The 72,089-nt window shown below is 49.8% G+C and overlaps 1 protein-coding gene across 2 annotated transcripts; it reads right to left on the reverse strand.

Moving 5' to 3' along the window:
• Nucleotides 1-1,582: 1,582 nt before the first annotated feature.
• On the reverse strand, nt 1,583-57,754 carry PLPP7 (phospholipid phosphatase 7 (inactive)). 2 transcript variants are annotated; one of them, XM_063936795.1, is made up of 2 exons: nt 57,141-57,753; nt 1,583-2,244 (listed from the first exon to the last, which is right to left on the reverse strand). In XM_063936795.1, the coding sequence occupies exons 1-2, from the start codon at nt 57,583-57,585 to the stop codon at nt 1,880-1,882; spliced, it is 810 nt and encodes a 269-aa protein (XP_063792865.1). In that variant the 5' UTR covers nt 57,586-57,753; the 3' UTR covers nt 1,583-1,879. The 2 variants fall into 2 exon arrangements, with proteins under 2 accessions (XP_063792865.1, XP_063792866.1); XM_063936796.1 differs by having other exon boundaries at nt 2,080-2,287; nt 57,141-57,754.
• Nucleotides 57,755-72,089: the final 14,335 nt, after the last annotated feature.

Genomic DNA, 72,089 nt, shown 5'->3' on the forward strand with positions numbered 1-72,089 from the left:
TGCAAAGGCCCCAATAAAGGCAAAATCCTCTCCTCTGTTAATATAATTTTGATACGTCTTTCCATAAAACAAAATATTTTTGTATATGAGGTGCCAGGGCCCTCTGCCATCTTGGTTCTTACCCTGCATAATCCTTGTCTCCAGTGCGCCCATATTCCCAGTCAGTGTCACTGATCCTTCCTTTTTTCGCCCCTCCCAGGGCACTAGTGCTACTGTTATTATCTGTCAATCACCATGTACATAGAAAACTCAGGGGTATATTTACTAAAGCTTCTAAAATTGAAAAGTGGTGATGTTGCCCATACCAACCAATCAGATTCTATCATGGTCTAGGATGCAATAGAGAAATGATAGACAGAATCTGATTGGTTGCTATAGGCAACATCGCCACTTTTCATTTTTAGAAGCTTTAGTAAATTTACCCCTCACTCATACCTCTCCAGGAGGGACAGATTTCTCTGCTTCTGGACTTCCCTCCTACTATGATTGCCATCACCTGTGCGGAAACACCTTTCTTATCCATTCACCTGTTCAAAACAGGTGCTGGCAATCATAAATTAAGAGAAAAGTCCAGAAGAAGAGCATTTTGTCCGTCCTGGAGAGGGTCATGTTGGGTGGGTTGATAGATTATGCATTATTGGTGTGTTTTATTCAAAACTTCCATTTATAGCACTATAGTCACTTTGTGGTGCCAAATCAATAAAAGATAATAATAATAATAATAATAATAATAATAATAATAATGCTGCAAGGGTGGGAAGCGGCATGGCTGGCACCGAGACCAAACATGTATCTCCCCAGCTCCTGCAGCCGAGTCACTTTAACATTGTTTTACAGGGGCTTTCCCATGCCCAGTTCTTATTGTTTCCCTCTCCTCATCCACGGACCCTGCGGCTGGCCAGGACTGTAAACAGCCCCCTCGGAGCAGAGATATATATATATATATATATATATATATATATATACATACCAAAAGTTCAGTGCGGGCATGTTGATGCAAACTACAGGCTATGCAGAGTTTGATGGAAAAGTAAATAAACCTTTTTCCTGATGTATAATTTGCATAGAGTATAGGCTGGCACTTGTGCACCCTTATAATGATAACCAAGCATACAGACCAGGGCGATTCCCCTTGCAAAGATGGAACAGGGAAAATCACCAGTTTACATGGTTACACTATTAGAGGGCCAGTTACCTAGTGAAGCAAGACCACTGATAAACATGGTTTCTTGGTTTACTTCTACTAAAACGACACCAAGATTTGCCTAATTGTTAGCCAAGCATCTGTGATGGTTGACCACACCGACTCTGGTGGATGATCACAATACTTAAGCATGGGTCCATACTATTCCATTTCCCCGGTGGGCCCTTCATGCCCCAGCCTGAAACTGGACGGAGCTTCCCAGAAACCTGACAGTTTCCATGGAGCAGAAAATTTCCAGAGCAGATAGACTTACCTCCCAATGACGCCATCTCTTGTCACCATGGTCACCATTTTTTAATGATCAAAAAGGGTACGTAGGGTATTTTGAAACATTGGGTTTCATGGCTGGACCTTCTCTGACAACGAGGGAGTCGTATAAAAGTTGAACTGATCCTTTATTATAAAACATGGTTCATATAGAATTAGAACTGGGTTCCCCAAGCAAATATTATTTTACTTTAAATGACAATTCCCACAGACTAATTAAGACAGTACATGTAAAAGTCAATTGAAATAGTCTCCATTTATAGCACAGAAAAAAAAGAAGTAAAATAATGTCCAGCTTTATATTTACCATTGACCATAGACCAATGAATTGGGTATTAAGGTTCATCCCATATCTACTCTTAAGTCGTATTTGTGAATAAGTTCTATGTTTCTCCTCAATGGAGGCGCTCACCACAAAGAAGATAACATCTGACATGTGTTAGATGAGAGCCAAACAATCTCTACAAAGTTAAACTCCAGGTAGCCAATCACAAATCCTCCAATGACATCAGTGATGTGGTGCCGGCCAATCATAATACGAGATATTCCAACACAGAAGGCCCACAAGACCAATAAAATGCGCAAGGGGATGGCAAGCACCAAGTGGTTGAGGAAGAACTTGGAAACCATGGTGGCCCGACTGGCATGTGCTGCTGGGAAGGCGTAGATGTCAAGGAGAAGGTAGTCCAAGATACCAGGCGTGACCTCATATGGACCACGCCGTCTGACCAGCTTCTGTAGTCCAGCCACTGTCAGGATGTCCAACAGCAGAGCTTTCGGGGGGACAAAAACCAATAATTAGGAGAAGCAGAAGACCTAAGGATACATTGATTTAATTAATGCAATTTCCACTAACATCACTTTAAATAATCACAGAATATTATATTCTATGATACACAGAACATACATGTTATGAAAACAAATGCTGAAACGCCTATGAATAATATCTGTATTTATTATACCCCTTTCACACCGCACAAATAACCCGGTATCGACCCAGCATATTGCTGGGTCAACACGGGTCGGTGTGTGGTGTGAAAGGGCAATGGTCGAAATCCCGGGTCGCCTGACCCTGTAATTCAACCCGGTAATAAAGCAGTGTTATTCCCAGGTTGAATACCGGGTCAGCGGCAGTGTAAATGGGCTCCTGGGTCGATGCCACCCGGGACCCGATCACTACAATAGGTAGAGGTGGCACAGAGATGAGTCCTCCGCCCCCGCTGCCACCTCCGCCCCCCGCCGCTATGGCAACCCGCCCGGCATATTTCCAGTCAGGGATGCCTGCTGTAGGGTCCAATGCCGGATTCCACCTGGGAAGGACCCGTTTCCAATTCCCGGGTGAGATCCGGAATTGGCGGCGTGAAAGGGGTGTAAATCAGTTTAGATCTCATTGCTTATAATTAATGAGTTCTGATGTCATCACCTCAGTGTTCATTAGGAATAGTTGAATATTACACAGGAATAAAGTTAATCCTAGATCTTTTGACCCGGGTTATTGCTGGGTATACCCAGGTCACAACTTGGTGTAAAATGGTCCTTAAAAAATAACCCAGGTCGAGTGACCAGGGAATCAGACCTTGTTATACCGCTTTCAGATCGCAATGCTGGGTCCCACCTGGGATTGGAAATGGGTCCTTCCTGGATTGGACCTTGCATTGGTTCCTTTCACATTGGCTTCCCAACCCGGGTCGGTTGCCATCGGGGGGCATGGACACAGCCAGCATCGGGGGCGGCGCTAAGAGATGAGATCATCTCTGCGCCTCCTCTGCCTATGCTGTGAGGTGTTCACACTGCACCTGACCTGGTATTCAACCCGGGAATAACCCTTCTTTATTCCCGGGTTGAATTACCGGGTCAGGCAAACCAGGAATTCGTCACTGACCCCTTTCACATTGCACAGCGACCCGTGTTGACTCGGCAATATACCAGGTTATTTGGGTGGTGTGAAATTGGTATAAACTACCAGGATTGGACCCAGGTAATGATGCAGTGTAAACAGCTCGACCCGGGTTATGATTAAAAGCTATTGATTGGCTGTGTATGCAGAGGTCCGCCTCAAGGGAGGGTCTGTGAATAACCCAGGCCCAATGTGCAGTGTAAGCAGGGTCTGACCCTGGTCTGACCCAGTTTGGAACTGTGTCTGGAAACCTGGGTTGAACCTGGGTTTTTGATGTAAAAGTGGTATAAGAAACACGTATCTCTGTGCTGTGTATCGGTGTTACTGGCATTTGTTGCCTCCAATATACAGTTCTTTACAATAAAAGAAAAACATACAACTCATTTACATAAGTACATATATTATAAGTCACTTAACAATTTTGTTACTTTTTTAAAAGCAATTTGGGGCTGATTCACAATCTTATCCATGTCTATTTTCTGGATTGTTCTGGCGGGTTTTAGCACTGTGCAGGCTCCGTAACACTGCTTATGCAACTATGGGCAACTCAGAGTGGTTATGCATTCTTAGAGTGTGCAGACGAAACTGTGGGCTATATACACAACAGTTGCGCATACTCCTTGACTTCAGATGGATCGTTTGCATGGGTTCCAGACACTGGATAGACAGTATTATCAAAAAAATTGGAGTAGTACACAAGCGCTTCTAGTTCTATAGAATTTCTTTACACGATACACTCTTAGTATCCGGTATTCTCAGTTTTCTGTGTAGTTCGCACCTCCAAACTGACCTCCTTGCAGGTGCTTGTACACATATAAAGGTATCTTTTTCCCAAATCTTCCTTTCTTATGATCCCTCTTAGTAAGACGCTCACCTCATATAGGAACCCTATATGCTCTAAAAGGTTTCTTTACGGTCTTCATACATCACATCACAATCTGAAGGCACCCTCTCCCTTGTTATAGCGCTCACCTTAAGGTAGATCCCTATGTTCCTTGAAAGGTTTCTTTTGCCGTCAGCGTCCACTGGATGTGTAATGGAAAGGAGCCACTTTTTTCAATCCTAAGCACTCAAGTATGATACCGTACGTCCACAGTAGTAAAAAAATGTAGTTTTAATTAAAAGAAAAAATGTCATGCAATTAAAAAACATACATATACCCACATAAGGCCGTCTGGGTTTGTCCCTCTCTACTCCCTTCGGAACCGATGGTGATAATTTCACCAAAAAAGGTTTTTTGATGGCACTTACTGCCTGGGTTCCTAATTGGAGAATTTAACTGATGGAGGAGAAAACAACCCTTAGACCGGGGTAAAAATGAATTAAAAGCCAACGCGTTTCGGAAAAATCCTTCCTCAGGGCATATTTGAGGACCTACCCAGTCGGCCTTTTAAACCTAACTGAGATTACCTCCCAATATCATAACCAATCAGATGCATCCATTTTGGGCATCCGTTATAAACATGTTTCTGATGTTCAGAAATGATATTACTGTCCTGTACATATCTATGCATGATATTTTACATGTTTAAACATGAATTAGTACATGTAAATAAAGAAAAAAACAAACTTTTGCATTAATTGGTATTAATGCAAAAGTTTGTTTTTTTCTTTATTTACATGTACTAATTCATGTTTAAACATGTAAAATATCATGCATAGATATGTACAGGACAGTAATATCATAATTAAAACTACATTTTTTTACTACTGTGGACGTACGGTATCATACTTGAGTGCTTAGGATTGAAAAAAGTGGCTCCTTTCCATTACACATCCAGTGGACGCTGACGGCAAAAGAAACCTTTCAAGGAACATAGGGATCTACCTTAAGGTGAGCGCTATAACAAGGGAGAGGGTGCCTTCAGATTGTGATGTGATGTATGAAGACCGTAAAGAAACCTTTTAGAGCATATAGGGTTCCTATATGAGGTGAGCGTCTTACTAAGAGGGATCATAAGAAAGGAAGATTTGGGAAAAAGATACCTTTATATGTGTACAAGCACCTGCAAGGAGGTCAGTTTGGAGGTGCGAACTACACAGAAAACTGAGAATACCGGATACTAAGAGTGTATCGTGTAAAGAAATTCTATAGAACTAGAAGCGCTTGTGTACTACTCCAATTTTTTTGATAATATATATGCATTTTTGGAAGTGGTGTCTCCAAGGGGTTTCAGTACAAAGCTGCTAAAGAGGCGCAAGTTATTACTTTCTTGTCTGTTTTTTGGTATACTGGATAGACAGTGTCTAGTTTGACAGTCAATAGATGGACCCAATATGGCCGACCTAAGCAAAAGGTTGCCATTTTCAAAATGTCGACAGGTAAAAATTAGACTGTGTCTATGATAGACAAGTACAAAAGGTTGACACAACAATGGTTGACACACATATGGTCGACACAAGTTTTGTTTTTGTTTTTTCAACTTTTGCTTCATTTACCATCCATGTGGACTACGATTGGGAACAGTAACCTGTGGTGAGTGCAGCGGTAGCAGAGCGAGCCACCTTGCCCAAAGCGTGTTGTGTGTACACAATACACTAACTGGGGTACAAATGATGAAACAAAATGACACCCCAAAAACTAAAACAACTTGTGGTAGCAAGAACAAAAATAACACCTACATACTAAATGGGGTAAAATTAGGGGATTCTGTACTGGAAAAAGACTTAGGTGTTCACATAGATTGCAAGCTAAGCAGCAGTACCCAAAGTAAGATTGCAGCAAAGAAGGCTAACAAGGTATTAGCATGTATAAAGCGGGGAATTGACGCAAGGGATGAGAGTGTTATACTCCCATTATATAAATCACTAGTGAGGCCACATCTTGAATACTGTTCACAATTTTGGGCACCATACTACAAAAAGGATATCCTGGAACTAGAAAAGGCTCAGAGGCGGGCGACCAGACTAATTAAGGGGATGGAGACACTGGATTACGAGGAAAGGCTTCCAAGGCTTGGCATGTTTACACTGGAAAAGAGGAGACTAAGAGGGGACATGATCAACATTTACAAATATATAAGGGGACAGTACACAGAGCTTGCGGGGGATCTGTTTTTTGTAAGATCATCCCAGAGGATACATGGACACCCGCTTAGGTTAGAGGAGAGGAGATTTCGCACACAGAGATGTAAAGGTTTTGTCACAGTAAGGACAATACGTGTTTGGAATTCCCTGCCTGAGAGAGTAGTAATGGTGGACTCGGTCAAGTTCCTATTGGATAAGGATATACAGGGTTATGGTGCGTAGTCGCGCACTATAGTTAATAAAAATAAATAAATAAGAGGAATAAACACAACGGCCGACATTAGCAACAGACTAAATTAGTCCTAAAAATAATACAGCATAGGAGACCACAAATAGGTTGAACTCGATGGACAAATTGTCTTTTTTTTCAACCTCAAAAACTACTGTATGTTACTATGTTGTGTCGACTATTTGCATGTCGACTTTTAATCCTATCGACCTATTGTACCTGTTGACCTTAGACACAGTCAACATTTTTACCCTGTTGACCTTTTGCATGTCAACTATATGGGGTCAAGCTATTGACTATTTACTGTAGAACCACTGAACCACGGGAACCAGGGACTGGGCTGGGCAAATGTGCACTGACAGTGATGACAGCTACTGTCACATAGTGGCGGTACGGCCGCATAAGTGCCGCTAACCCGGAACACAGGCGATAATCTGCATTTATGTTCGAGTTCGCAATGCAGACAAATCTGCGGACAGCTTGTGTGAACACTGAGGAGGAGATGTATCAAACATTCTACAAAGATGAGAAGTTACCCTAGCAACCAATTAGGTGTAACTGTCATATCATAGACTGTGCTAGATAAATTATATGTAGAAACTGATTGGTTCATATGGGAAACTTCACCACTTTATCTCTCTCAAAGGTTTGATACAGCTCCCCTTGAATGAGTAACTTTGTATAAAGCCTTATATGGCATCTAACATCCCTAAAATATCATCATATTATTCCTGCTAAAAGGGTTTTACCCAGTCACAGAACCGGCACTCTCTAAACTTGAAACTGTGACATTTACCCATTTTTTTTCTGAGGAGACTGAAACGTCGGATTAAGACTGGATACAGGGCTTAATTTAGCACGGTCAGCAATTGTGTCTGAACACACACTGCTTGCGACCCCAAATCTGCAAAGACCTCTAGCCAAACCCACAATCTCATCTGAGAGTATACAATCCCATCGCAAATCTAGCTCGCTCCCATTGCACGCATAGCATAAACACAATATTGTGCTCATTCACTCAAAATTACGAGAAAACCCCACCTCTAATACATCGATGTCAGCACAAAGCTGTGATGGTTTGTGTCTTGTTCTATTCTGACAGAATAATGGGGGTCATTCCGAGTTGTTCGCTCGCAAGCTGCATTTAGCAGCTTTGCACACGCTAAGCCGCCGCCTACTGGGAGTGAATCTTAGCTTATCAAAATTGCGAACGAAAGATTAGCAAAATAGCGAATAGACACTTCTTAGCAGTTTCTGAGTAGCTCCAGACTTACTCTGCCACTGCGATCAGTTCAGTGCTTGTCGTTCCTGGTTTGACGTCACAAACACACCCAGCGTTCGCCCAGACACTCCTCCGTTTCTCCAGCCACTCCTGCGTTTTTCCCAGAAACGGTAGCGTTTTTTCACACACTCCCATAAAACGGCCAGTTTCCGCCCAGAAACACCCACTTCCTGTCAATCACATTACGATCACCAGAACGAAGAAAAAAACGTGAGTAAAATTCCTAACTGCATAGCAAATTTACTTGGCGCAGTCGCACTGCGGACATTGCGCATGCGCATTAGCGACTATTCGCTCCGTTGCGAGAAAAAAATAACGAGCGAACAACTCGGAATGACCCCCTATGTTAGGCAGGCATTAAGGGTCATGGTGTAAACACAATACATACATGTAAAATGTTAAAGTAACATGTTTACAATAGTAATAAGCTATGCACAACACTGTGCTAAAAGGAGCATACACGTGACAACATACATACCTAAAGAAAAGCATCATTTTGTTGATTTAAAAACCTAATTTATTTACTTAGCCATGCAGCATACTAAGGGCTTAATTCAGACATGATCTCTCCTCTGCAAATTTGCAGGGGGCTACGATCAGATAGACACCACCCACAGAGAGTGAAAACCCGCCCTGTGCAAGTGTGCAAATACATGCGTACGTCGTGCGAAAACTTCACCAGTCAGCAGACAGCTGCAAATCTGGTCGCAACTCACTCACCATCGAATGATTTTCCAGTCTGTGCAGTCTGTGTGTAGCCCAGGACTTACTCCTACAGTGCGATACAAACAGGCTGATCGGGCCGGAGCTGACGTCACACACCCTCCCTGAAAACGCTTGGGAACTCCTGCGTTTTTCCTGACACTCCCAGAAAACAGCCAGTAACCACCCACAAATGTCCACTTCCTGTTAATCACCTCGCGTATGTCTAGCAATCAAAATTTTTGCACTATTCTGTCGCTGTTTGGGCTCACGCCTGTGCATTGTGGTGCATACGTATGTGCAGTCATTCGATAATCGCCCGCTCTGCGATTTCGCAGAACAGCAGGTCTGAATTAGGCCCTGAGGAGCATTCTCTGCATCACTATGAGCACCACCAGCTGCCTGTGATTTTGCATTTCTTAGCTTGACCATCGGAACTTTTGCTGCTGCCATCAGTACTTCCACAGTCTGCGTAGCTCTCTAGCTAATCAGCCTGTACTGTTAAAGCATTTGCAATTTGTGACGCCCACGACACACCCGCTACACGCCCTGCAGAAATTGCGTACGATTGATACGCCTCCACCACTCCTTTTTATCATTGCCAAATGCAATCGCTACAGTGTTCGCAGATACCTATGTATGATCATGAAAACCTGATGCTGAATGAGGGTCTCATTTCACAGTTTCAAGTTTGGAGAGTGCTGGTTCTGTTCTATTATTCCTCTATTATTATTCCTTTTCAATAATTAACTCTCCCAGCACAGAGAATACCAATAGATATTGAGAATTGCATCCAATGTGCAGTAAAAGAGGAATTGTACTTTGCAGTTGGACAGTTCTAAAAATAGGATTCCAGGGACAAACATTTCTAAGTGCAGATCTTTAAAACCTGGGACTGTCCGTGGAAATACTGTGAGAGGGCAGCGGGACGCGGGGACGGGGGAATTCGCTGGCCCCCGTTTCCCCCGGTCAGCGGCGGCGTTGCGGCGGGTCCTCAGTGCGGAGGGGCTTGCATCCGGTGGGATTCAAGCTCCTCCAATCGCGGGCGAGGATGGCGCCGGGCGGGAGCCAATCAGGGCTCGCGCCCGGTCAGCCAATCAGAGCATGCCGCGACGAGCCAATCAGGGCTCGCCGCGTCATAGCGCCGCCCCCTCCCAGCGTCTTATAACAGACGCGGCGGAGCGGGAGCGGCCAGTCGGCGCCGGGGACGGAGCAGAGAAGAGCTCCAGAAGAAGAAGAAGAAGGAACAGAAGAAAGAAGGCGGCGGTGGTCCAGGAGAAGAGGCGGCGGCGACCGGAGCGGCCAGGAGGCAGAAGACAGAAGACGTCCCAGCGCGGAGAGCCTGTCGACGGCCGGGAAGAAGACGTCGGGACGACCGCGGAAGAGGAGCCCACCGGGAGTCCCGGAGGAGAGTGCCGCGGTGTGTGGGAGGCAAAAGAGCTAACGAAGCTCCCCACCGCGGCCTCTCCCTACGGCCCGGTAAGCGGCCTCGTGCCGAGTCTCCAGCTTCCTCCTAGACCACCGGGTGATCGGGCGTTAGGCCCGTGGGCATAGTCAGGCCCTCTCGGCCTGTGGGCAATTAGCCGGGCCCTTCCGGCTCGTGGGCAATTAGATCGGGGCGTCTGGGCCTGTGAGGCCGCGTGCAGTCGGGGCTCCACCCGGCCCGCGGCCTGTAAGGCCAGACCCGGCCATTCTAAACTGTGGGGTGTTGGGCGTTAGGCCCGCACTCCTATCAGCCACCCAGTCAGGCGGGCATTAGGCCCGGGGCATAACGGGCCGTAGGCCTGCGGGCCATAGGAGCACCTAGCAAACCACGGGGGTAGGAGATCATAAGGTGACCCAGGGCATTACGTTCGGGTCATCCCACGGTACCCACTAAGGAGGGAAAGACCATCGGGGTGTTCTCAAACCAAGCGGGGCCCTGTCCTTTTGTGTACCTCTGCGAGCGAGCTGTGCGGCCGCTCGGGCGGGGTACATTGTAGGCTGGGCACGGAGGGTCGGCTGACCCTCACGCCTTGGGTACACTCCCAGGGTGGGGGAAGAGCCGTTGAGAGTTGGTCACCACTAGGGCGAGGTGGCAGAACCTGCGTCGGATCGGATGGTAAGGTACTCTCCATTTATATTGTACTCACATTACTTTTGTGCTTGCTTGACCTGTTGTTAGTGATTAGGTGAAGTAATCGTCCCAGTAAATTGTTGCAGTTCATAGTAGTTAGGCTCAGTTTGTTGTTAGCCGTTGTTTAGTTGTAGGGAGGCTGCTGTCATTCTTTTCCCCAGGAGCGGAGTGGCGTATCAAGCAAGTTGACAAGAGTACCAGCGTGAGTATTATTTGTGAGTGTGTGTCCTTGTCCGTGTTGAGCACCGGTCGCGGGATCCCGCTAGGCCTAGCGGGCTCGCTCCCACCTCGGTGCGCAAGTGCCAAATAGGTGACGATTGGGTAGCTGAGGCCCATGGGCCGATGATGACATTCACCTAATCGGTGAACGTCGCAGCCACCCCCGGTGTGCCCCTTATTCCCCAGGCAAAGAGGGAAGTGGGCCCGCAGTGAGAGCTTTTCTTGTCCCCTTTAGCCGGCAAGTTCCGGGCGGAGGTCCCGAAGACACGTCCTCTGAAATCAACGCTGAGCGGGCGGAGTGTGTGCGCAGACGGAGGTAAGCAGTGATTCACTTACACGGCCGCTGGCTTCATACCACTTCAGCATCCTTACATTTGGCGTAGTCGGCAGGATCCTTAGAGAAGATGGATCGAGAAGTGGACAAGCCGGAGGACGACGGTAACGAGTCCCCCGAGGAGGTGAAGGACGCGACCAGCAATCCGCCTCGGGACAGGATACCCATCGGGGCGGCCCTCAACCACCTTGACAAGTTCGACGGGCAGAATATGCCCTTGACGGAGTGGATCGAGCAGTTGGAAACCACGATCGACCTCTACCAGATTCCGAGGCGGGTACAGGTGAATTTGGCGTTGAAAGTCCTGACTGGCGATGCCCAGAAGACCGTAAGAGTACGCCCCGAGCGGCTTCGTAAAAGCCTGGCTGACGTCTTCACCATCCTGAGGGGCGTGTATGGGGAGAAGGCCACCACCACCACGCTGAAAAAGCGTGTGTTCGCGCGGGTTCAAAGGGAAGATGAGACGATTTCTCAGTTCGCGAACGCGATCCAGGAATACATGGGTGAGATCCAAACGAGGGAAGATGAGGAGCTGATGACAGGAGACCCGGATTCCACATTGAGAGGTATTTTGATTGGTGGACTGAGGAGCAGGTCCCTGCGGAACTACCTCCAGGATAAGGTCGATGGGGATGGCGAGCTCACCTTCTTCGAAGTGTTGGAGATGGAGCTGAAGAAAGAAGAAAACGCGGAGCTCAGTTCCAGCGCCGTGTCCACACCACCCACTCAACCGATAGATAGGGTCCGGGCGCCAGAAGTTAGTCCCTTGGAGGGATGCATCAAGGAGCTGACCACCACGCTCCTTCTCGTCCAGGACGAAGTGTCCCAGTTAAGGCAGAGGGTGGAACGGGCCGAAAGCCGTGACGCCGATCCCGAAAGGAGGGGTTGGGACAACGAGGATCGGGCCAAAGAAAAGAACCCTCGGAGGAAAAAGGAGACGGAGACCGCTGGACGTCGTGGAGGGGAGGTGCGACCGAGGGGACCCCGCGAGTTGGTGTGTTGGGAATGTGAGGAGCCTGGACATTTCGCTCGGGATTGCCCGGGGCGCCGCTCCGGACGGGAGGGGCGTAGGAGACCTTTAAACTAAGGTCCCTCGCGGTAACGGGACAAACCGCGGGGGAAGGCGGCACCCAAGTAGACGTCGTCAACTCATCGGACTTATTCGGTGAGTGTCCCACGGTAGTGGCGAGGTTAGGAGGGAGGGATCAACGTTGCCTTTTGGATACCGGATCGCAAGTGTCCACCATGTCCGAGAAGCGATTTAGGGAAGATTATGCCCATCTCACGACCACCAGTGTCGGGAATTGGGTAACCCTAGTGGCCGCAAACAACCTTCCCATTCCCGTAACAGGGGTCGTGTGGATTGAGGTGGAGGTGTATGGGCAGTCCCTTGGAAAGAAGGGGTTCGTAGTGGTGAGTGGCGAGGAGTTTCACCATGGGCCGGTGATTCTGGGGATGAACATCCTACGGAGTCTAGATCGAGTACTTGTACACGATAAGGGCCCCCAGTACTGGAAGTATCTGGGTGTGCAGAAGCCGGTGCAGCAAGCTTTCCAGAGGGTCGTCCAGCGGAACGAAGAGACCGCCTCTGTGGAAGCCTTGCGCCCCCTCGGCCTGATTAAGACACGACATAACCAAAGGGTGAGGATCCCAGCGAGACAGGAGGTGGTCCTGGAAGTACCCGTCCGTGCGCAGCAGCGGCTGGAAGGAAGGGAAGTTGTGATAGAACCTTGTTGGTTCAGGCAAGTGGAGGCCGGGTTGCTGCTGGCCAGAACCGTAGCGGTTGTACGGAATGGTACCGTACCCCTGCGGGTGTGCAACCTGGGAAACTCACCAATCAAGATCCCGGGCAGGTCGGTGCTGGCCCATCTAGAGGCTATCCCTGAGGGTGGCATTGAACCCGGCCCTAGGGTTACCTTGAAGCCGGACGCATGCGAGCCTTGGACGTTGGCCATCGCCCTTGAGGAAAAACAGGAACCCACCGCGGAGTGGAACGGGGACGTGATCCTGAACCAGATGGATGTATCACTGGAGGGCCTTGGTACAGCAGAGGTGGACCGGGTGAAGCAAATGTTGTGGGCACGACAGAAGTCGTTCTCCCGCAGCGAGGAAGATTTTGGTCACACGACCGAGATAGAGCACGAGATCAACACCGGTGACAGTCTGCCCGCTCGGGAGCGCTATCGGCAGATTCCCCCGAAGCTGTACCAGGAGGTCAAGACCATGATCCAACAAATGTTAGCCAACGGCGTCATCAGGGAAAGTAAGAGCCCATGGGCTGCCCCCATCGTGTTGGTAAAGAAGAAAGACGGGACCATCCGATTCTGCGTGGACTACCGGAGGTTGAACAGCTGCACCGTCCGGTACCCCGCATTGAAGAGTCACTGGCGGCTTTAGGGAAGTCGCGCTTCTTCTCCACGTTGGATCTGGCCAGTGGGTACTGGCAGGTGCCCGTCGCGGAGAAGGATCAGGCGAAGACGGCATTCGTTACGCCCATGGGGCTTTTTGATTTCTGTCGAATGCCCTTCGGGCTCTCCAATGCACCGGCCACGTTCCAGCGCTTAATGGAGCGCTGTCTCGGGGACTTGAACTTCGAGGCAATCCTCATCTATTTGGACGACATCATAGTGTTCGCCCCCACCCTGGAGGAACACTTGCTTAGGTTGGAACAAGTGCTCCAGCGATTGGAACAATACGGCCTCAAATTGAAACCACGGAAGTGCCACCTCTTGAAGTCCAGCTTGGAATACCTGGGCCATGTAGTCTCAGAGGAAGGGGTGCGGCCCACCCCCGATAAGATTGCCGCAGTCCAGGAATGGAGGACCCCGGGCAATGTGACGGAGTTGAGGGCATTTCTGGGATTGGTAGGCTACTATCGGCGGTTCATTCGAGACTTTGCCAAGATTGCAGGCCCCCTGCATGGACTGTTGCGAGGTGTTGCCACAGATGTGCGGAATCGGCCAGTGGCGTGGGACCAAGCACAGGAGGTTGCCTTCACGGGGCTTAAACAAGCCCTCACCCAGGCCCCCGTGCTGGCTTATGCTGACTTTGACAAGCCATTTATATTGTACACCGACGGGAGCCACCAAGGCCTGGGGGCTGTACTCTCCCAGCTGCAGGAGGGCCAGGAGCGAGTTATCGCATATGGGAGTCGGAGTCTCCGAGAGTCGGAGCGGAACCCTGACAACTACAGCTCGTTCAAGCTGGAGTTGCTGGCAGTCGTCTGGGCGGTCACCGAGAAGTTTGCAGAGTACCTGACCGCCACCGACTTCGAAGTGGTCACAGATAACAATCCCCTGTCGCACCTGCATACGGCTAAGTTGGGCGCCCTGGAGCAGCGTTGGGTAGCACGCTTGGCCAAGTTCTCCTTTAAGATCCGGTACCGGCCGGGTAAGGCGAATACCAATGCAGACGCCCTGTCCCGCTACCCGGTAGGGCTACCTACGGGGCCCACGGACGAAGAGAGAGAGGGTCAGGAGATCCCTGACCTTACCAGGATGACCCCCAGCCCGACCGGGCCCAGGGCAACACGCGGGATCCTACTACAGAAGGCCTTGCCGGATTGGGCTGCGGCACAAGGGCAAGACCAGGAGGTGCGGTGTGTGCGAGGGTGGAAGGAGCGGGACCACTGGCCGTCCGCCGCGGAGAGACTGCAGCTTAGCCCGTGGGGCAAGAGGCTGGTACGTCAGTGGGAACGATTGGCCATACGAGGAGGGGTATTGTGCCGCCAGGCTTATCTCGAGCATGAGCTCCGGAAGGTGTGGCAGGTTGTTCTCCCCAGAGAGTTGGCCCGTGGTCTGGTGACAGAGGCCCACGAAGAAGGCGCACATTTTGGTACAGAGAAGACCCTGCAATGGGTCCGCCGGCAGTACTTCTTCCCGGGTTTACAGACCCTGGTGGAGAACGTGTGTCAGACATGTAGGAGGTGTGCTGTTACCAAAAGTGGCGAACAACGGGCACCAGTGCAGACCATTCGGACCACCAGACCCCTGGAGCTCCTCATGGTGGACTATGTCTTGGTAGGGGAGTCGGTGCGTGGGTACCAGTATGCCATCGTGATGACCGACCATTTCACCAAATTTACAGTGGTTGTCCCTACCATGGACCAGACTGCCGACACGGCGGCTAAGGCCATTGTGGAGCACTTTATCCGAAGGTACGGCTGCCCGGAGCGCCTCCATTCGGATCAAGGTGCATGCTTCCAAGGTCGGGTGATGGAGCGGCTGTGTCGCACCTATGGCATGAATAAATCAAGGACCACCCCGTACCACCCCCAGGGGAATGGAGCCTGCGAGCGATTCAACCGGACGTTGCTACAAATGCTGAGGGTCTTGGAGGCTGACAAGAAGCGGCGCTGGCCCGACTTTGTTCCGGAGTTGGTGTGGGTATACAACAACAGAGTACACCGGACCACGGGGTTCTCGCCTTATTTTCTGCTGTTCGGCCGACCAGAGAAAGACCTACAGGACCTCGATCTGTCCCTACCGGCGGAGGAGGAAGAGTGGACGCACAGTGGGTGGATTGAGGAGCAGAGACGCCGACTGACGTTCGCCCGGGAGGTGGCAGCGGGGAACATCGGGTCCAACCTGCACCCTAGCCCCGGGAGGTCGTTAGGAGGACCATTCGCGGAGGGACAAAGAGTGTTAGTCCGAGAGAAACGTCCTGGAAACAAATTGAGCGAACGATGGGAGGTGATGCCATACATCGTGCAGCGGCGAGTGTCTCCTGACAACCCCGTTTACGAAGTAAAGGCGGAAGACGGGAGTGGGCGTGCCCGCACTTTACATAGGAACATGCTGCGTCCCTGCCTATTTGAGGACCTGCTCCCCATGGAGACAGTCCCAGGGGATACTCCGGGAACGGAGGAGGATGATTGGTGGATTCCGCCGCCTGAAGAGGCCTCGGACCCTCCGCCATCGGGAGAGTCAGCCGAGAGTGGTGAACTGGTGACTTCTGTGCCAGAGGTTCCCGTCCCCACCTCAGCAACCCTACCCAGGCGTTCAACGCGAACTACCCTTGGGGTGCCGTCCCCCCGTTTCGCGGACCCAAACTTCGAGTGGGCCGCAGCTCGCATCTTTGTAGGGTCTACAAAGGAAACAGGGGGGGGAAATGTGAGAGGGCAGCGGGACGCGGGGACGGGGGAAGTCGCTGGCCCCCGTTTCCCCCGGTCAGCGGCGGCGTTGCGGCGGGTCCTCAGTGCGGAGGGGCTTGCATCCGGTGGGATTCAAGCTCCTCCAATCGCGGGCGAGGATGGCGCCGGGCGGGAGCCAATCAGGGCTCGCGCCCGGTCAGCCAATCAGAGCATGCCGCGACGAGCCAATCAGGGCTCGCCGCGTCATAGCGCCGTCCCCTCCCAGCGTCTTATAACAGACGCGGCGGAGCGGGAGCGGCCAGTCGGCGCCGGGGACGGAGCAGAGAAGAGCTCCAGAAGAAGAAGAAGAAGGAACAGAAGAAAGAAGGCGGCGGTGGTCCAGGAGAAGAGGCGGCGGCGACCGGAGCGGCCAGGAGGCAGAAGACAGAAGACGTCCCAGCGCGGAGAGCCTGTCGACGGCCGGGAAGAAGACGTCGGGACGACCGCGGAAGAGGAGCCCACCGGAAGTCCCGGAGGAGAGTGCCGCGGTGTGTGGGAGGCAAAAGAGCTAACGAAGCTCCCCACCGCGGCCTCTCCCTACGGCCCGGTAAGCGGCCTCGTGCCGAGTCTCCAGCTTCCTCCTAGACCACCGGGTGATCGGGCGTTAGGCCCGTGGGCATAGTCAGGCCCTCTCGGCCTGTGGGCAATTAGCCGGGCCCTTCCGGCTCGTGGGCAATTAGATCGGGGCGTCTGGGCCTGTGAGGCCGCGTGCAGTCGGGGCTCCACCCGGCCCGCGGCCTGTAAGGCCAGACCCGGCCATTCTAAACTGTGGGGTGTTGGGCGTTAGGCCCGCACTCCTATCAGCCACCCAGTCAGGCGGGCATTAGGCCCTGGGCATAACGGGCCGTAGGCCTGCGGGCCATAGGAGCACCTAGCAAACCACGGGGGTAGGAGATCATAAGGTGACCCAGGGCATTACGTTCGGGTCATCCCACGGTACCCACTAAGGAGGGAAAGACCATCGGGGTGTTCTCAAACCAAGCGGGGCCCTGTCCTTTTGTGTACCTCTGCGAGCGAGCTGTGCGGCCGCTCGGGCGGGGTACATTGTAGGCTGGGCACGGAGGGTCGGCTGACCCTCACGCCTTGGGTACACTCCCAGGGTGGGGGAAGAGCCGTGGAGAGTTGGTCACCACTAGGGCGAGGTGGCAGAACCTGCGTCGGATCGGATGGTAAGGTACTCTCCATTTATATTGTACTCACATTACTTTTGTGCTTGCTTGACCTGTTGTTAGTGATTAGGTGAAGTAGCCGTCCCAGTAAATTGTTGCAGTTCATAGTAGTTAGGCTCAGTTTGTTGTTAGCCGTTGTTTAGTTGTAGGGAGGCTGCTGTCATTCTTTTCCCAAGGAGCGGAGTGGCGTATCAAGCAAGTTGACAAGAGTACCAGCGTGAGTATTATTTGTGAGTGTGTGTCCTTGTCCGTGTTGAGCACCGGTCGCGGGATCCCGCTAGGCCTAGCGGGCTCGCTCCCACCTCGGTGCGCAAGTGCCAAATAGGTGACGATTGGGTAGCTGAGGCCCACGGGCCGATGATGACATTCACCTAATCGGTGAACGTCGCAGCCACCCCCGGTGTGCCCCTTATTCCCCAGGCAAAGAGGGAAGTGGGCCCGCAGTGAGAGCTTTTCTTGTCCCCTTTAGCCGGCAAGTTCCGGGCGGAGGTCCCAAAGACACGTCCTCTGAAATCAACGCTGAGCGGGCGGAGTGTGTGCGCAGACGGAGGTAAGCAGTGATTCACTTACACGGCCGCTGGCTTCATACCACTTCAGCATCCTTACATTTGGCGTAGTCGGCAGGATCCTTAGAGAAGATGGATCGAGAAGTGGACAAGCCGGAGGACGACGGTAACGAGTCCCCCGAGGAGGTGAAGGACGCGACCAGCAATCCGCCTCGGGACAGGATACCCATCGGGGCGGCCCTCAACCACCTTGACAAGTTCGATGGGCAGAATATGCCCTTGACGGAGTGGAACAAGCAGTTGGAAACCACGATCGACCTCTACCAGATTCCGAGGCGGGTACAGGTGAATTTGGCGTTGAAAGTCCTGACTGGCGATGCCCGGAAGACCGTAAGAGTACGCCCCGAGCGGCTTCGTTAAAGCCTGGCTGACGTCTTCACCATCCTGAGGGGCGTGTATGGGGAGAAGGCCACCACCACCACGCTGAAGAAGCGTGTGTTCGCGCGGGTTCAAAGGGAAGATGAGACGATTTCTCAGTTCGCGAACGCGATCCAGGAATACATGGGTGAGATCCAAACGAGGGAAGATGAGGAGCTGATGACAGGAGACCCGGATTCCACCTTGAGAGGTATTTTGATTGGTGGACTGAGGAGCAGGTCCCTGCGGAACTACCTCCAGGATAAGGTCGATGGGGATGGCGAGCTCACCTTCTTCGAAGTGTTGGAGATGGCGCTGAAGAAAGAAGAAAACGCGGAGCTCAGTTCCAGCGCCGTGTCCACACCACCCACTCAACCGATAGATAGGGTCCGGGCGCCAGAAGTTAGTCCCTTGGAGGGATGCATCAAGGAGCTGACCACCACGCTCCTTCTCGTCCAGGACGAAGTGTCCCAGTTAAAGCAGAGGGTGGAACGGGCCGAAAGCCGTGACGCCGATCCCGAAAGGAGGGGTTGGGACAACGAGGATCGGGCCAAAGAAAAGAACCCTCGGAGGAAAAAGGAGACGGAGACCGCTGGACGTCGGGGAGGGGAGGTGCGACCGAGGGGACCCCGCGAGTTGGTGTGTTGGGAATGTGAGGAGCCTGGACATTTCGCTCGGGATTGCCCGGGGCGCCGCTCCGGACGGGAGGGGCGTAGGAGACCTTTAAACTAAGGTCCCTCGCGGTAACGGGACAAACCGCGGGGGAAGGCGGCGCCCAAGTAGACGTCGTCAACTCATCGGACTTATTCGGTGAGTGTCCCACGGTAGTGGCGAGGTTAGGAGGGAGGGATCAACGTTGCCTTTTGGATACCGGATCGCAAGTGTCCACCATGTCCGAGAAGCGATTTAGGGAAGATTATGCCCATCTCACGACCACCAGTGTCGGGAATTGGGTAACCCTAGTGGCCGCAAACAACCTTCCCATTCCCGTAACAGGGGTCGTGTGGATTGAGGTGGAGGTGTATGGGCAGTCCCTTGGAAAGAAGGGGTTCGTAGTGGTGAGTGGCGAGGAGTTTCACCATGGGCCGGTGATTCTGGGGATGAACATCCTACGGAGTCTAGATCGAGTACTTGTACACGATAAGGGCCCCCAGTACTGGAAGTATCTGGGTGTGCAGAAGCCGGTGCAGCAAGCTTTCCAGAGGGTCGTCCAGCGGAACGAAGAGACCGCCTCTGTGGAAGCCTTGCGCCCCCTCGGCCTGATTAAGACACGACATAACCAAAGGGTGAGGATCCCAGCGAGACAGGAGGTGGTCCTGGAAGTACCCGTCCGTGCGCAGCAGCGGCTGGAAGGAAGGGAAGTTGTGATAGAACCTTGTTGGTTCAGGCAAGTGGAGGCCGGGTTGCTGCTGGCCAGAACCGTAGCGGTTGTACGGAATGGTACCGTACCCCTGCGGGTGTGCAACCTGGGAAACTCACCAATCAAGATCCCGGGCAGGTCGGTGCTGGCCCATCTAGAGGCTATCCCCGAGGGTGGCATTGAACCCGGCCCTAGGGTTACCTTGAAGCCGGACGCATGCGAGCCTTGGACGTTGGCCGTCGCCCTTGAGGAAAAACAGGAACCCACCGCGGAGTGGAACGGGGACGTGATCCTGAACCAGATGGATGTATCACTGGAGGGCCTTGGTACAGCAGAGGTGGACCGGGTGAAGCAAATGTTGTGGGCACGACAGAAGTCGTTCTCCCGCAGCGAGGAAGATTTTGGTCACACGACCGAGATAGAGCACGAGATCAACACCGGTGACAGTCTGCCCGCTCGGGAGCGCTATCGGCAGATTCCCCCGAAGCTGTACCAGGAGGTCAAGACCATGATCCAACAAATGTTAGCCAACGGCGTCATCAGGGAAAGTAAGAGCCCATGGGCTGCCCCCATCGTGTTGGTAAAGAAGAAAGACGGGACCATCCGATTCTGCGTGGACTACCGGAGGTTGAACAGCTGCACCGTCCGGGACGCTTATCCGTTACCCCGCATTGAAGAGTCACTGGCGGCTTTAGGGAAGTCGCGCTTCTTCTCCACGTTGGATCTGGCCAGTGGGTACTGGCAGGTGCCCGTCGCGGAGAAGGATCAGGCGAAGACGGCATTCGTTACGCCCATGGGGCTTTTTGATTTCTGTCGAATGCCCTTCGGGCTCTCCAATGCACCGGCCACGTTCCAGCGCTTAATGGAGCGCTGTCTCGGGGACTTGAACTTCGAGGCAATCCTCATCTATTTGGACGACATCATAGTGTTCGCCCCCACCCTGGAGGAACACTTGCTTAGGTTGGAACAAGTGCTCCAGCGATTGGAACAATACGGCCTCAAATTGAAACCACGGAAGTGCCACCTCTTGAAGTCCAGCTTGGAATACCTGGGCCATGTAGTCTCAGAGGAAGGGGTGCGGCCCACCCCCGATAAGATTGCCGCAGTCCAGGAATGGAGGACCCCGGGCAATGTGACGGAGTTGAGGGCATTTCTGGGATTGGTAGGCTACTATCGGCGGTTCATTCGAGACTTTGCCAAGATTGCAGGCCCCCTGCATGGACTGTTGCGAGGTGTTGCCACAGATGTGCGGAATCGGCCAGTGGCGTGGGACCAAGCACAGGAGGTTGCCTTCACGGGGCTTAAACAAGCCCTCACCCAGGCCCCCGTGCTGGCTTATGCTGACTTTGACAAGCCATTTATATTGTACACCGACGGGAGCCACCAAGGCCTGGGGGCTGTACTCTCCCAGCTGCAGGAGGGCCAGGAGCGAGTTATCGCATATGGGAGTCGGAGTCTCCGAGAGTCGGAGCGGAACCCTGACAACTACAGCTCGTTCAAGCTGGAGTTGCTGGCAGTCGTCTGGGCGGTCACCGAGAAGTTTGCAGAGTACCTGACCGCCACCGACTTCGAAGTGGTCACAGATAACAATCCCCTGTCGCACCTGCATACGGCTAAGTTGGGCGCCCTGGAGCAGCGTTGGGTAGCACGCTTGGCCAAGTTCTCCTTTAAGATCCGGTACCGGCCGGGTAAGGCGAATACCAATGCAGACGCCCTGTCCCGCTACCCGGTAGGGCTACCTACGGGGCCCACGGACGAAGAGAGAGAGGGTCAGGAGATCCCTGACCTTACCAGGATGACCCCCAGCCCGACCGGGCCCAGGGCAACACGCGGGATCCTACTACAGAAGGCCTTGCCGGATTGGGCTGCGGCACAAGGGCAAGACCAGGAGGTGCGGTGTGTGCGAGGGTGGAAGGAGCGGGACCACTGGCCGTCCGCCGCGGAGAGACTGCAGCTTAGCCCGTGGGGCAAGAGGCTGGTACGTCAGTGGGAACGATTGGCCATACGAGGAGGGGTATTGTGCCGCCAGGCTTATCTCGAGCATGAGCTCCGGAAGGTGTGGCAGGTTGTTCTCCCCAGAGAGTTGGCCCGTGGTCTGGTGACAGAGGCCCACGAAGAAGGCGCACATTTTGGTACAGAGAAGACCCTGCAATGGGTCCGCCGGCAGTACTTCTTCCCGGGTTTACAGACCCTGGTGGAGAACGTGTGTCAGACATGTAGGAGGTGTGCTGTTACCAAAAGTGGCGAACAACGGGCACCAGTGCAGACCATTCGGACCACCAGACCCCTGGAGCTCCTCATGGTGGACTATGTCTTGGTAGGGGAGTCGGTGCGTGGGTACCAGTATGCCATCGTGATGACCGACCATTTCACCAAATTTACAGTGGTTGTCCCTACCATGGACCAGACTGCCGACACGGCGGCTAAGGCCATTGTGGAGCACTTTATCCGAAGGTACGGCTGCCCGGAGCGCCTCCATTCGGATCAAGGTGCATGCTTCCAAGGTCGGGTGATGGAGCGGCTGTGTCGCACCTATGGCATGAATAAATCAAGGACCACCCCGTACCACCCCCAGGGGAATGGAGCCTGCGAGCGATTCAACCGGACGTTGCTACAAATGCTGAGGGTCTTGGAGGCTGACAAGAAGCGGCGCTGGCCCGACTTTGTTCCGGAGTTGGTGTGGGTATACAACAACAGAGTACACCGGACCACGGGGTTCTCGCCTTATTTTCTGCTGTTCGGCCGACCAGAGAAAGACCTACAGGACCTCGATCTGTCCCTACCGGCGGAGGAGGAAGAGTGGACGCACAGTGGGTGGATTGAGGAGCAGAGACGCCGACTGACGTTCGCCCGGGAGGTGGCAGCGGGGAACATCGGGTCCAACCTGCACCCTAGCCCCGGGAGGTCGTTAGGAGGACCATTCGCGGAGGGACAAAGAGTGTTAGTCCGAGAGAAACGTCCTGGAAACAAATTGAGCGAACGATGGGAGGTGATGCCATACATCGTGCAGCGGCGAGTGTCTCCTGACAACCCCGTTTACGAAGTAAAGGCGGAAGACGGGAGTGGGCGTGCCCGCACTTTACATAGGAACATGCTGCGTCCCTGCCTATTTGAGGACCTGCTCCCCATGGAGACAGTCCCAGGGGATACTCCGGGAACGGAGGAGGATGATTGGTGGATTCCGCCGCCTGAAGAGGCCTCGGACCCTCCGCCATCGGGAGAGTCAGCCGAGAGTGGTGAACTGGTGACTTCTGTGCCAGAGGTTCCCGTCCCCACCTCAGCAACCCTACCCAGGCGTTCAACGCGAACTACCCTTGGGGTGCCGTCCCCCCGTTTCGCGGACCCAAACTTCGAGTGGGCCGCAGCTCGCATCTTTGTAGGGTCTACAAAGGAAACAGGGGGGGGGAATGTGAGAGGGCAGCGGGACGCGGGGACGGGGGAAGTCGCTGGCCCCCGTTTCCCCCGGTCAGCGGCGGCGTTGCGGCGGGTCCTCAGTGCGGAGGGGCTTGCATCCGGTGGGATTCAAGCTCCTCCAATCGCGGGCGAGGATGGCGCCGGGCGGGAGCCAATCAGGGCTCGCGCCCGGTCAGCCAATCAGAGCATGCCGCGACGAGCCAATCAGGGCTCGCCGCGTCATAGCGCCGCCCCCTCCCAGCGTCTTATAACAGACGTGGCGGAGCGGGAGCGGCCAGTCGGCGCCGGGGACGGAGCAGAGAAGAGCTCCAGAAGAAGAAGAAGAAGGAACAGAAGAAAGAAGGCGGCGGTGGTCCAGGAGAAGAGGCGGCGGCGACCGGAGCGGCCAGGAGGCAGAAGACAGAAGACGTCCCAGCGCGGAGAGCCTGTCGACGGCCGGGAAGAAGACGTCGGGACGACCGCGGAAGAGGAGCCCACCGGAAGTCCCGGAGGAGAGTGCCGCGGTGTGTGGGAGGCAAAAGAGCTAACGAAGCTCCCCACCGCGGCCTCTCCCTACGGCCCGGTAAGCGGCCTCGTGCCGAGTCTCCAGCTTCCTCCTAGACCACCGGGTGATCGGGCGTTAGGCCCGTGGGCATAGTCAGGCCCTCTCGGCCTGTGGGCAATTAGCCGGGCCCTTCCGGCTCGTGGGCAATTAGATCGGGGCGTCTGGGCCTGTGAGGCCGCGTGCAGTCGGGGCTCCACCCGGCCCGCGGCCTGTAAGGCCAGACCCGGCCATTCTAAACTGTGGGGTGTTGGGCGTTAGGCCCGCACTCCTATCAGCCACCCAGTCAGGCGGGCATTAGGCCCGGGGCATAACGGGCCGTAGGCCTGCGGGCCATAGGAGCACCTAGCAAACCACGGGGGTAGGAGATCATAAGGTGACCCAGGGCATTACTTTCGGGTCATCCCACGGTACCCACTAAGGAGGGAAAGACCATCGGGGTGTTCTCAAACCAAGCGGGGCCCTGTCCTTTTGTGTACCTCTGCGAGCGAGCTGTGCGGCCGCTCGGGCGGGGTACATTGTAGGCTGGGCACGGAGGGTCGGCTGACCCTCACGCCTTGGGTACACTCCCAGGGTGGGGGAAGAGCCGTGGAGAGTTGGTCACCACTAGGGCGAGGTGGCAGAACCTGCGTCGGATCGGATGGTAAGGTACTCTCCATTTATATTGTACTCACATTACTTTTGTGCTTGCTTGACCTGTTGTTAGTGATTAGGTGAAGTAGCCGTCCCAGTAAATTGTTGCAGTTCATAGTAGTTAGGCTCAGTTTGTTGTTAGCCGTTGTTTAGTTGTAGGGAGGCTGCTGTCATTCTTTTCCCAAGGAGCGGAGTGGCGTATCAAGCAAGTTGACAAGAGTACCAGCGTGAGTATTATTTGTGAGTGTGTGTCCTTGTCCGTGTTGAGCACCGGTCGCGGGATCCCGCTAGGCCTAGCGGGCTCGCTCCCACCTCGGTGCGCAAGTGCCAAATAGGTGACGATTGGGTAGCTGAGGCCCACGGGCCGATGATGACATTCACCTAATCGGTGAACGTCGCAGCCACCCCCGGTGTGCCCCTTATTCCCCAGGCAAAGAGGGAAGTGGGCCCGCAGTGAGAGCTTTTCTTGTCCCCTTTAGCCGGCAAGTTCCGGGCGGAGGTCCCAAAGACACGTCCTCTGAAATCAACGCTGAGCGGGCGGAGTGTGTGCGCAGACGGAGGTAAGCAGTGATTCACTTACACGGCCGCTGGCTTCATACCACTTCAGCATCCTTACAATACTGTAAGCAAAACTTGTCAACTGCGCCAGAGGGATAAAGATAAAGCGGAGTCTGCCCCTCTATAGAAATAATTCTGCCCATTATTAGAATAACAAATTATGATTAGGGGACTATTAGTTAAGCAGTGATAATCCATCTTCTGTAAGCAGAAAAAATGTCTCTCTCTCTTCTTCCTGCTATTTATCAAACGAGTTACAGCAGAGAAATTATTAATTTCCCATGCAATCTGTTTGATTGCCTATTATGAGGATTCCTTTGTGTTTGTAGTTTCTGAATATAGAATAATGCCATCTCAGGATGGCATTATGCATACTTACTAGTCCCGTCGATGTCCAAACTCTACTCGTGACATACTGCCCATGCACAACCCTGTTCCAGCCACATAACACTTATCCTCTATTCCATGCACTGGCTGCCTGTAAGATGGCAAATCGTTTTCAAGATTGGCTTACTCACTTTCAAAGCCCTACATGACCAGGGCCCAAGGTGCCTGAAGCAGCTTCTGATCCCATACTCTCCCCCTCAATTACTGCCTTCTGTTGATGAAGGAACCAGAGGCGGAACTACCGGCAGTGCAAGCAGTGCGTTGCACTGGGGCCCGCCTCTGTTCAGGGGCCCAAGCATGTAATGAGTCAAACTGACTCATTACATGCCGCTGTGCGCTGCGGGCAACCGCTACCCGCAGCGCACAGCCGCCCGGAGAGAGAGGAGAGGAGCGGCGCGCACTGCAGCGGTACGGGGTAAGGTGGAGGACGGAGGTGAAGGAGGGAGCCGCAGCAGCGCTTTGTAACTGGTGGAGGCGCTGCTGCTGCTGCTCCTCTGCTTCACTATAGGCTGTCTCTGAGAACAGCCTATAGTGAAGCAGAGGGGCAGCAGCAGCAGCGCCTCCACCAATAACACAGCGCTGCTGCGGCTCCCTTCTCCACCTCCCTCCTCCTTCTTCTCTACTGCCCGGGAAGCTGCACAAGGAGCCTGAGCCAACAGAGAGGGTAAGTATAATTTTTCTTTCTTTCTTTCTTTCTTTCTTTCTTTCTTTCTTTCTTTCTTTCTTTCTTTCTTTCTGTCTGTCTCTTTCTTTTTTTATTTGTTGGGACTGCCTGCCGCAATGTGTAAAAAGGGGGAATCAGCCTGCCGCAATGTGTAAAAAGGGGGGACTGCCTGCCGCTATGTATAAAAATGGGCAATCTGCCTGCCGCAATGTGTAAAAAGGGGGAATCTGCCTGCCGCAATGTAAAAATGGGGAATCTGCCTGCCGCAATGTGTAAAAAGGGGGAATCAGCCTGCTGCAATGTGTAAAAATGGGGAATCTGCCTGCCGCTATGTATAAAAATGGGGAATCTGCCTGCCGCTATGTGTAAAAAGGTAGAATCTGCCTGCCGTAATGTGTAAAAAGGGGACGCTGTCTGCCGTTATGTGTAAAAAGTGTATGCTGTCTGCCGTAATGTGTAAAATGGGGACGCTGTCTGCCGTAATGTGTAAAAAGTGCACGCTGTCTGCCGCTATGTGTAACGAGGGCACGCTGTCTGCCGCTATGTGTAACGAGGGCACGCTGTCTGCCATTATGTGTAAAAAGTGTATGCTGTCTGCCGTAATGTGTAAAAAGGGGATGCTGTCTGCCGCTATGTGTAACGAGGGCACGCTGTCTGCCATTATGTGTAAAAAGTGTATGCTGTCTGCCGTAATGTGTAAAATGGGGACGCTGTCTGCCGTAATGTGTAAAAAGTGCACGCTGTCTGCCGCTATGTGTAACGAGGGCACGCTGTCTGCCGTTATGTGTAAAAAGTGCACGCTGTCTGCCGTTATGTGTAAAAAGGGGAATCTGTTCGCTGTAAGGTGTAAAAGGGTCTCTACCTGGTGTAGTGGTGCTACTGTGCGGCGTAATTTGACGAATGGAGACTACTGTGCACCGTTTTATGAATTGGTATTATTTTGTGGACACACCCCTTCCCCACGAAGCCACGCCACTATGTATTTTTGCGCGCGCCTGCGGCGCGCACTGCCCTTGGGGTGGACTTGGATGGGATGGGAGGGGGGGGGGGGGCCCAAAGCATGTTGACGCACCTGGGCCCACCGCTTGCTTGTTCCGCCACTGGAAGGAACAGTACCTAGAATCTTCCTGAATTCATCTGAGGGTTGAGCTTTCAGCTTTGTGATTCCGACTCTATGGAAGTCTCTTACCTGCAGAGTGCGAGAAGCCCCCACTCTAGAATCCTTCAAAAAATAAGATTTTAAACCTACCGGTAAATCTTTTTCTCGTAGTCCGTAGAGGATGCTGGGGACTCCATAAGGACCATGGGGATAGACGGGCTCCGCAGGAGACATGGGCACTTTAAGAAAGACTTTAGGTCTGGGTGTGCACTGGCTCCTCCCTCTATGCCCCTCCTCCAGACCTCAGTTAGAGAAACTGTGCCCAGAGGAGACGGACAGTACGAGGAAAGGATTTTTGTTAATCCAAGGGCAAGATTCGTACCAGCCACACCAATCACACCGTATAACTTGTGATATACTAACCAGTTAACAGTATGAAAACAACATAGCATCAGTCCAAGACCGATGAAAACTATAACATAACCCTTATGTAAGCAAAACTATATACAAGTCTTGCAGAATTAGTCCGCACTTGGGAAGGGCGCCCAGCATCCTCTACGGACTACGAGAAAAAGATTTACCGGTAGGTTTAAAATCTTATTTTCTCTTACGTCCTAGAGGATGCTAGGGACTCCGTAAGGACCATGAGGATTATACCAAAGCTCCCAAACGGGCGGGAGAGTGCGGATGACTCTGCAGCACCGATTGAGCAAACAGGAGGTCCTCCTCAGCCAGGGTCTCAAACTTATAGAACTTTGAAAAGATGTTTGAACCCGACCAAGTAGCAGCTCGGCACAGCTGTAGTGCCGAGACCCCTTCCTAGTGGAATGGGCCTTGATTTTGGTAACGGCAATCCTGCCGTAGAATGTGCCTGCTGAATCGTGTTACAGATCCAGCGAGCAATAGTCTGCTCTGAAGCAGGGCACCAACCTTGTTGGCTGCATACAGGACAAACAGTGCTTCTGTTTTTCTGACTCTAGCCGTTCTGGCCACGTAAATTTTCAAAGCCCTGACCACAGCAAGGGACTCGGAATCCTCCAAGTCACGTGTAGCCACAGGCACCACAATAGGTTGGTTCATATGAAAAGATGACCCCACCTTAGGCAAGAATTGAGGACGAGTCCGCAATTCCGCTCTATCCATATGGAAAAACCAGATAGGGGCTTTTATGAGACAAAGCCACCAATTCCGACACTCGCCTAGCCGAAGCCAAGGCTAATAACATGACCACCTTTCAAGTGAGATATTTTAACTCCACCGTTTTAAGTGGTTCAAACCAATGCGACTTAAGGAAACTCAACACCACGTTAAGGTCCCAAGGCGCCACCGGAGGTACAAAAAGAGGCTGAATATGCAGCACTCCCTTCACAAAAGCTTGTACTTCTTGGAGAGAAGCCAATTCTTTTTGAAAGACAAATGGATAAGGCCGAAATCTGAACCTTAATGGAGCCTAATTTTAGGACCAAATTCACTCCAGTTTGTAGGAAGTGAAGGAAACGGCCCAGATGGAATTCTTCCGTAGGAGCATTCCAGGCCTCCCAAGAAACATATTTTCGCCATATACGGTGATAATGTTTAGAAGTCACGTCCTTCCTAGCCTTTATCAGCGTAGGAATGACCTCATCCGAAATGCCTTTTCTGCTAGGATCCGGTTTTTAACCGCCATGCCGTCAAACGCAGCTGCGGCAAGTCTTGGAACAGACAGGGCCCCTGTTGCAACAGGTCCTGTCTTAGAGGAAGAGGCCATGGATCTTCTGTGAGCATTTCCTGCAGATCCGGATACCAGGTCCTTCGTGGCCAATCTGGAACAATGAGAATTGTTCTCACTCCTCTCTTTCTTATTATTTTCAACACCTTGGGTATGAGAGGAAGAGGAGGAAATACATAGACCGACTGGAACACCCACGGTGTCACTAGGGCGTCTACAGCTACCGCCTGAGGATCTTTTGATCTGGCGCAATACCTCTGTAGCTTTTTGTTGAGGCGGGACACCCTCATGTCTATCTGGGGTAATCCCCACTGACTTGCAATCTGTGCGAAGACTTCCGGATGAAGTCCCCACTCTCCTGGATGCAGGTCGTGTCTGCTGAGGAAGTCTGCTTCCCAGTTGTCCACTCCCGAAATGAACACTGCTGACAGTGAACTTACATGAATTTCCGCCCAGCGAAGAATTCTGGTGGCTTCCGCCATTGCCACTCTGCTCCATGCGCCGCCTTGGCGGTTTACATGAGCCACTGCGGTGATGTTGTCTGACTGGATCAGAATTGGTTGGTCGCGCAGTAATGTCTTCACTTGACTTAGGGCGCTCAGTTCCAGGATGTTGATGTGAAGACAAGTCTCTTGACTTGACCAAAGACCTTGGAAGTTTCTTCCCTGTGTGACTGCTCCCCAACCTCTGAGGCTCGCGTCCGTGGTCACCAGGATCCAGTCCTGAATGTTAAACCTGCAGCCTTCTAGAAGGTGAGCACCCTGCAGCCACCACAGGAGAGATACCCTGGCCCTGGGGAACAGGGAGATCAACTGATGAGTCTGTAGATGTGACCCGGACCACTTGTCCAGCAGGTCCCACTGGAAAGTCCTCGCATGGAGTCTGCCGAAGGGAATGGCCTCGTATGATGCCACCATCTTTTCCCAGGACTCGAGTGCAGTGATGCACTGACACCTGTTTTGGTTTCAATAGGTTCCTGAGCTTTTTCTATCGGAAGATAAACTCTTTTCTGGTCTGTATCCAGAATCATGCCCAAGAAAATCAGACGAGTCGTCGGAACCAACTGCTCTCTTGATCTCGTTTTTATGAGGAGATCGTCCAAGTACGGGATAATTGTGACACCTTGCTTCCGCAGGAGTACCATCATTTCCGCCATTACCTTGGTAAATATTCTCGGTGCCGTGGAGAGACCAAACGGCAACGTCTGAAATTGGTAATGACAAACCTGTACCGCAAATCTCGGGTACGCCTGATGAGGTGGATAAATGGGAACATGAAGGTATGCATCCTTTATGTCCAGAGATACCATAAAATCCCCCCCTTCCAGGCTGGCGATGACCGTTCTTAGCGATTCCATCTTGAACTTGAACCTTTTCAATTATAGGTTCAGGGATTTTTAAATTTAATATGGGTCTGACCGAACCGTCCGTTTTGGGACTACAAACAGGGTTGAGTAATATCCCCTTCCTTGTTAAAGCAGGGGAACCTTGACCACCACCTGTTGAAGATACAATTTGTGAATTGCATTTAACACTATCTCCCCTTCCTGGGGAGAAGCTGGCAGGGCCGATTTGAAAAACCGGCGAGGAGGCACCTCTTCGAATTCCAGCTTGTAACCCTGAGAAACAGTTTCTATTGCCCAGGGATTCACCTGCGAGTGAACCCAGATGTGGCTGAAAATTCGAAGACGTGCCCCCACTGGGGCGGACTCCTTTAGCGGAGCCCCAGCGTCATGCTGTGGATTTTGCAGCTTTTTTCCTCTGCCCTTACCTCTGGCAAGAAAGGACGCACCGCGTACTTTCATGTTTCTTTGTGATCGAAAGGACTGCATTTGGAAATGTGGTGCTTTCTTAGGCTGTGAGGGAATATAAGGCAAAAAATTTAGATTTACCAGCTGTAGCTGTGGAGACCAGGTCCGAGAGACCTTCCCCAAACAATTCCTCACCCCTGTAAGGTAAAACCTCCATATGCCTCTTTGAGTCGGCATCACCTGTGCATTGCCGGGTCCATGGGACTCGTCTAGCAGAAGTCGACATAGCGTCTTTGAGCATCTCTCATATATAAGACAGCTTCTTTTGTTCCGGTGGGTGGCGCATCCAAGATGGCCACATCTTAACTGAGCTCTGCTCACAATAGCCCCATCCATCACCATCTGCTGCTTTCCTAGTCACTAACTCGGGATATATCAACGGGATTGCCTTCCCCTGGCTTTGGGGTACCCGCTAGTGACTTTTCCGGAGGGAATTGTTGGATGGGAGCCTTATTCCCCGGAGTCGGACCCGTGCTTGGGCCGCCGCGTGGTGAGCGTCCTCGTTCCCCACCCTCCCGTCTGAGTTGCCCTGGGATTATCACCGGCTGGCTTACCGCTCCCCTACTTGGACTTTAGTGGAGACTGCTGTTCCATCCCCTGGGACCACCATCTCCCCGCCGGCTGGCCGGGAGTCCAGCGTGGGTGCCCGTGGAGCTGCTTCCGGGACGCCTGATCCGTCGACGAACCGGTGAGTGTGGAGGTGGGAACCCTCACCTACTGCCTGGAACTGTGCTGGCGGCCTGCGGGCTGGGGTGATCGGGGCTCCGTCACCCGGGCAGTCGCTTTGCTCCTATTTGCCCCTACTCACCTGCCGTGCTGGTTGTCGTCTGTCTGGCCTCCCGCGGCGATCCGCTGGTCCTGCCGCTTGGTGTGTCTGACTCCCCTCCACTGAATCCTCCTCACTGTGGACGCTGCCCTGATCTCCCTGAAGGACTGGTCGCTGGTCCCTGTTCGGCTGCCATCGGGGGTGCGGGGCTCTGGACGCACGTGCTCCCCACCCTCCCCTCCGAGTTGCCTTGTGGCTGTGGCCGGCTGGCTTGCTGTTCCCCTACTCGGGTCTCGGGAGAGGCCGTTGCTTCGGACCACCATCTCCCCGCCGGCTGACGGGGAATCCTACACGGGTGCTTGTGAAGCTGCATCTGGGACGCCTGATCCGCTGCTGGGCCGGTGAGTGTGGAGGTTGGCACCCATACCGTTTGCTTGGAGCTGTGCTGACGACCTGCGGACTGGGGTGTTCGGGGCTCCGTCACCCTGATTGCCGCCTTGTTCTCACCCGCCCCTACTCACCTGCAGGATTGACTTCCGTTGGTCTGGCCACCTGCGGCGCCCCGTTGGTCCCGCCGCTCGGTATACCGGGCTCCCAGGGGATTCTCCCTATCGCGAACGCTGCCCTGATCTCTCTGGAGGACTGGTCGTTACTCCCCATCCGGATATCTTCGGGGGTGCGGGACTCTTACTCTGGGCGACACCCGCTACTGCGGACGAAGACTTTAGCTGGTCCCATCCCCTACCTTGCTCCGGGAGACGCCAGCGCTCTGCCCATGGAGTAGCATTGTTGTCCCGGACACTAACAGTCGACTGCTGTGCTGTTTCCTTGGTGCCTTGGGAGGCTATTGATTGTTGTACCAGTGTGTCCTGCTCCATGGAGATAGTGGTGGAGATTCCTTATTAACGCTGTCACTGGCCCTGTAATTCACTGAGACCCTGTGGTGCCGACCCACTGTTCCCTATAAGGGCTCTATTTATTATCCATACCACCCTACCTGCTTTCTGCTCACTGAACATTCCCTCTACATTCTTCTGCTTTCTACTCTTTACTGCCTTTCCCCTGAGCTACCCCCCTCTCTGTTACGAACCTTGTTCTTTTCTTGCTTCCTTTCCTACTTTTCTGCTATCACACCTTCTTTTCTTCTCCCCCACCCTGAACCCACTCTGGCTGTGCCTGTTCTCTCATCACTGCAGTGCTACAGGTATTTCCATTCACGGCCCGGCACATGGCCTCATAGTTTGGTTTGGTGGATACTGACGCCTTGTGGCCATTTTGTATTATTATTATTATTTTCTTTTTATTTACTTAACAACTTTTGCTAAACCTGTTCTGCTTTTACTTCAAATAAGTCATAGATATTAGTGCTCATATCTAACATTTACAGTGTTTGTAGATACAATATTTTATTATACGTTAGCACTGCTATTGTATACCTCTACACATGCTGTAGACAAAATTATTTGAACTCTTAATTACCGTTGCCCCAGTTACCCTATATACAACTGTTTCTCTGTATGTAATATTTAACACTTAGGTGTCAACACCTCCTCCACTACAGTGTTAGAGACCATTGTTTGTTGATATGCAGTAATGTAACTAGGGGGCATGTGATTCATATTTTGTTATGTGACATTCTATATACCTCTTGGGGGCGTTATACTTTACGATTTCAGATGTTTCTCATCTGATACCTCTATTTACTGGTGAACTTTGTCCGACCCCTTTGGGTCTCTTATGATAAGCATTTCATAATTGATGGAGAGGTTTTTGAATAGGACTGTTTCAGAAAACATGGTTAGAAGGAAATCCCATAAGTCAGGTGGTTCTTCCCCTACTCAGTCGCAACCTGTGACGAACATGGCCGGGAACCCCGACCCTATCCCTCAACTTGACACGTCCTCCCCAGTGTCCCAAACGGCTAGAGAGATCCTATCGGTTCTCATGCCCCATATTGATAGGAAATTAGATGAGTTTAGAGACTCGTTTCAGTCCACCCTACGTGAAGTGGCCTCAAACACTTCAAGAATATCAGAGGTGGAGCAGAGAGTTAGTGAAATGGAGGACACGGTCCATACCGTGGAATCCTCGGCTGACTCGTCCATTGGCATGATTCGGGAGCTCCAAGACAAACTAGATGACCTAGAGAATAGAAATCGGAGAAATAACCTTCGCTTTATTGGTATCCCGAAACATGTCAAACCCTCCCTACTGGGTGACTACCTAACATCTCAATTGATCCCTGCTCTTTGTATTTCTGACAAGATGGAATTTCCTCAGGTCGAAAGGGTCCATAGGGTGGGAATTGAGAGAGATGGTCCTAAACCCCTCCCAGACCGGTGGTGGCCCGCTATTTTGACTATAGGACGAAGGAAATAATATTACGATCATATAAGAAAATGGGCAAATTGGTCATTGATGGTACCCGCATTTTAATTTTTCAGGATTTTTCAATGGCGGTCACCCAAAAACGCAGGGCATTCTCGCCAGTTTGCAAATTCCTAGTAGAATCGCAAAAACGTTTTGCCCTGCTCTACCCTGCCAAGTTGAGGGTCACTGATAATGGCCGTACCATATTTTTTGATGACCCAGATGTGGCCCGTAGACACTTTTTGTCCTCTCCCTCCTCACAAAGTTCACCAGCAACATTGTCCCTGAGATCCCCCAATCGCTGAATGTGTATGCCAAGATAAGTGTTTTTAGTCCTATTTTCCATTTGGCAGCGGGGGGCAGGGCCCTACATTTCATACGCCCATTCATGTTTCACCATTACAATGTTATTGTTTAGGAGACTTGTTCTCCTTATTTTACTTCCTGTTTGGTTTTTGTTGATTCTCATGGTCGGTTACAGTATCGTTACTGTGACCCTCCAAGTGAATTTTTGGTTTAAGAAAATTCAGAAAAGGTTATTGAAGCATGATTCTCTGTCTTTTGATACATGTGACATGTTTAGTCTACAAAAATTTCAATTTTCTATGTTATATTTTGGTGCATTGGTGATGGAGAGATGGGGACACTTAGCCATATCCATATTTTGTGGGTTGTCCCCTGCTTGCTGGGACTGGGGGCCCCAACACATATTAATGGGATTGTATTGTGAACTTTGCGCTGCGAGAATTGGGATTGGATGATGGCGAATAACACACACACCTTACCATACTCACCCCCCCACGATTCAATTAAATGTCTTTCATGGAATGTGGGCGGGCTCAATTCCCCCATTAAGCGTCAGAGGGTCCTATCCCACCTTAAGAAATTTAGCCCGGACATCATTTTTCTACAAGAGACCCACTGGAAGGAGGGCGAGGGCTCTTCTCTTCGCGCTGGTTGGTTAGGAGATTGCTTTTCGGCCTCTTATGTCAATAAGACTAGAGGGGTGGCCATCCTTTTTGCACGTCATCTCCCGTACACCATTTTGAATACTGTCCCAGACCCTAATGGCCGTTACTTGTTGATTGATGTCAAGATCAGAGATGCCACATACACCCTTTTAAATATATATGCTCCCAACACTCAGGTGTCGGAATTCTTGACTGAAATGACCTTTTTGATACAACAGCGGGAGGTTTTTTCACTGGTGCTGGGGGGTGACTTCAATAGGGTGCACGATCCGACCCTGGATAAGACCCAGATTCCGTCCAACCGACATTCTGCTATTTGGTCCACACTTGTGAAATTTATGTTAGAGCTCCAAGTGACTGATGTCTGGAGACTCTTTAATCCATCAGATAAATCCTTTACTTTTCATTCAGGGGTTCACCGCACAGTCTCCCGCATAGATTACTTCTTAGTAGCGGACTCTCTGATATCTGAGGTGACCTCCGCAAATATTGCTGAAATATTGGTTTCGGATCCTGCACCGATTTGAGTTTTCATTTAAATTACCACATATGGGCCCCACACATCGCACTTGGAAGTTTCCTGTATATCTATTCCAATCAGAAAAATTTAGAGAATACTTAAAGCACAACTGGCTAGATTATGTTGATAACATCGCCCACTGGGATAACCCAATCCTTTTCTGGGAGGCATCAAAGTCTGTGATGCGAGGTAGTATCATCTCATATGTATCTGGTCGTAATAAAATCCAAAAAGACCAATATCATTCCCTCTCCCATACGTTACAAAATGCGTTTGCTGGATATGTGGCAGATCCCTCAGAGGAAAAATTCACTATATATAACCAAGCTAAATCTATACTGGAAAATGTCCTACTCTCCCAAGCTCAATCACGTCTAGATTTTAGGAAAAATAAATACTACAGGTGGGGTGCCAGGACGGGACGTTTGTTGGCCTCATTGACTAAAGGCTACAAACGACGAAACCATATCGTTTCCATTAAGGGAACTGGGTCTTCCCCTTATCTGACACGAACATCTGATATATCAAAGGCCTTTCATGACTATTACTGTAATCTGTACTCCGCTAGACCATCGACCCCAGAGTCCTTAGACGAAATCATCAGAGAAGCAAATCTGCCTAGCCTAGACCCAGATCAAATTGATCTTTTAGACTCGGAAATCACCGAGGAGGAAATAAGGTCGGCTATCTCTTCCCTACATATTGGTAAAGCCCCGGGCCCAGACGGATTCGCGGGAGAATATTTTAAAATCTTGTCCACTGACATTATACCGATTCTACTAGAACTATATCGCACTATCCATAAAAAATGCCCATATTATCCCTCTTTTAATGCTGCCTTCACTACCCTTATCCCAAAGCCCGACCGCGACCCTACACTAGTGGGTTCATATCGCCCCATCACTCTACTAAATGTGGATTTTAAAATTCTATCCAAAATTATGTCCTCTCGATTACAATCGTTCTCGTCCTCCCTTTGCTCATCTCACCAACTAGGTTTCACCCGAGGCAGACAATTAGTTAAAGGTATACGCACAGCTATAGCCTCCATTATCGCTTCTAATAATAATCCTACCGCTCCCAACATGCTTCTGAGCCTTGATGCTCAGAAAGCCTTTGATACAGTGTCCTGGCCCTTTTTATTTAAAATCCTATCGATTAGAAACTTCGGCCCACATTTTATTAATCTTATAAAGTTCTTTTATAATTCCCCCACGACTTTCCTCTTAGTAAATGGCACGAGAAGCGACCCTATTGTTATGTCCAGAGGTACCCGCCAAGGCTGTCCCCTATCCCCTCTACTTTTCAATTTGTCCCTTGACCCCTTACTTCGTATAATTGATTCTTGGCCAACCTTGAAGGGCATATCGGTGGGCTCGATGGAAGTGAAACTCACTGCTTTTGCGGATGATGTTTTGATCCACATATCCAATCCTAAACATTCCCTCGAACCATTGCTCGAATTGCTTGATAGGGTGGGATCCCTTTCTGGCTTTTTTATTAATTTTGAAAAATCTAGTGCACTTTATTTGAAACAAGGCTTTTACAGGCCCTCGTGGGTGACACGACTACCTTTGAATTGGGCCAGAGGGAAACTCCCGTACTTGGGTGTCCTTCTTCCCAAAAATGTCACAGATCTTTACGACTTCAACATTGGGAAAACACTTTCCAAAATCACAAGGGAGCTTGAAGCGATGGTCCATTTACAACTCTCCTTCCTAGGAAGGACGAATATAATTAAAATGATATATTTCCCAAAACTTCTATACCCACTACAAGTTCTCCCCCTTTTGTTGTCTAGACAAGACCTCTTACTGATAACATCGACCTTTAGAAAATTTATTTGGAACAATAAGCGTGCGAGAATTGGTCTATTTAAATTAAGTCAGCCTAAAAATAATGGGGGGGTCAACTTTCTGGACATTCAGACGTATAGTTACGCTTCCCATGTTCGCTATATTAAAGACTGGTTGTCCGGTACCCAAACATACACTGATTCACTTCTTGAACAAAATTTCATTCCTCACGTATCTCGGATTGCTTTTCTTCACCTGACTGATGCCGAGATCTCTACCGACTTAACTACTAACCCCCTCCTAATGACTACGAGGAAAGTTTGGCTATCCTTGAGGCACAAATATAAATTACACAAACACATATCTATCCATCTGCCTTTTCTACATAACCTGAGTTTTCAAAATGGAGAGGCCACCTACCCTTTCCGTGATTGGAAAGCATTAGGTATTTGTAATGTAGGACAGCTCATTAATCCCAGGTCCCATACACCATTCACATATGCAGAGGCCCTATCTAAATACCCATATATCGGCCCTCAATACTTTGCTTTTTTTCAAGCCCAACATTATGCTAGCAAAGTTTCCAGATCACTGCCTGCGACTGACTGGGATAGCCAATTAGACCGCATACTATTGCGACCAGAACAATCCAAAGGTGCCATTTCATTTTATTACATGCAACTTCGTACTATATTAGACCATTCTGCATACAAAACTGGCATAGCCCAATGGGTAGAGCATTTTCCTAACTTAGATGTTGATAGATTATTGCAAATGCTAAATTTTTCAATGGCTACGTTCCCTGCTGCAAAGTACACAGAAATGTATCTTAATATCTTTCACAGATCTTATATTTCTCCCCACAGAGGCTATTTGATAGGCATATTAAATGACCCTTCCTGTCCCAAATGTGGCCATCAATTGGCAGATCTCTACCATTGTTTTTGGGCCTGCCCACTCTTGAGACGGTTTTGGATAGCAATATGGCGTTTTGCCTCCCAACATTTAGTGAACTACATCCCTTTTACGCCGGAATGGGCCATATTTGGCATCCTACCCCCTGGTATTAGAGCTCCTAAACCTGTGAAAAAGTTACTTTTAGCAATCTCATCGGCAGCCAGAAAGGCTGTTTTACATATGTGGGTTCAAAGTTCTGTCCCGACACTAGAAATGTTCAGGGAAAAGTTATTTTATATTTGTCATATGGATTGGCTGGAGGCCTCACTTCAAAAAGAATCTCGCACTGAATCCTTCTTTGCAACATGGGAAAGTTTTATTGAAACCCTTCCTACTCACACCAAAGAGGCCATTAGCTCTTGTTTTCATAGCACACTCTGGTATGAAACTAGGATTTTCCTTAATGACCCTCCCATCGCTCTTGTTAATGATAGACAATAGTTGGGGAGTGTCCCCATCTCTCAGAAGATTCCTGGTGTATTTACAGATGCTATTTGCTATTGTATAATGTTGTACAGATTATTCATGTTGGTGCTCTTACTTACACCGTGCACTATGTTTTGTATCTATTACATCATTTTTTGTTTTTCTTCTCTGTTATTATTCACAATGTTCCTATACTTATTGCTATTTTCTTTACGAAAATGCTTCACTAAAGAAAGAAATTATTAAAAAAAAAGACAGCTTCTTTTATATGCCCTAAGGTCAATAAAATGGTATCCTTATCTAGGGTCTCCATTTCCGCTGATAAGGTATCTGTCCATGCTGCTACAGTGCTACAAACCCAGGCCGACGCAATTGCCGGTCTGAGTAAGGTACCAGAATGTGTGCAAATGGACTTCACAGTAATCTCTTGCTTGCGGTCAGCAGGATCCCTGATGGGATGGCCGCGCTACCTTTTTGGATAAGCGTGTCAATGCTTTTTCCACCCTAGGGGAGGATTCTCAACGTATCCTGTCCGTTGGCGGGAAAGGATACGCCATAAGAATCCTTTTGCAGTTTTTTTGTCTGGAGATTCCCAAGCTTTTTCACATAATTCATTCAACTCCTGTGAGGGGAGAAAGGTTACCTCAGGTTTCTTTCCCTTATACATGTGTACCCTCGTGTCAGGGACAGGGGGTTCCTCTGTGATATGCAAAACATCTTTTATTGCAATAATCATATACATTTAGCTAATTTTGGCTGTAATTTTGCATCATCGTAGTCGACACTGGAGTCAGAATCCGTGTCGGTATCTGTGTCTACAATTTGGGATAGTGGGCGCTTTTGAGACCCCGAAGGTCCCTGCGACATAGGGACAGACATGGGTTGACTCCCTGGCTGTACCCTAGCTTCAGCTCTAATCTTTTGTGCAATAAATTTACATTAGCACATAAAACATTCCACATATCCATCCAGTCAGGTGTCGGCGTTGTCGACGGAGACACCACATTCATTTGCTCCCCGTCTTCTCTAGGAGAGCCTTTTACCTCAGACATGTTGACACACGCGTACCGACACACCACACACTCAGGGAATCCTCTTATCTGAAGACAGTTCCCCCACAAGGCCCTTTGGAGAGACAGAGAGAGAGTATGCTAGCACACACCCCAGCGCTATATGACCCAGGAAAAAACACAATAAATATATGTTTACCCAGTAGCGCTGTGTATATATGTATATATGCGCCTAATTATGTGCCCCCTCTTCTTTAAAACCCTCTTTCACTGTGGTATAAGCAGGGGAGAGTCCGGGGAGCTTCCTCTCAGCTGTGCTGTGGAGAAAATGGCGCTGGTGAGTGCTGAGGGAGAAGCCCCGCCCCCTCGGCGGCGGGCTTCAGTCCCGCTCAAATACACTAAAAATTGGCGGGGGCTCTTATATATATATATATATATATATATATATATATATATAAAATATGTACAGTGGCCAGCTGTATACATATATACTTTTGCCAAAGAGAGGTTCATATGCTGCCCAGGGCGCCCGCCCTGCACCCTTACAGTGACTGCCGTGTGTGAGGTGTATGGGAGCAATGGCGCACAGCTTTACTGCTGTGCATTACCTCAGTGAAGATCTGAAGTCTTCTGCTGCCTCTGAAGTCTTCTTTCTTCTCATACTCACCCGGCTTCTATCTTCCGGCTCTGTGAGGAGAACGGCGGCGCGGCTCTGGGACGAACTCCAGGGTGAGACCTGTGTTCCGACTCCCTCTGGAGCTAATGGTGTCCAGTAGCCTAAGAAGCAGAGCCTTGAAACTCACAGAAGTAGGTCTGCTTCTCTCTCCTCAGTCCCTCGATGCAGGGAGTCTGTTGCCAGCAGTGCTTCCAGAAAATAAAAAAACTAACAAAATACTTTCTGACAGGAAACTCAGGAGAGCTCCCTGTAATGCACCCAGTCTCCTCTGGGCACAGTAGTAAACTGAGGTCTGGAGGAGGGGCATAGAGGGAGGAGCCAGTGCACACCCAGACCTAAAGTCTTTCTTAAAGCGGAGCCCGTCTATCCCCATGGTCCTTACGGAGTCCCCAGCATCCTCTAGGACGTAAGAGAAATAGACTCAACTGTTCACCCATTTATTTTACTTGCTTGGGTCTCTTGTGAGCTTGTTTTGTATTTTGTGTTAGATAAATATTATTATTATTATTATTATTATTATTATTATTACTACTATTATTATAATTGTACATGCGCAATACCAGGAGCAGTACAACCTTAGTGGGCATATGGGCTCCTCTTGCATCACATATGCCCAATATGGAAATAATGTAAAATTTTTGTTGGGCATATGCGGACTGTCCGGACTGTATATGCGGCTTATGCGCCCTAATGTATTATAATTCATTACACAAAGAAGCCCCTCACCAGTAGCGGACTAGTTTAGACTTCGGAAGGAGCCATAAAAAAGAAAGCACTGCCATACCTCCCAATAGTCCCAAATAAAGCAGGCCAGTCCCTGTTTAAGGGGACTGTCTCACCATCCAAAATAGTCGTATCGTTTGTTCTGACTCCCAGGGAGGTGGAGGGTAGGTCCCCATGATACATATGTACTGTGCTGTTTTTTTGGTGGTGGAGGGAGGGGGGTGGGGGTGGAGCAGTGTTTCAGAAGTGCTAAATATAACCCCGCCCATAGTGATGGTCTCCTGCCCCTAAAAAAAATTATTTCACACAGACACATACGGCAAGGCAGCTTGATATATTCTGCCGAAAATATTATTCTAATAGCTGTGATTTTCTGTTAAGAATTGATACTTTTTCGGGCTTCTTTTACATCGGCCCCAAAGAGAGATGGGCCTGGAATCAACATTTTTCAGGGGGCCATACTTATTTTGGGCGGCCCAGTCTGTGGCCTACACTCTTACAAAATAGCTCTCTCATGCACTGATTTGCAAATGGCAAAGAATATTCTACATGAGTAGGCCTGCATATTATTTTCTCACTAATCCTGATGGTTTAGGGCTCATTATTCCATGCTAATGATATTCTGATGTCTCGCTTAGTGCTTCCGTTACCAATTCTCCCTGCATTTGATCTATAATTTATGGCCCGTATAACGTGATGAGTCTCCCCTTTTATGTGACAACTTGGAGCCTGTACCTTGTCACTGTGTACACACGCTGTTCCGAGCTTCACATCCCTGAGCTCAGCCCCCTGTGATTCAGCAATGGGTACTTTTCAGGGTGTCAGCAATTTAAACATCCAAGCCCCCAGAATAGCCGCAAGTGGTGCAGTCACTCAGAGATCACCTAATCCTTCTCTAGATGTCCTATGACCCATATTACCAGGAACAGGGAAGGTTGATGGGGAGAAACATATTGATTGGTCGTCTGGCTCTTGTAGTGCGTTCACAGAGGCCCAGGCTCACTAGAGTTTGAAGCACAGCAATACAGCTGCACTGCTACAGTAGATGTTTTATTCTAAACAAGTGTGCTGACACGTTCCCAATCTGGTCAGTGTCACACACAGGGATGTGACTCCCTTAGTCAGGACAGAATGTTCTACATAGTCTGCTGTGCTTAATGGGTCTGCATTTAAATGGAAATATATTGAATAGACAGTGGTGTAAGAATTTGCTAAATTATAAATATATATATATATATATATATATATACAATAATACAATATATAATGTATATATACAGCAAGTGCATCCAGATTTAAGGAGCCACATTTACAACCAAAGCAGACTTGTTATTCCCACAATCAGTCATTTAACAATAGCTGTAATAAAATCGATTTAGACCTTGTGGTGCCCCCCCTCCCATTGAAAACAGGGACAGTGCGTGCTGGATGCGCATGCCAAAAATATAGGGGCATATCCACTGAATTGTACCAATTCACATTACACAGTAGTGTCCATCAGTCACATTACACCGCACAGTAATGTCCGTCACTCACATTACACCACACCACACAGTAGTACCCCTTATACACATTATGCCATGTTAGAGGCCCTTACATGCATTAGACCACAGTAGAGCAGACAGGGCCGGTTCTACGTCTTCCAGAGCCCCGGGCGGGAAAAAGGGGCGTGGCTTCATTCAGGGGGCGTGGTCATTAACGCCCCCTGTACAGTAGTGAAATGATGTGCGGTGCGCTATAACGTCATCGCGCACCGCACAGCAAAGGTCCTCTCCACGAAGGGAAACTAGACGCTCGCGTCTAGTTTCCCTTCGTGGAGAGGACCTTTGCTGTGCGGTGTGCGATGACGTAATCACGCACCACACAGTAAAGGTCCTCTCCATGAAGGGAAACTAGACGCTACGCGTCTAGTTCCCTTCACAGCGGGGGGCATCGGCAGCGGGACAGAGCGATCAGCGGGGGGCACAGCAGCAGCGGACCTTGCCATGGTTCGACGCCCTCCGGATGGCGCCGGCGCTCTCCGGAAGGCGGCGCCCCAGGCAAAAGTCCTGCTTGCCCGTGGCAAGATCCGCTACTGAGAGCAGAGCCCCTTATACACATTACACCAGGTAGAGCCCCTTACACATATTACACCAGGTAGAGCCCCTTACAGATGTTACACCAGGCAGAGACCCTTACACATGTTACACCAGGCACAGACCCTACACATGTTACACCAGGCAGAGCCCCTTTCACATGTTGAACCAGGTAAAGCCATTTTCTCTTACGTCCTAGAGGATGCTGGGGTCCATATTAGTACCATGGGGTATAGACTGGTCCAGCAGGAGCGATTGGCACTTTAAGAGTTTAATAGTGTGGGCTGGCTCCTCCCTCTATGCCCGTCCTACCAGACTCAGTTTAGAAAATGTGCCCGGAGGAGCCGGTCACAGCTAGGGGAGCTCTACAGAGTTCTCTTAGAAAATTTTTTTTTTTTTAGAGTTTGTTATTTTACAGGGAGGCTGCTGGTGACAGCCTCCCTGCAGCAAGGGACTGAGGGGGGAGCAGTGTCCGCCCTGCAGAGTCTTGAGCCACTGTCTCCGCTGACTGGACATTGAGCTCCAGAGGGGTCAGATCACGCCCCGCCACAGAGGAACGCTCGCCCCGGCAGCCAGCCGCCACCCCCTCAGGGAGCTGAAGTGTGGCAAGTAAATCACTGTCCCCCCTTGCAAGCGAGGGGTCAGTGTGAAGAGGGCGAGCTCCTGGAAGGCTCAGCCCTACTGTGGTGCGGCGCTGTGAGTGGCGCCATGGGCCAGCTCTGGACCCTACACTGACCAAAACAAGCCTGTCGGGGTCTGTGGATCCAGGCCAGCACAAAATCCTCTGGCCAGTATACTCTTCATAGAGCAGGAAGACAGCGCCATTGAGGGGGTGGAGCTTCTCCTCAGAGCGGACTCAGCAGCGTTCAGTGCCATTTTCATGCCTGCAGCTAACTGCCAGTGGATGCACAGGTCCCTCCAGAGCGACTCCAACTATCTGTACGGTACCAGGGGGTTGTAGAAGGGAGGGGAGGCTGTGTAAAGACTGTCACCTATTAAGGGACACAGTCAGCGCGGGTTTAGGGTCTCCCTATACTCTAATAGCGCTGTGTGTGGGTTGGCTCCAATCTTTGTGTCTCTCTGCCATTCTTGGGGGGGAATCTCTGTCTATCCAGAACCCTGTGTGTCTGTGGGGTGTTTGGTGTGCATGTACAACCAGAGGCGTAACTAGGGTAGGGCGAGTGGGGCACGTGCCCTGGGCGCCTTGGCAGGCCCAGGAGAGGGGGGCGCCACCGGCGGCCAGGGCATCATGCCCCACTCACCCCCGTCACGCCGAAATGTGAGGGGAGGAGAGCGCAGCGTCTCTCCCTCCCCTCCCCGCCACTGCCAGCACTAGCAGCACTGCCAGCAGCGCTGCGTGTGTCCGGTCTCCGGCGGCGTTAGCCAATCAGAGCTTACGGACCGGCTCCTGATTGGCTGCCGGTCCGCGAGCTCTGATTTGCTAGCGAACCGGCGCCACACAGCCGCCGGAGACCAGGAGCGGTGAGGGGAAGGAGAGGCGCTGCGCTGCGCTCTCCTCCCCTCACATATCATAGGCGAACCACAAGCGGTGAGTGACCGGGGGGGGGGGGGGAGCACAGTGGGGCATGTAACTGGCACATTGGGGCATGTATCTGGCACAGTGGGGCATGTATCTGGCACAGTGGGGCATGTATCTGGCACTGTGGAGCATTGTAACTGGCACTGTGGGGCATTGTAACTGGCACTGTGGGGCAATGTATCTGGCACTGAGGGGCAATGTATCTGGCACTGTGGGGCATTGTATCTGGCACTGTGGGGCATTGTAACTGGCACTGTGGGGCATGTAACTGGCACAGTGGGGCATGTATCTGGCACTGTGGGGCATGTATCTGGCACTGTGGGGCATTGTAACTGGCACTGTGGGGCATGTATCTGGCACTGTGGGGCAATGTATCTGGCACTGTGGGGCAATGTATCTGGCACTGTGGGGCATTGTAACTGGCACTGTGGGGCATTGTAACTGGCACTGTGGGGCATTGTAACTGGCACTGTGGGGCATTGTAACTGGCACAGTGGGGCATGTATCTGGCACTGTGGGGCAATTTAACTGGCACTGTGGGGCAATTTAACTGGCACTGTGGGGCATGTATCTGGCATTGTGGGGCAATGTAACTGGCACTGTGGGGCAATGTAACTGGCACTGTGGGCATGTATCTGGCACTGTGGGGCATTGTAACTGGCACTGTGGGACATGTATCTGGCACTGTGGGGCAATGTAACTGGCACTGTGGGGCATGTATCCGGCACTGTGGGGCATGTATCTGGCACTGTGGGGCAATGTAACTGGCACTGTGGGCCATTTTCAGTGGCCACACCCCTTCTAGTGTGTGGCCACGCCCATTTTCTGCCGCACTTGCACATGCTTCTTTTGGTGTGTTTTTTTTGGGGGCGCCATTTTCCATCTTGCCCTGGGCTCCGAAAACCCTAGTTACGCCTTTGTGTACAACATGTCTAGGGACACTGTTTTATATACTGCAGAGGATTTATCTTCCCAGGAAGACTCAATACCATGTAATCAGGATTGCACTGTTTTAGCACAGATCCCAGTTAGAGAGCCAGAATGGTTAGTCTCTCTGAGGGGGACTATTTCTCAGATTTCTGATAGAGTTGCTAGGACTTAGCATGCACTCCTCGGGGTCCCCTGCGGTATATTCTCACAAACGAGCACTTGCAATTATGCAGGATAACACGGACACCGACTCTGACGCTGCAGACGGTGACGGGTATGTGTTGAGGGGGTCAGCATCACTTGCCAAGGGGGTGCAGTTGATTGAGGCTGTTAGGGGATGTTTTACACATTTCGGACACAGCTCCGGAACAGGTGGAGGAGGCCTTCTTTACTGGAAGTGTGTGGAGGGCCTACCATATAAGGGTCAGGCTCTCTTTGGGGAGGCGCTGGATGCGTGGATTGCCACGGCTACCGCGGGTAAGTCTCCTTTTCTCCCCTCAGCTGCTCCGGCTACGAAGAAGCCTTTCTCATCAGCCACGTCACAGTCCTTTCAGCACGCGAGGTCTAGAAAGAACAAGCCTTCGAACACCTTCTTCAGAGGTGGTCGTGCCAAAGGAAAGAAACCTGCTCCCGCAGGTTCCCAAACCCAGAAGCCCGCTTCTGATACCCCTAAGTCCTCCGCATGACGGTGGACAGCTAGGCCTGGGGGAGGGTCAGGTGGGGGCAAGACTCCGGCAGTTCAGCCACGTCTGGGTGTTGTCCGGTCTGGACCCCTGGGTCCTGGATATAGTACAGGTCCTGGTACAGACTGGAGTTTCAAGATCCCCCGCCTCACCGTGTCTTCAAGTCACGCTTGCCAGCTCTGCTGGCGGACAGAACAGTTCTTCTGGAGGCCATCAGAAAGTTGGTGGTGTCAGAGGTCATTGTTCCAGTTCCGCCTCAACAGCGGAACAAAGGTTATTATTCTAACCTTTTTGTGGTACCAAAACCGGATAGTTCAGTACGGCCTATCCTGAACTTAAAGTCTTTGAACCCTTTTCTCAGGGAGCTCAAATTCAAGATGGAATCTCTGAGAGCTCATATCTCAGGACTGGCGGAGGGGGAGTTCCTGGTGTCTCTGGACATCAAGGATGCATACCTCCACATTCCCATTTGGTCGCTGCATCAGGCATACAGGATCTCAGGTTTGCACTGCTGGACGATCACTATCAGTTCCAGGCGCTGCCGTTTGGCCTCTCCACAGCACCAAGGATCTTCACCAAGGTGATGGCGGAGATGATGGTTCTCCTCCGCAAGCAGGGGGTGAACGTAATTCCATATCTGGACGATCTCCTGATGAAGGCGTCGTCCAGGGAAAGATTGTTGCGGTCCATCGCACTCACAATGCAGCTGCTCAGGAAGCACGGTTGGATCCTGAACCTTCCAAAGTCTCATCTGGAGCCGACAAGGCGGCTGTATTTACTGGGGATGATCCTCGACACAGAAGTGCAGAGGGTTTTTCTCCCGGTGGAGAAAGCATTGGTGATTCAAACTATGGTCCGGGATGTCCTAAGGCCCACCCGGGTATATGTTCATCAATGCATACGTTTTTTGGGGAAGATGGTTGCCACATACGAGGCTCTGCAGTACGGCAGGTTTAATGCTCGACCTTTTCAGCTGGACCTCTTGGAACAGTGGTCGGGCTCTCACCTACACATGTACAAGAGGATACGCGTGTCTCCGAAAGCCAGGATTTCACTCCTCTGGTGGCTACAACTACCGCACCTTCTGGAAGGGTGAAGGTTTGGAATTCAAGACTGGATCCTTCTAACCACAGATGCAAGTCTAAGAGGTTGGGGAGCTGTCGCTCTCGGGGAAACTTTTCAGGGACGATGGTCGGATCAAGAGTCACTTCTCCCAATAAACATCCTGGAACTCAGGGCCGTGTACAACGCCCTTCTACAAGCAGCACACCTTCTACAGGATCGACATGTTCAGGTGCAGTCGGACAATGTGACCACAGTGGCCTACATAAACCGACAAGGCGGAATGAAGAGCAGGGCTGCCATGTCAGAGGTGTCAAAAATCCTTATCTGGGCAGAAAGGCACGCGGTGGCGATGTCGGCAATCTTCATTCCGGGCGTAGACAACTGGGAAGCAGACTTCCTCAGCAGACACGATCTCCATCCAGGAGAGTGGGGCCTCCATCCGGAGGTGTTCGAGGAGGTAACCGGTTGGTGGGGGGTTCCTCACATAGACATGATGGCCTCCCGCCTCAACAAGATGCTATGGAGGTACTGTTCCAGGTCAAGGGACCCACAGGCGGTGGCGGTGGACGCACTGGTAACTCCGTGGGTGTTCAAGTCAGTGTATGTGTTCCCTCCACTTCCTCTGATACCGAAGGTTCTTCAACTCGTAGGAAGATTTCTAAAGAGGGGACACAGGGTCCAAAGGACACTGCACTGGTAATTTAAAGAATTGAGAGGTGTCAATAGAAACCAACCATTTGAGGAAAAATTGAAGTAAGGGCCACTAAAAGGTCCTTGTGAAGGTTAATAAGGGTTGGAGGTGCGCCACTAAGCTGGATAATAGTATTTTTTAGGGGAGATTGTTAGTGAAGGTCACTAGTGGACCTACCACTAAAAGAGGCTTAGTGTGTGGCGCACTCTTTTGAAATGATTACTTTATATTAAAATATTTCAAACTTTTATTTCCATATTTAAAAATTAGCATCTCGAACAGGCATTCTATCCTATCTGATGGCCTGAAAGTTGCAAGAAGAAGTTTTTATTTTATTTTATTTAATATATATAAAATATCACAATAATGCCAATTTATCAATAAATTCCTTGTTTAGGCAAAAAAAGAGGAAAGATGTGATTAAATAAGCATTGTGAGATATTAATAAAATTGATCAGTGCTAATTTAGCTACTGATGAGCTCTCTTGAGAGACTATGTCATAGAAGTGATACCATACACTAAATAGCGCGCCTTTCAAGGGAGGGAAAAATTAATGTGTATCACTATCCAAATAGCCCGTGCTAATTACCCCAGAGATATGTTACTTATATATATATATACCAAGGAATGAAAAAGAAAACAGATCCAAGTAACAGATAGGGGTATATTTACTAAGGTCCCGATTTTGACCGAGATGCCGTTTTTTCATCAAAGTGTCATCTCGGTAATTTACTAAGCAATAATCACGGCAGTGATGAGGGCATTCGTAATTTTTTGGAAGTCCAAGAAAAAAATTACGAATGAATACACCATCGGTCAAAACGCGGCTGTTTAAGTATGAATCTCGGTAATTTACTAAGAAGTGCAAAGCAAAAAAAAAACAAACACTGCCGTGAAAAATTACAACTCGTAAAAAAGTGCTAAAAAAAAACAGACCTGCTTTTTTTAATCCGTGATTGTATAGGCATGCAGGGATCCATGAGATCCGTGCATGTATATCAGTGGGAAGGGGTGGGAAAGTGGTTATTTTCTTTAAAAAAATTGCGTAGGGTCCCCCCTCCTAAGCATAACCAGCCTCGGGCTCTTTGAGCCGATCCTGGTTGCAGAAATATGGGGAAAAAATTGACAGGGGTTCCCCCATATTTAAGCAACCAGCATCGGGCTCTGCGCCTGGTTCTGGTTCCAAAAATACGGGGGACAAAAAGAGTAGGGGTCCCCCGTATTTTTAAAACCAGCACCGGGCTCCACTAGCTGGACAGATAATGCCACAGCCGGGGGTCACTTTTATATAGTGCCCTGCGGCCGTGGCATCAAAAATCCAACTAGTCACCCCTGGCCGGGGTACCCTGGGGGAGTGGGGATCCCTTCAATTAAGGGGTCCCCCCCCCCCAGCCACCCAAGGGCCAGGGGTGAAGCCCGAGGCTGTCCCCCCCATCCAATTGGCTGCGGATGGGGGGCTGATAGCCTTTTGTGAAAATGAAAAGATATTGTTTTTAGTAGCAGTACTACAAGGCCCAGCAAGCCTCCCCCGCATGCTGGTACTTGGAGAACCACAAGTACCAGCATGCGACGGAAAAATGGGCCCGCTGGTACCTGTAGTACTACTACTAAAAAAATACCCAAAAAAAGACAAGACACACACACCTTGAAAGTAAAGATTTATTACATACATCCACACAAACATACATACATACTTACCTTATGTTCACACGAGGGTCGGTCCTCTTCTCCAGTAGAATCCATGGGGTACCTGTTGAATAAATTCTACTCACCAGATCCAGGGTCCCAGGCTCCTCGTAGCATCCATTTGTAATCCACGTACTTGAATAAAATAAAAAAACGGAGAGCCGAGCCACGCACTGAAAGGGGACCCATGTTTGCACATGGGCCCCCTTTCCCCGAATGCCAGAAACCCATTTTTTTTTATTTTTTTTTGATCGCTCGCTAGCTGCTTTTAGCAGCAGTGCACACGCTAAGCCGCCGCCTACTGGGAGTGAATCTTAGCTTATCAAAATTGCGATCGAAAGATTAGCAGAATTGCGAATAGACACTTCTTAGTAGTTTCTGAGTAGCTCCAGACTTACTCGGCATCTGCGATCAGTTCAGTCAGTTTCGTTCCTGGTTTGATGTCACAAACACACCCAGTGTTCGCCCAGACACTCCTCCGTTTCTCCAGCCACTCCCGCGTTTTCCCCAGAAACGGTAGCGTTTTTTCGCACACACCCATAAAACGGCCAGTTTCCGCCCAGAAACACCCACTTCCTGTCAATCACATTACGATCACCAGAACAAAGAAAAAACCTCGGTAAGCCGTGAGTAAAATACCTAACTGCATAGCAAATTTACTTGGCGCAGTCGCACTGCGGACATTGCGCATGCGCATTAGCGACTAATCGCTCCGTTGCGAGAAAAAAATAACGAGCGAACAACTCGGAATGACCCCCATGGTTTTGCCCAATTGCTAACAAAAATCCTGCTGCGATCAACTTGGAGTTACCCCCTATAGGTGATATCGTTAATGACCCGTGGGAGCACGCATTGTTAACGATATTGGGGGTAATTCTGAGTTGATCACAGCAGGAATTTTGGCCCTCATTCCGAGTTGATAGCTCGCTAGCTGCTTTTAGCAGCAGTGCACACGCTAGGCCGCCGCCCTCTGGGAGTGTATCTTAGCTTAGCAGAAGTGAGAACGAAAGGTTAGCAGAACTGCGCGTAAAAATTTTCAGGCAGTTTCTGAGCAGCTCGAAACTTACTCCTACCTTGCGATCACCTCAATCAGTTTAGTTCCTGCTTTGACGTCACAAACACGCCCTGCGTTCAGCCAGCCACTCCCCCGTTTCCCCAGGCACACCTGCGTTTTGCCCTGACACGCCTGCGTTTTTTAGCACACTCCCGGGAAACGGTCAGTTACCACCCAGAAACACTCACTTCCTGTCAATCACTCACCGATCAACACAGCGACAGAAAAGCGTCGCTCGGCCTTGTGTAAAACTGCATAGTTTTGTGTGAAAATACTTCGCGCGTGCATACTGCGGCCCATACGCATGCGCAGAAATGCAGCTTTTTCACCTAATCGCCGCGCTGCGACTGAAAGCAGCTAGCGATCAACTTGGAATGAGGGCCTTTGTTAGCAGTTGGGCAAAACCATGTGAAGTGCAGGGGAGGCAGATATAACATGTGCAGAGAGAGTTAGATTTGGGTGTGGTGTGTTCAATCTGCAATCTAAATTGCAGTGTAAAAATAAAGCAGCCAGTATTTACCCTGCACAGAAACAAAATAACCCACCCAAATCTAACTCTCTCTGCACATGTTATATCTGCCTCCCCTGCAGTGAACATGGTTTTGCCCAACTGCTAACAAAGATCCTGCTGCGATCAACTCAGAATTACCCCCATTGTGCGTACAGAATTGGCGATTATCGTAACAATGTGTCATTATAGTCCACACCATTCAAAAAATCGTCTAGTGTGTACCGAGCTTATGCTATATTTTGTTGTGTGTACTACTACTTAATAGGGGTCATTTCGACCCATTCGCACGCAGCGGTTTGTCACTGCGGTGCGAACGGGTCCGGAATGCGCATGCGCGGCGGCCGCACTGCGCATGCGTGACGTTGCCCGGCAACAGGGGTTGCCGGGTTATGTAGCGTCCTACGAAGAAAGTGGTCGCAGAGCCGACCGCAAGAAGATTGTCAGAAAGAAGGCGTACCTGGGCGGATCCAGACCTTTAGAGACCGTTTTTGGGGAGTGGAGAAGAAAACGCAGGCGTGTCCAGCAGAACGGAGGGCGGATGTCTGATGTCAAAGCCGGCCCCAGCATGGCAGAGATCGTCGCACAGGGTAAGTATGTCCAGGCCTAGTCATCTTTCGCTTGAAATTTTTTTTGCTTAGCAGGGCTGCACAAGCGATCGCAGCCCTGCTAAGCTAAAATACACTACCCCGTAGGTGTGGACTAGTTGATCGCAGCAGCAGCAAAAAGTTGCTGGCTGCGATCAACTCGGGATGACCACCTTAGTGTAGCAGAATAGCGTGTTGCTAAGAATGGTGTCAGTAAAAAGGAAAAAAATAAAATCATTGTAAGGACCCATCCCAGGGGGTTTTCATTTCTCCTTCCTAGTTCTTCTTTCTTCTCTTCTCTTCTCTTTTTTTTTTGTCTTTTTTCTTCTATGACCTACAGTATCTCACTGTTGTGTATGCAAGAGTTTACTTTTCCTACTCGCATTGTTATCATTTAAAAATGGATCACAACTTAGCTAGTTTTTGTATGGACTAGAGATCTACTTTGATCATTGTTTATATTATTGAGATTTTGTTTACATTGGTCCCTGTTGCTCAACGTGATCTACTGCCGAAGATGAACATACAGCAGTTGAGGTACTGGGACATATACAGTTGTGCTCATAAGTTTACATACCCTAGCATAATTTGTGATTTTCTGGCCATTTGTCAGAGAATATGAATGATAACTCACAAACTTTTCTTTCACTCATGGTTAGCGGTTGGGTGAAGCCATTTATTCATCATATACTCTTTTTAAATCATAATGACAACCAGAGGCGTAACTAGGGTAGGGCGAGTGGGGCACCTTGGCAGGCCCAGGAGAGGCGGGCGCCACCGGCGGCCAGGGCATCATGCCCCACTCGCCCCCGTCACGCCGAAATGTGAGTGGAGGAGAGCGCAGCGTCTCTCCCTCCCCTCCCCGCCACTGCCAGCACTAGCAGCACTGCCAGCAGCGCTGCGTGTGTCCGGTCTCCGGCGGCATTAGCCAATCAGAGCTTACGGACCGGCTCCTGATTGGCTGCCGGTCCGCGAGCTCTGATTGGCTAGCGAACAGGCGCCACACAGCCGCTGGAGACCAGGAGCAGTGAGGGGAAAGAGAGGCGCTGCGCTGCGCTCTCCTCCCCTCACATATCAGAGGCGAGCCACAAGCGATGAGTGACCGGGGGGGGGGGGGGGGGAGATCACAGTGGGGCATGTAACTGGCACATTGGGGCATGTATCTGGCACAGTGGGGCATTGTAACTGGCACTGTGGGGCATTGTAACTGGCACTGTGGGGCATGTATCTGGCACTGTGGGGCATGTATCTGGCACTGTGGGGCATTGTATCTGGCACTGTGGGGCATGTATCTGGCACTGTGGGGCAGTGTAACTGGCACTGTGGGGCATGTATCTGGCACTGTGGGGCATGTATCTGGCACTGTGGGGGCAATGTATCTGGTACTGTGGGGCATTGTATCTGGCACTGTGGGGCATTGTAACTGCCACAGTGGGACATGTATCTGGCACAGTGGGGCATGTATCTGGCACAGTGGGGCATGTAACTGGCACAGTGGGGCATGTATCTGGCACAGTGGGGCATGTATCTGGCACTGTGGGGCATGTATCTGGCACTGTGGGGCAATGTATCTGGCACTGTGGGGCATTGTATCTGGCACTGTGGGGCATTATAACTGGCACAGTGGGGCATGTATCTGGCACAGTGGGGCATGTAACTGGCACTGTGGGGCATGTATCTGGCACTGTGGGGCAATTTAACTGGCACTGTGGGGCATGTATCTGGCACTGTGGGGCATGTATCTGGCATTGTGGGGCAATGTAACTGGCACTGTGGGGCAATGTAACTGGCACTGTGGGGCATTGTAACTGGCACTGTGGGGCATTGTATCTGGCACTGTGGGGCGGCATTGTATCTGGCACTGTGGGGCATTGTATCTGGCACTGTGGGGCAATGTATCTGGCACTGTGGGGCAATGTCTCTGGCACTGTGGGGCATGTATCTGGCACTGTGGGGCCTGTATCCGGCACTGTGGGGTATTGTATCTGGCACTGTGGGGCAATGTAACTGGCACTGTGGGCCATTTTCAGTGGCCACACCCCTTCTAGTGTGTGGCCACGCCCATTTTCCCGTCGTGCACGCCTTCGGCACGTGCACATGCTTCTTTTGGTGTGTTTTATTTTTGAGGGGGGGGGGGGCGCCATTTTCCATCTTGCCCTGGGCTCCGAAAACCCTAGTTACGCCTTTGATGACAACAGAAACTACCCACATGGCCCTGATCAAAAGTTTACATACCCCAATTCTTGATACCGTGTATTGCCCCCTTTAACATCAATGACATCTTGAAGTCTTTTGTGGTAGTTGTGGATGAAGCTCTTTATTTTCTCAGATGGTAAAGCTGCCTATTCTTCTTGGCAAAGGGGGTAATTCTGAGTTGATCGCAGCAGGAACTTTGTTATCAGTAAGGCAAAAACATGTGCACTGCAGGGGAGGCAGATATAACATGTGCAGAGAGAGTTAGATTTGGGTAGGTTATTTTGTTTCTGTGCAGGGTAAATACTGGCTGCTTTATTTTTACACTGCAATTTAGATTGCAGATTGAACACACCCCACCCAAATCTAACTCTCTCTGCACATGTTATATCTTCCTCCCCTACAGTGCACATGGTTTTGCCCAACTGCTAACAAAGTTTCTGCTGCGATCAACTAAGAATTACCCCCAAAAAGCCTCCAGTTCCTGTAAATTCTTGGGCTGTCTTGCATGAACTGCACGTTTGAGATCTCCCCAGAGTGGCTCAATGATATTGAGGTCAGGAGACTGAGATGACCACTGCAGAACCTTCACTTTATTCTGCTGTAGCCAATGACAGGTCGACTTGGCCTTGTGTTTTGGATCATTGTCATGTTGGAACGTCCAAGTACGTCCCATGCGCAGCTTCCGGGCTGATGAGTGCAAATTTTCTTCCAGTATTTTCTGATAACATGCTGCATTCATCTTGCCATCAATGTTGACCAAGTTTCCAGTGCCTTTGTAGTTCACACATCCCCAAAACATCAGCGATCCACCTCCGTGTTTCACAGTAGGAATGGTGTACCTTTCATCATAGGCCTTGTTGACTCCTCTCAAAATGTAACGTTTATGGTTGTGGCCAAAAAGTTCAATTTTGGTCTCATCACTCCAAATTACTTTGTTCCAGAAGTTTTGAGGTTTGTCTCTGTGCTGTTTGGAGTATTGTAAGCGGGATGCTTTGTGGCATTTGCGTAGTAATGGCTTTCTTCTGGCGACTCGACCATGCAGCCCATTTTTCTTCAAATGCCTCTTTATTGTGCATCTTGAAACAACCACACCACTTTTTTTCAGAGAGTCCTGTATTTCAGCTGAAGTTATTTGTGGATTTTTCTTTGCATCCCCAACAATTTTCCTGGCAGTTGTGGCTGAAATTTTTGTTGGTCTATCTGACTGTGATTTGGTTTCCACAGAATCCCTCATTTTCCACTTCTTAATTAGAGTTTGAATACTGCTGATTGGCATTCTCAATTGCGTGGATATCTTTTTATATCCCTTTCCTGTTTTATACAGTTCAATTACCTTTTCCCGCAGATCATTTGACAATTCTTTTGCTTTCCCCATGACTCAGAATCCAGACACGTCAGTGCAGCACTGGTTGAAAGATGCAAGGGTCTTTCAGGAGTCCAGAAACTCACTGACCTTTTTTACACACACACTGATTACAAGCAATCAGATCACAGGTGAGGATGGTTACCTTTAGTAGCCATTCAAACCCATTTGTGTCAACTTGTGTGCATGTTATCAGGCCAAAATCTCCAGGGTATGCAAACTTTTGATCAGGGTCATTTGGGTAGTTTCTGTTGTCATTATGATTTAAAAAGAGTAAACACAGTTGTTTGACAATGAGTGACAGAAAAGTATGTGAGTTATCATTCATATTCTCTGACAAATGGCCAGAAAATCACAAGTTCTGCTATGGTATGTAAACTTATGAGCACAACTGTATATTAAGCCTGGAGAAGGGATAAAGAAGTGATACAGCAGTGATAAGTGCAAGATGATAATGCACCAGCCAATCAGCTCCTAATTTTTCAAATTCGTAATAATTGGCCTGTGCGCTATCACCTTGCGCTTATCACTGCTTTATCACTTCTTTATCCCTTCTCCAGGTTACTACATCTGCCCATCTGTTTGCTACTGCAGGTGGGAGAAATGTATTGAAAATGTAGTGGGCATTCCTCGGCGGCTACTGAGAGGTGTCTAGAAATGCACTTAAAAATGGATGTGTCCAATGGATGTGTTATGGAACTGCTTAGCGTGAAAGTGGCTGTGTATACAGACACACAACGGCACACATAGGAGGCCATATACGGACAGATAAACTGCAGTGCAAGTTTAGATGGTGCGACTGATAGTGGTTTATAAAGACACTTCCATAAGGTAATAAAAGGACAGGCCGCAATTGTTAAGAATGCTATTTGTTAGTGTATGCAAATGTGCCACTTTCACACCTTCTGCAATGTAGTTAACCCTTCAACAACACAGACAGTACTGTGCCATTGGTCCAATATTGCATTATGTGTGTTCATAACACAACTGTGATGCTACATAGCGCTGCTATTAGAACTGTTAGGATAATTATTGGACATGGCAGCAGGAAATGTAGCAATGACAACTGCCGTTGACTTGCGTGTGAGGTCCTTTTATGATGTGCTAAGAAGCCACAAATGATCCAGCCACTAAACCGAAGAGATTGGCCACATCATGACCGATTTGGCCGTACACATGTGTAGCCAAACTGAACGGTGGTCTTGACGCCCAATACTTCGGCTGTGCAGAAGGATTGGCTCTAACATACAGTAGCCACCTTTTGTCTAACACTGTACAGTGTCTTACACTGTAATGCAGAGGAGAGCAGAGTTATCTTATCTCAAACATTGAAGACCAACATGGTAATGAGTTTGCCTTGAATACATAACACCGGTTGTGGCTGTATTTAACTTATCTTGTCTTAGTTGGTCATGGTAGCAAATTCCCAGCACTTCTAGTTTCATTTGGTGACATCTGAGGAGCCCATTGGCCAGAGACCAGCAGCTCACCCCTGGATGAAGTGGCAGCCATTGTATGGGAGTATTTATAGCACCGCTTTACCCAGATTTGTGTGCTGTGCTGCTTTTCATATGGCAGGCTCTACTGGCCACTGCATTTTCCAGGGGCCCCACCAGTGGCCCCCAGAGCTAACTGTGAGATACCTGCTAGTGTGCAAATGCTGCTCTCTTTGACCGCCCAAACATAATATGATACAATTCACTGTTTTTATAAGACTTCATTACCCAAAAATTGCATTATACAATTGACTATAGATTCCTAGGTGCACCAGAGGCTGGATAGAACTTGTGGGACCATACATAGCCTGTCAGCAATACCTTTGCAAACCCCATAGCGATCCACAAGATCAAAGTAAACTGTAGCATGCCTTACCCAGTAGTAGATTGAAGAGAACTTCTTGTCCAGCCAATGTGTTGCTATTCCTCATGCACACCAACGTGCCAATAATCCAAGGAAAGCCATGGCTTGTTACCCCAATCAGCTTGACCATGGATCGAGCACTGCCCCATGATGACGTGTTGGTGGCACACACACCAAGGCTTTTAGACAATGATATATCAATGGCCACAAGTGAATTCCAGGCAATCTTTCTGAAAGATGGATTCAGCTGCATGCAGTCCTCTTCTGGCAGCTGCTGGCTCTGCCTTCTCTCCCGGCCACTCTCGTTGGAGTTTCCAAATTGACCACTCTGTTTCCTGTTAGAGTTTCTGCCCTCTGCCTGGGGCGAAACCGCTGGCTGGCTGAGTGACATGAACTCCGGTCTGGCCAGGACATTGTTCTTGTCCCTGGCTCTACTCCTTCGCTGGGCTGCTGGCATCTTCACAGATCCCCAAGAGGTGTAAGCGCAGCTTTCTTGCAGAACAGCTGGACAAAAGGGATGGGCAGTGAACCTTTGTTGAATGTAAACTGGCTAATGGGCTTTTGCATGAGTGAGAGCAGGCTGCAGTCAGCACACATGTCCTGACTGAGTTATATTTAGTTATGGAAGAATGCCTGTGCTGTTTACTCTTTACTCCTACTAAGCTTGACAGCCCCTGTCATCTGCCTATCAGAGCCTTTCTGGCAGGTGAGCTGACCAATAGAGAACAGAACGTTTTGGAAAGTAACATGAGGACTCACATGGCTGATGTCTATTTAAACCCCACTGTAATTCTTGTATAGCACAAAGGATTCTGGGAGTTGTAGTCACTATGTGATGCAACTTTGCTATTATGATGTGCTAAACCTGTGGCACTCTCCAGTTCACCACATGTAGTAAAGGTTCAAATAGCTAGAACATAAACGTGTTAGTCGAAGGGGCAAATCTGCATTGTCTTAATGATGTTGTTAATGTATGATAGGAATTAACTAGTGACCGAACACACAGCCCCTTGCGTGAAGGATAATGGGCTTGATTCATGTTTGTAAATAAAGCACAAAGTCAAGCAACTGGGAAAAACCATGTTGCACTGCAGGGAGGGCAAACGTAACATGTGCAGAGAGATTTAGGGTTGGGTGGGGTGTGTCCAAATTGAAATCTAAATAGCAGTGTTACAATAAAGCTGCCTAACATTTGTGGGCTACATGCAATTGCAAAAGCAGACAGTATTTACCCTGCACAGAAAAAAATATATAAATGTATTTGCTCCCCTTGCATTGGTTTGTTCCAGACACAAAATGACTTGCTTTTATTGCTGTACTTACAAACATGAATCATGTCCTATAGTACTATATGTTGCTTTAACCACTTGTCTGGCATGGTTGCATCAAATGCGACCACACCAGGCTGTGCTGATCAGTCAGCCCAGCAGCACACCAGGGATGTGCGGTGAGGTAAATGTCCCAGGAGACACTGGCTAGCACCAGAGCCAGATTTACCCACAATATATGAGCCAAAGGGTTCATGTGCGCATTATACACAGGTGCAGCAGTATAAACTCCTAGAAATGTAGTGAATTTTGATCAGAGATGTGCGGAAAATGTAAGTGCCTCGCCTGCCATAGACTTTTTACTCCAGAATTTTGCCTATAAAAATGATTCAAATAATACAAAGAAGATATTTCTAATACAGTGTATATTCTTTGTGTTCTTCATTTACTGTATATAGTCAAAGGTCTGGCCTATATGTTAGTCATACTTACCTACTTTCTAATTCTCCTCTCCGGGAGAAGCCCTGCCGACTCTTCCGGGGGTGCGGGGGGCTACCCCAAAAAATGGGAGCCTCCCGCAGCTTCGGGGAGAGTAGGCAAGTATGATGTTAGTATGACAGGAAAGGCTCTGCCTCACCTGCTTCACACCACCGCACGTCACTGCAGCACACCCCACCCAGTGACTGCAGACATTAGCAGCCGCTGGGGAAATGTAAAACAAACAGCCCTCACCTACCCTTAGGAGCCCCCGAAGGCTGCAGAGAGGATCACGTGCCGGGAAACTGAAGTTGTGATGGTTGTGATGTTCCGACCATCGATGTTTGTACCAATGTTTATTTTGTTAAAAAAATATATATTTCTTTCTTTTACATTTTTTTTATTTTTTATAAAATTGTATTTAATATACTTTGAATTGGGTTAATAACATTTATTTAATCAGAAAATAACCCCCAGATAATTTCTGAGCGTTTTTTGGAAAAAATATTAGTCAGTTAAGTGGTTAATAATAAGAATTTACTCACCGGTAATTCTATTTCTTGTAGTCCGTAGTGGATGCTGGGTACTCCGTAAGGACCATGGGGTATAGACGGGCTCCGCAGGAGACTGGGCACTCTTAAAAGAAAGATTAGGTACTATATCTGGTGTGCACTGGCTCCTCCCTCTATGCCCCTCCTCCAGACCTCAGTTAGGGAAACTGTGCCCGGAAGAGCTGACATTACTAGGAAAGGATTTGGAATCCAGGGTAAGACTCATACCAGCCACACCAATCACACTGTAATACTCGTGATAACTATACCCAGTTAACAGTATGAACAAAAACTGAGCCTCTCTCAACAGATGGCTCAAACAATAACCCTTTAGTTAAGCAATAACTATATACATGTATTGCAGAGAGTCCGCACTTGGGACGGGCTCCCAGCATCCACTACGGACTACGAGAAATAGAATTACCGGTGAGTAAATTCTTATTTTCTCTGACGTCCTAGTGGATGCTGGGGACTCCGTAAGGACCATGGGGATTATACCAAAGCTCCCAAACGGGCGGGAGAGTGCGCATGACTCTGCAGCACCGAATGAGCAAACTCAAGGTCCTCCTCAGCCAGGGTATCAAACTTGTAGAATTTTGCAAAAGTGTTTGAACCCGACCAAGTAGCAGCTCGGCAAAGTTGTAAAGCCGAGACCCCTCGGGCAGCCGCCCAAGAAGAGCCCACCTTCCTCGTGGAATGGGCTTTTACTGATTTAGGATGCGGCAGTCCAGCCGCAGAATGTGCAAGCTGAATGGTGTTACAGATCCAGCGAGCAATTGTCTGCTTTGAAGCAGGAGCACCCAGCTTGTTGGGTGCATGCAGGATAAATAGCGAGTCAGTTTTTCAGACTCTAGCCGTCCTGGAAACATAAAGTTTCAGGGCCCAGACTACGTCCAGCAACTTGGAATCCTCCAAGTCCCTAGTAGCCGCAGGCACCACAATAGGTTGGTTCAAATGAAACGATGATACCACCTTAGGGAGAAATTGGGGACGAGTCCTCCATTCTGCCCTTTCCATATGGAAGATCAGATATGGGCTTTTACATGACAAAGGCGCCAATTCTGACACACGCCTAGTCCAAGCTAAGGCCAAAAGCATGACCACTTTCCACGTGCAATATTTTAGCTCCACGGTCTTAAGTGGCTCAAACCAGTGGGATTTTAGGAATCCAACACATGTTAAGATCCCAAGGTGCCACTGGAGGCACAAAAGTGGCTGAATATGCAGCACCCCTGTAACAACGTCCGAACTTCAGGCAGTGAAGCCAGTTCTTTTTGAGAGAAAAAGGGATAGGGCCGAAATCTTGGCCTTTATGGATCCTAATTTTAGGCCCATAGTCACTCCTGACTGTAGGAAGTGCAGGAATCGACCCCGCTGGAATTCCTCTGTAGGGCCTTCCCGGCCTCACACCAAGCAACCTATTTTCGCCATATACAGTGAAAAAGTCTTGCTGTCACGTCTTTCCTAGCCTTTATCAGCGTAGGAATAACTGCATCCGGAATGCCCTTTTCCGCTAGGATCCGGCGTTCAACCGCCATGCCGTCCAACGCAGCCGCGGTAAGTCTTGGATCAGACAGGGTCCCTGTTGCAACATGTCCTGACTGAGAGGCAGAGGCCATGGGTCCTCTGAGAGCATTTCTTGCAGTTCCGGGTACCGAGTCCTTCTTGGCCAATCCGGAGCAAAGAATATTGTTCACACTCCTCCGTTTATTACAATTCTCAGCGCTTGGGTCTGAGAGGAAGAGGAGGGAATATATAGACCGACTGGAACACCCACGGTGTTACTAGTGCGACCACAGCTATCGCCTGAGAGTCCCTTGACCCAGCGTAAAACCTTTTTTATCTTTTTATTGAGGTGGGACGCCATGTAGTCCACCTGAGGCAGTTTCCATCAATTTGCAAAACTGCGTGAAGACTTCCTGATGAAGTCACCACTTTCCCGGGTGGAGGTCGTGTCCACTCCCGGAATGAACACTGCTGACAGTGCGCTTACTTGATTCTCGGCCCAGCGAAGAATTCTGGTGGCTTCTACCCTCGCCACCCTGCTCCTTGTGCCGCTCTGGCGGTTTACATGAGCCCCTGCGGTCTGACTGGATCAGAACCGGTTGGTCGCGAAGCAGGAACTCCGCTTGACTTAGGGCGTTGTATATGACCCTTAGTTCCAGGATATTGATGTGAAGGCAAGTCTGTTGGCTTGACCACAAACCTTGGAATTTTCTTCCCTGTGTAACTGCCCCCCACCCTCGGAGGCTTGCATCCGTGGTCACCAGGACCCAGTCCTGAATGCCGAATCTGCGGCCCTCAAGAAGGTGAGCACTCCGCAGCCACCACAGGAGAGACACCCTGGCCCTGGGGGATAGGGTGATTAACCGATGCATCTGAAGATGTGATCCGGACCACTTGTCCAGTAAGTTCCATTGTCCTTGCATGGAACCAGCCGAAGGGGATGGCCTCGTATGATGCCATCATCCTTCCCAGGACTCGAGTGCAGTGATGCACTGACACCTGTTTTGGTTTTCAATGGATTCCTGATCAGTGTCATGAGCTCCTGAGCTCTCTCTATCGGGAGATAAACCCTTTCCTGGTCTGTGTCTAGGATCATGCCTAGGCGAGGCAGGTGAGCTGTAGGAACCAACTGCGACTTTGGAATATATAGAATCCAGTCGTGTTGCCGTTTCACTTCCAGAGAAGGTGATACGCTGTCCAGCAACTGCTCTCTTGATCTCGCTTTTATGAGGAGATCATCCAAGTATGTGATAATAGTGACTGCTTCCGCAGGAGCACCATCATATCCGCCATTACCTTGGTGAAATTGGTAATGACCATCCCGTATCGCAATTTTGAGGTACGCCTGATGAGGTGGATAAATGGGGACACGAAGGTATGCATCCCTTATGTCCCGATTCAATTCAGGCATGCAATGACCGCTCTTAGCGATTCCATCTTGAACCTGAACCTTTTCAGGTATATGTTCAGGTATTTTAATTCAATATGGGTCTAACCGAACCGTCTGGTTTCGGGATTATAACATGGTCGAATAATAACACCCTCTTGTTGAAGGAGGGGACCCTTGACCACCACCTGTTGAAGATACAATTTACGAATTGCAGTTAACACTGGCTCCCTCTCTTGGGGGGAAGCCCGCCGGGTCCTCGGTGAGGGGGCATCTTTTCACAGTCCAGCCTGTATCCCTGTGATACAATTTCTATTGCCCAGGGATCTAACAGGGAGTGAACCCACTTGTGGCTGAACTTACGAAGGCGTGTCCCCACCGGGCCTAGCTGCGCCTGTGGAGCCCCAGCGACATGCGGTGGATTTTTGTAGAGGCCGGGGAGGACTTCTGTTCCTGGGGACTAGCTGTGTTGTACAGCTTCTTTCCTCTGCCCCCGGCTCTGACAAGAAAGGACGCACCTCAGACTTTCTTGTTTCTTTATTCGAAAAGCTGCATTTAATAATGTCGTGCTTTCCTAGGCTGTGCAGGAATATAAGGCAAAATATCAGAATTACCAGCTATAACTGTGGAGACCAGGCCCGAGAACCTTTCTCCACACAATCCTCAGCCTTCCATATGCCTCTTAAGTCGGCATCATCTGTCCAATGTATATTCTACAGGACACGTCAAGCAGAAATCGACATAGCTTTTGTCTCTAGGACCCAGTGTACTCATGTCCCTTTGGGCATGCTTTATAATTATATATCTCTCACTTAAGACAGCATCTTAAAATATTTATATGCATACTAGGGTCTCAATCTCTGCTGATAAGGTACCTGTCCACGCTGCCACAGCGCCATAGGCGTGCACAGGACATTTTATTAGGGGGTGCACGATCAGAAGGGCGTGTTTAGCACCGCCTATTGGGCATGGCTAACAACACCTATCAGGTGTGTCTACCTCCGCATATTGGCAGAGCCGGCCCTAACCAATATGATGCCCTAGGCAAGATTTTGGCTGGTGCCCCCTAGCACCACCGCTGCTTCCGCCTCTGACCTTGCACGTCTTTCCCAGCACCATCACCCCTCACCCATACCAGTACTTATTTTGGTGTTTGTACCCCCTATATTTTAAATAGGAACAGTTCGCTCATTTGGCACACAGCCCAAAAAGGGGTGTGTTTTTGCTGGCAAGGGGCATGGCCACACAATAGTAACCCCAATTCCAATTACGTCACACAGTACTGCAACTTTATTCACATTTGATCATGCGATAGTGTCCATAATTCATATTACATCCCACAGTAATATCACTTTACCTTATAAACATTACTCCTCACAGTAGAGCCCCTTATTCACATTACATCACACTGAATTGCTCCTTATTCACATTACACCACACCCTATTGCTCTTTATTCAAATTAGATGACACAGTAGTGCCCTTTCTATACGCAATGACACATAGTAAAGCACCTTATACACATAATGCAACAGAGTAATGCCCCTTACACATATGAGACACATTATTAATGTCCTTATAAACATAACGCACCTTACGCATTATGACAACTTTTATTAATGTCCTTTTACACATAATGTCCCTTACACATATGCCGCATATTATTAGTGCCCCTATACGCATAATGACACACATACAGTAGTACCCTGTAACACATATGCCGCACATTATTAATGCCCTTATACACATAATGACACTCATAGTGCCACTTATACATATGTTGCACATTATTAATGCATTTTTACATGACACACATAATGCTCCTTACACATATTCCGAACACTACTCACATACACACAGCACTCACACTGCCACTAACACTGTGACCTCTGCCTCTGCTTGGACACAGATGTGTCCTCATAAATCTTGCCTCAATGCTAATGTTGGGCACCTTTTTTTTAAATAAAAATGCATCTTATTTGCATTGCTATGTGGCTAGGATGCACAAGCAGCTTCTGCTGATTAAAATGATATGCAGCATGCCTATATACTGTGTGAGACTGTGGCTGTATCTGCATATGAAATGTTACACACAGAATATAGGCATGCTGCATATCATTTTAATCAGCAGAAGCTGCTGATGCCCCTAGGCATATCAAATGCCCTAGGCAATTGCCTAGTTTGCCTATGCCTATGGACGGCTCTGCATATTGGCACTCAGTGCAAACTAAATAATATAAAGAATTGATGCACAGATTTTATATATATATATATATATATATATATAAATCTGTTTACTATATGTTAAATTTGTATATTGTATTACAATAGATTATACCCTAATCTCTCGAAATATATATTGATATAGAATTTGAACTTCTCCTCCAAGAGGAATGCTGTATTCTGTGGCATTGGCGTGGCACATGATGAGGAGAGAGAGAGCGTGGGTGGGAGCATGAGCGGGTATGTGCGTGGCATAACATCATCAAAACACATCACACAGGTTAGAGGAACTGGGAGTAGGATTACGTCAGTGATGCTGCACCCATACAAATAAATCATTAACCGTCCCGGGTGTCCGGGCAGCCAGGCTAAGCAGAGGGGGTGGCGGGCGCAACGGGCGGAGGACAGGAATGAGCACACTCGGTGATCGCCGATCACTGCAGCAGCAGGCGTGTGTGAGGGGGTGACAGACATTAGGGGGTGCCTGTGCGCACCAGGAACCCCCCCTGCGCACACCTATGCACAGCGCTATAAACCCATGCCGACACAATCGCCGGTCTGGGTAGTATACTAGAATGTGCACGCTATCTGCAAGATCCCTGAGAATAGCTAGTGCAAACAGGACACCCAAGGGGAAGATTCTCAACACATCCTGGCCCTAGTGGGGAAAGGATACAGCCTGAGAATTCTCTTGTGGGAAGCTGCCGTCTCTTGTCTGGAGATTCCCACTCTTTTTCCTCATGAGAGGAGGGAAATTTACCTCAGCATTCTTCCCCTTAACATGTGTACTCTCGTGTCAGGGACAGATGAGTCATCAGTGATATGCAAATCATCTTTTATTCCAATAATCATATATTGAATATCTTTTAGCCCTCTTGGCTGTAACTTTGCATTATCGTAGTCGACAGTGGAGTTAAACTCCGTGTCGATACTTTGTTATTTTGGATAGTGAACATAGAGAGACTCTGAAGGACTCTGTGACATAGGGACAGACCAGGGTAGATTTCCTTTCTGTTCCCTAACCTTTTGTGCAATAATTTTACCTCAGCACTTACACATATCCAAACAGGTGTCGGCGTTGTTGACGGAGACACCCTCCCACACACTTATCCGCTCTATCACCTCCTTAGAGGAGCCTTTTACCTCAGACATGTCGACACACGCGTACCGACACACCACACACACAGGGGATGCTCTATTTGAAGACAGTTCCCCCACCAGGCCCTTTGGAGAGACAGAGAGAGAGTATGCCAGCACACACCACAGCGCTATATAATACAGGGATGTACACTATACTGAGTGATTTTTCCCCTATAGCAGCTTATATACACAGTTTTGCGCCTAAATTTATGTGCCCCCCCTCTCTTTTTTACCCTTTGTGTACCAGGATACTGCCGGGGAGAGCCTGGGGAGCTTCCTTCCAGCTGAGCTGTGAAGAGAAAATGGCGCCGGTGTGCTGAGGAAGAAGGCCCGGCCCCCTCAGCGGCGGGCTTCTGTCCTTTTATGTACTTTAATGGTGGGGGTTAATGCACATATACAGTTTATCAGACTGTATTGTGTGCTTTTCGCCAAGTAAGGTAATCTAATTGCTGCCCAGGGCGCCCCCCCAGCGCCCTGCACCCATCAGTGACCGGAGTGTGTGGTGTGCTAAGGGAGCAATGGCGCACAGCTGCAGTGCTGTGCGCTACCTTAATGAAGACCGGAGTCTTCAGCCGCCGATTTTCAACTTCTCTTCGTTCTTCTGGCTCTGCAAGGGGGACAGCGGCGCGCCTCCGGGACCGGACGACCGAGGACTGGGCCTGTGTTCGATCCCTCTGGAGCTAATGGTGTCCAGTAGCCTTAGAAGCCCAAGCTAGCTGCAAGCAGGTAGGTTCTCTTCTCTCCCCTCAGTCCCACGTAGCAGTGAGTCTGTTGCCAGCAGATCTCACTGAAAATAAAAAACCTAACAAATACTTTCTTTTCTAGGAAGCTCAGGAGAGCCCCTAGGGTGCATCCAGCTCTGGCCGGGCACAGATACTAACTGAGGTCTGGAGGAGGGGCATAGAGGGAGGAGCCAGTGCACACCAGATATAGTACCTAATCTTTCTTTTAAGAGTGCCCAGTCTCCTGCGGAGCCCGTCTATACCCCATGGTCCTTACGGAGTACCCAGCATCCACTAGGACGTCAGAGAAATATTGTGTAATATTAAACATAATTTAATTATACTATCGACTAAACTGACAAATCCTTAGCCCTTTGATGCTGAGGGTTTGCTCAACCCTGTGCTGAGACCATGGGGGTCATTCCGACCCGTTCGCACGCAGCTGTTTTCCGCTGTGGTGCGAATGGGTGCGAAATGCGCATGCGCGGCGGGCGCAGTGCACGTGCGAAAAGAAAGGAAGGATAGATTAAAGGCGATAGCACAATCTTTAAAATTGGGTATACATCACAAATGCTGTGGTCCCTTCTGGTAATCGCTGTATCAAAAGTCTCTCAATGTCCAGATGTTGCACATAAAAAAAAGGGGAGAAAATGCAGTATATGGGTGGTATTGCTTAAAACACTAAAAACACACGGCCTCAGAGTGTCCAGAAAAAGAGGCCTAAGGTGCCAGAAAACCAATTTGATAGCAGATAGGGATAGTGTCTCGCCACCACTCCACAGGTGTTTTGGACGTACCAAAACTCACATAGAAATAGATGCAGACAGGTGTATAAAGGTATCTTTAAACACTGTATCAACCGTGTCATAAGGCAAGAGAGGATTTTTTTCCAATAAACGTACCCCACTCACTTTTGGAGGGGGATAGTTCCCACGTATAAAGGTATCTTTCAAATCAGGATAACATCCACGACAATTCCATAAAGTTTTTATTAAAAGTTCATAAAAATAGCAAAATGGATTGTTTTTCTATGTAGTGTCCACCTTCTGGTTTCACCAACGACGTTTCGACCTCCCTGGTCTTTTTCAAGGTGCGCAACGTTGCCCAGCACAGGGGGTCGCCGGGTTACATTGCGGCTACCGGCGGGAGAGGTTGCAGCGGCGACCGCTAAAAAGATTGACAGGAAGATGGCGTGGATGGGCGGATCCGGACCGTTGGAGAGCGTTTTCGGGGAGTGGTGAGTAAAACGCAGGCGTGTCCAGGACAACGGAGGGCGAAGGTGTGACGTTAAAGCCGAGACCATCATCGCTGGATCCATCGCACAGGGTAAGTATGTCCAGGGCTGCTCTACTTCTGCTTGAATTTTTTTTAGCTTAGCAGGGCTGCACAAGCGATCGCATCCCTGCTAAGCTAAAATACACTCCCCCATAGGCATGGACTGTTGATCGCAGCAGCAGCAGCAAAAAGTTGCTGGCTGCGATCAACTCGGAATGACCACCCATCTTCCAATGTTTGCGTTCGTCACTTTCCAGCATCATTGGCTGTCATCAGTATCCTCACAAATTATACACGAAAAAACTGCAGTTATCGCTGACTATGTTTCTCCTGGGACTATTCCCATGACACCCAGAGAGTGGGAATAGAACCTGTGGGGAGCATTCTATTTGCAAGGGACTTTGGGGGTCATTCAGACCCGAACGCATTATGCCTTTTTTTGCAGCCGTGCAATCAGGTCCGAATAGCGCATGCGCGCAGTCCACAATGTGCAGGCACGTCGCTGGCCGGCGAGGGGGGGGGCGGCGGACAGCAAAGGATTCTACGAGAAAAGCGATCTCAGAAACGATGGCAAGAAGGTTGACAGGAAGAAGGCGTTCGTGGGCGGCAACTCACCATTTTCAGGGAGTGTCCAGGAAAACGCAGGCGTGCCCGGCCATTTCCAGGGAGGGTTCCTGATGTCAGCTCCGTCCAGGATCATCGCAGCGGCTGAGAAAGTCCGGAGCAGTGCAGAGACTGCGGGAGAGCTCAGTCGGGCGCCGGACGCGGACAGAAGAAGAGCTCCTGGAGAAGAAAGAAGACAGAGAAGCGGCGACGGCGGAGGCGGCGACGGCGGAGTCAGCATCAGCGACGGCGAGGAAGAAGCAGAGGAGGAAGACGTTGGCAGAAGAAGACGCCCAGCGGCAGAAGTCCGGCAGAGAGTGCTGCAGCGTGTGGGAAGCAAAAGAGCTAACAAAGCTACCCGCAGCAGCCTCTCCCGCCGTGATGGGTAAGCGGCCGTGGGCCACTTACACTTATCTATAACCCACCCAAGAGCACCAGGGACAGGCATTAGGCCTGCAGGGACAACCAGGCCCTCCCGGCCTGCGCCTACCACAGTCAGGCCAGACTGTGCCCAGAACCAGGCCTCCGGCCTGTGCGCAGAACCAGGCCACCGGCCTGTGCACAGAACCAGGCCACCGGCCTGTGCTCAGAACCAGGCCACCGGCCTGTGCCCAGAACCAGGCCTCCGGCCTGTGCCCAGAACCAGGCCTCCGGCCTGTGCCCAGAACCAGGCCTCAGGCCTGTGCCCAGAACCAGGCCTCCGGCCTGCGCCATCCACAGTATTTTATAGGACCTGGGGTCGTATTGTACAGACCGGTCCGGACGGGTTCTGCTGGGAGTGGGTCCGTACGGCAGCTCCCGGAGGACTCGCGTCTGGTCGGGTATGAGGAACCGGCTGGTTCCACGCAGTGTACAGTGCAAGGGATTGGAGAGAGTGTGGAGTAATGTTCCCGTCCCATGCGCCTCTACTTCCCGTTAGTCTGGAGTGGACAGCTGTCCATAACAGACCCCATTCGCGTCCTCAGTAAAGAGGGGAAAGAAGTGGCTAACGACCAGTACGCGGTAAGTGGAGTTGGTCATTCGGGGTTAACCTATTGTGCCGGGGTATTATTACACTGACTTGTTGTATAGTGATTGTGACTGGTTAGTCCGGTCTCTGTTAGTTTGGATTAGAACCATCAGTCTCAGTTGTTAACGTTAATTTGTTCAAGCAGGCGTAATTAGGCTGTAAGTTGTTGTTAGCCGTTAGAGTAGCCTGCAGTTAGGGAGGCTGTTCTTCTTGCCCCAACAGAAGCAGAGAGGTGCGACTATCAAGGTGACCAGTGAGTCAGGAGTGAGTATCGCTCTGTGTCCGTTTGTTATCGTCCCCGTATACCGGTTAGGGGTTTTGCTGACGGACGTGAGGACCCCCTTCACCACACTACGCGCGAGAGTGCAAGTTGTGTGAGAACTGGGTAGCTGAGGCCTCTGGCCAGTGATGACCTTCCACCCAGCCGGTGAAGGTCGCAGCTACCCCTGACGTGCCCCGCTCTTGAGAAAGAGGGTTGACACGTCTTAATCGGTACATTCCTTCCCTTTAGGTTGATCGTCGACCGTTGTTGAGAGGTGTCCGCGTCTGAGATTGATCCGGAAGGTTGGGTTTCTTGACGCTTCCGCGTACTGTACGTGATAGGAGAGGCCACAGGTAAGCAGTGTGTCGACACCTGCACGACAGCAGGCACTGCATCATGCCCCAGCCCTGTTACAGCAGTGCAAAAAATAGCTTGCGAGCGATCAGGTCTGAATCACCCCCTTTGTTCTGCTCCCAAGCCCCCCCCCCTTCCTCAACCCAGCATAGCTATTGCCCTTTGAATATGCATTGCAGACCTGCGGGAGCATCTGAGTACTGGCTCCGGCGGCATAATGCTGCCGCGATGCATACGCATTGCATCAGCAAATGAAGGGTAGACATAAGAAGACACATCTGTATGCATACAGTACAGTATATACAATTTTCAAGGAATTCAAAAAGAAGCAAATGTCATATAGATATAAAACTGTTTTGCCCGTTTTAGTAACATTTTATTTTACATGTTAGAATGAGCAAAAAGACTACTGTTATTTTTATGAAAATATAAAGGGGGGATTCAATGAGTAGTAGTAATTACTGCGGCTAATTGATCCCCGTGGGGGGGGGGGGGGTAATTAAATTGCTGCTGATAGGCAGCACTACTGCAGATTGTGTTTCACCTGCCCGGAGGCTTTGGCATTAATTCACCACTTCAAACTGCAACCAGCAGGCAGAACTTTACTAAAGCTTCAAAAACAGACAAGTGGAAGTAACCAATAGTAGCCGATCAGATCCTGTTTATCATTTTCTAGAATGCAATAGATGATCACTAGAATCTGTTAGGTTGCTATGCAGGGGCATTTTCAGAGAGGAGGGGACCCGCATGCAGCCTCCGTCGCGGGCCCCCTCCTCACCGGCAGCTAGTAGACTCTGGTTTAAAGCCAGAGCCTACTGCACATGCGCAGGTCTCCAATAACATGGCGTCCCTGTGTCTACTGTATTACATGTGTAAGGAGTGTCTGTATATTATGATGTGTGAGGAGTATCTGTATATTATGACATGTGGAAGGTGTGTCTTTATTATGACATGTGTAAGGACGGAGTGTCTCTATATTATGGTGTGTGAGGAGTATCTATATTATGACATGTGAGAAGTGGGTCTGTATATTATGATGTGTGAGGAGTGTCTAAATATTATGACGTGTAAGGAGTATCTGTATATTATGACATGTGAGAGGTGGGGCTGTATATTATGATGTGTGAGGAGTGTCTAAATATTATGACGTGTAAGGAGTATCTGTATATTATGACATGTGAGAGGTGGGGCTGTATATTATGATGTGTGAGGAGTATCTGTATATTATGACATGTGGAAGGTGTGTCTTTATTATGACATGTGTAAGGACGGAGTGTCTCTATATTATGGTGTGTGAGGAGTATCTATATTATGACATGTGAGAAGTGGGTCTGTATATTATGACGTGTGAGGAGTGTCTAAATATTATGACGTGTGAGGAGTATCTGTATACTATGACATGTGAGAGGTGGGGCTGTATATTATGATGTGTGAGGAGTGTCTGTATATTATGACATGTGGAAGGTGTGTCTTTATTATGACATGTGTAAGGAGTGTCTCTATATTAAGACGTATCTGTATATTATGACATGTGAGAGGTGGGTCTGTATATTATGACGTGTGAGGAGTGTCTGAATATTATGACATGTGGGAGGAGTGTCTGTATATTATGACATGTGGAAGGTGGGTATGCAGGGCCGCCTTAACAGAAGTGTAGGCCCCTGGGCACAGCAATGCACTGGGCCCCCTACCTATCCTCCAGCGGTAGGGGTGGGGGGTGCTATCAGCAGCAGCTTTGATGTCCCGCAGGCGGTAGGGGGTGTTCTATCTTCTGCTCAGCATGTAGGACCTGGAGCAGTAATTTCTGCTAATTACTCCTTTACCTCACAGATGGGGCTAAACTGTAGAGGGGGCATTAGGCTGAATGAAGAAGCCCTGATACATGACTTCCAGGGTGGTAAGGGGTGTTTACTTTGTAAGGGATGGGTGGATAGTGGAGTGGGCTTAATATTTATAATTTTCCCGTAGGAGGGCAGCTTGCTTGACTGCAGATATCTCAAGTTCCTGAAAATATATTTCTTAGCTTTGAATGGGATAAAAAACTAAAGAGTCCCTCCTTTCAGGAGGTACTGGGGACTTGGGGATCAGTGTTCAGGAGCCAGAGCAATTCACCAACGAACATATAAAACTGCATATTAGGCGTGTGGAGCTGGAGCAGGGACCAGCTGTTTGAAGGCTGATATATC

The sequence above is a fragment of the Pseudophryne corroboree genome, chromosome 8 (assembly GCF_028390025.1).
Source record: "Pseudophryne corroboree isolate aPseCor3 chromosome 8, aPseCor3.hap2, whole genome shotgun sequence".
In the NCBI taxonomy this organism is placed as follows: domain Eukaryota; kingdom Metazoa; phylum Chordata; class Amphibia; order Anura; family Myobatrachidae; genus Pseudophryne; species Pseudophryne corroboree.

Bases quoted from the DNA above. Each gene is read 5' to 3' on its own strand.
- PLPP7 (XM_063936795.1), bottom strand. From the start codon at position 57,585: ATGCCAGCAGCCCAGCGAAGGAGTAGAGCCAGGGACAAGAACAATGTC. The intron at 2,245-57,140 runs GTAAGGCATGCT...TCCCCCCGAAAG, and splicing joins TCTCTTCAATCTACTACTGG to CTCTGCTGTTGGACATCCTG.